The 72,089-nt window shown below is 37.6% G+C and overlaps 1 non-coding gene and 4 gene segments (V, D, J or C); 3 read left to right on the plus strand and 2 right to left on the minus strand.

Moving 5' to 3' along the window:
* The window catches only part of LOC682773 (immunoglobulin kappa variable 2-30-like), a 923-nt gene extending 631 nt beyond the window's left edge, over positions 1–292 (minus strand). Inside the window, 1 exon segment of the V gene segment in view lies at positions 203–292. Within this exon segment, the coding sequence occupies positions 203–251 (49 nt within the window).
* A 10,908-nt stretch (positions 293–11,200) lies between these two features.
* Positions 11,201–11,699, plus strand: Igkvl9 (immunoglobulin kappa variable like 9). The segment is given in 2 exon segments: positions 11,201–11,255; positions 11,377–11,699. Coding segments are annotated over 2 exon segments (378 nt in total).
* A 3,251-nt stretch (positions 11,700–14,950) lies between these two features.
* On the minus strand, positions 14,951–15,082 carry LOC120102716 (small nucleolar RNA SNORA17). The gene has a single exon (XR_005504321.1). It is a non-coding gene; the product is annotated as a small nucleolar RNA SNORA17 (small nucleolar RNA).
* An 8,655-nt stretch (positions 15,083–23,737) lies between these two features.
* On the plus strand, positions 23,738–24,277 carry LOC108349283 (immunoglobulin kappa variable 1-39-like). The segment is given in 2 exon segments: positions 23,738–23,843; positions 23,964–24,277. Coding segments are annotated over 2 exon segments (366 nt in total).
* Positions 24,278–56,206: 31,929 nt separating this feature from the next.
* On the plus strand, positions 56,207–57,552 carry LOC690156 (immunoglobulin kappa variable 1-27-like). The segment is given in 2 exon segments: positions 56,207–56,363; positions 56,473–57,552. Coding segments are annotated over 2 exon segments (444 nt in total).
* Positions 57,553–72,089: the final 14,537 nt, after the last annotated feature.

Consider the following 72,089-nt stretch of genomic DNA (forward strand, 5'->3'; position numbering starts at 1 on the left):
ATCACTCCATCGAAATCTATGTCAGAATCATGATCTTACCGCAGCTACTCTTCCATTTGGAATTTCTAATTAGGATATAACAAAACCTCACATTTCCATCCTGGAGAATGTGACCTGTCCCATCACAAATGAACAGCAACCAAAGGCAGTCACAGGTCACCACCCATTCCTATTGTTCTCCTCCACATTCCACTCTCCTTACCCTGGATCCAGAGCATTAGCAGAAACAGGAACTGGGCAGGACTCATCATTTTGAGGAAGTGAACTTAGGAGAGTGATCAGTGAAGCCCAGAGCACAGTTGAGATTTTATCTCAGGCCAGTGGGGCAAAGACCTCTCTAGGGAGCAATATGCAAATGTTCTGGTCTATGTAACAGTATACATAGAAGCGACAGTTACATGGGCTTCTTGAATTGGAAAATAACTCAAGAACAGAAAGTAATAAAACAAAATGTGGTTACTGATGGGAAAATAGCAGGATGTTAAAGGAGTGTCAATGTAGTTCAAATCACTTATAAATATGGATCACCTTTATAGTCTTTCTGTGTAGCTAGGAATTTGCTGAAATTTAGTCTGTATACACATCAATAAATAGCAGAGAATGGGGAATATATTTGACACACACAGCTAGTTATCATCAGGATGAACTGAGCTCCCAGGTCCTTGTGTTCATTGTCTGTAGAGCATTGCAAGATGGAAACAAATCACTCAACCCTCTCTTCAACTTTGACTGTCCTCTGACTCTGTATTAAAAATTATACTGTTTATTATAATCTTCTGTTATTAAAGGAAGATTGTAATTAAAAAGTATATACTATAAGCATTACCATACTTACTATACCCTCATGAAAATTCATGTATCTAATTATCAATATATGCCTATGGATGAACATATACATCATTCTCATAATGTTAAAAGTCTCTTTTGATCAATTCCTCTTACTCTTACATATCAGACAATCTCGGAACTGTGGTGGTTCAGATTTATGTATTTTTACTTATGTATTTTTAACTTCTCAAATTTATTTGAATGAAACTATATAGTATATATCCTTCAGTGAATTGATTTTCACACTGTAAGTGTTTCTTTAAAGGTTCATTCATATTCTTTCAATGAATAAATAATTTATCTCTGTTTCTGGATCATCTGGTAATGATAAAATTTATTCTTGAATATGGATATTTTTCTTTAGTTACTTTGAACATTTATGTATAAAGATACTATGAAACTTTTTATCAGACTATACATTAAAGTACAGCTTAATCTTGAGCAGATACATGGGCATACACTTGTCAGCTCCCATGTGAGAAATAAAAATGAGTTCATTTACTGTAATTGTCTTTATTCAGGACAATGTTTTGTAAGCACAGCTTTCTCCCAGTCATTGTGACATATATTTCCTTATACTCAAGCAATAATTGCTTTTGAATTATTACTTTGCTATTTTGTTTTGCTTACTAGTAAAAGGGAGAAATTCTGCCCTAAAATATCAATGTAGTTGAATTGATTATATTTAATTTTCAGCTTCCTTGTGTATTTCTCTGTTCACTGAAAATTTTTTTCTAGGTCTACTTAATATGGACTTCATTTTGTTGCCACAAACTTCAACATTTTTGAAGACATGTTGCCATTATTATTAAATAAAAACGATGATATGTATAGTTGCCTTGGTTACATGTACTAACTGTATCATTTTATCTATGTTAGTAATAATTTTTATAATTATATTCTGAAAAATATTTGGAGATCCAAATGGCAGCTGGAGGAGACCAAAAACAGAGCGACAATTAGCTGTACAGAAAGACTTTGAACAAATTGCAGTCTCTTCAACAAATGTCAGGACAAGTGTGTATCTATACAAAAAAGCATTATGTAAAGGCCAAAGTAAATTAGCCCTCATGTAAACTATATGATAATCATCACAGTTTTGATTGTAAACATGAAACTATAGCACTTTTAAAGTGTAATGTGGGGAAATTCTATTTATCCCCAGGTATTGAAATAAGTTATTACACTGCCAAATTGAATAACTATGAGTGGTGTATAAGACAGACTTCTATGATGCTGCAAATACTGGTATGTAAAAAACACTGAAGAGACCATGATATCTTCATAATTTTTATTTATTAAAAACTACTGACTTTAAAAGCCAAGGAAAACTTCAACAATGAAGATAGTCTATTTTTATTGGATTTTTAAAATATATTTACATTTCAAATGTTATTCCCTTTCCTGGTTTCCTATCCACAAACCCCCTATCCCATCCTCTTCCCCTCTTCTGTGAGTGTGTTCCCGTCCAATTACCCCCTTTCCCAGTCTCCCAGCCCTGAAATTCTCCTATACTGGGAGGTCCAGCTTTGGCAGGACAAAGGGCTTTCCTCCCATTGGTGCTCACCAAGGTCGTCCTTTGCTACAAATACAGCTCGAGCTTTGGTCTTTCCATGTGTACTCTTTTGATTGTGGTTTAGTCTCTGGGAGCTCCGGTTGGTTAGTATTATTGTTCTTATGGAGTTCCAATAGAGACCCTGTTCTCAGTAGAAGGATTGGCTGTGAGAGTCTGCCTCTGTATTAGTCACGTCTGGCAGGTGTCTAAGGAGACAGCTGCATCAGTCTCCTGTCAGCATGCACCTCTTGCTATCCCCAATAGTGACTGGGTTTGGTAGCTGTATGTATATGTGCTGGATTTCCAGTTGGAGCAGACTCTGAATGGCCACTGTTTCAGTCTCTCCTCTAAAGTTTGTCTCCATATCTCCTTCTATGAATATTTTTGTTCCCCTACTTAAGAAAGACTAAAGCCTCCACACTTAGCTTGAGCTTCAGGTGATCAGTTGATTATATCTTGAGCATTCCAAGCTTTTTGACTAATATTTACTTATCAGTGTATGCATACCATGTGTACTCTTTTGTTATTCAGTTACTGGGGACAATAATTTCTAGTTCCATCTATTTGCTTAAGAATTTCATGACGTCATTGTTTTTAATAGTTGATTAGTACTCCATTGTATAAATGTACCACATTTATTGTATCCATTCCTCTGGAGATGGACATTTGGGTTCTTTCCAGTCTGACTAGTATAAATAAGGCAGCTATGAAAATAGTAAAGTATATGTCCTTGTTTTATGTTGCAGCATACTTGAGTATATGCCCAGGAGAAGTATTGGTGGGGTATAAGGTAGTACTATGTCCAATGTTCTAAGGAAACTCCAGACTGATTTCCAGAGTGGTTATAGGAGCTTGCAATCCCACCAACAATGGAGGAGTATTCCTCTTTCTCCACATACTCCCTAGCATCTGTTATCACCTGAATTTTTGGTCTTAACCATTCTGTCTGGTGTGAGGTGAAATCTCAGGGTTGTTTGGATTTACATTTCGCTGAGGACTAAGGATGTTGAACATTTCTTTATACACATCCCAGCCATTAGATATTACTCAGATGGGAATTCTTTGTTTAGCTCTATATCCCATTTTATTTTATTAACTTGAGTATTTCTTATTTACATTCGAATGTTATTCTCTTTCCCGGTTTATGGGCCAACATCACCCTAACCCCTCCCACTCCCCTTCTTTATAGGTGTTCACCTCCCCATCCTCCTCCCATTGCCGTCCTCCCCACAACAATCACGTTCACTGGGGGTTCACTCTTAGCAGGACCCAGGGCTTCCCCTTACACTGGTGATCTTACTAGGATATTCAATGCTACCTATGAGGTCAGAGTCCAGGGTCAGTCCATGTATAGTCTTTAGGTAGTGGTTTAGTCCCTGGAAGCTCTGGTTGCTTGGCACTGTTGTTCATATGGGGTTTTGAGCCCCTTCAAGCTTTCCAGTTCTTTCTCTGTTTCCTTCAATGGGGGTCCTGTTCTCAGTTCAGTGGTTTGCTGCAGGCATTCGCCTATGTATTTGCTATATTCTGGCTGTGTCTCTCAGGAGAGATCTATATCCGGCTCCTGTCTGCTTGCACTTCTTTGCTTCATCCATCTTGTCTAATTGGGTGGCTGTATATGTATGGGCCACATGTGGGGTAGGCTCTGGATGGGTGTTCCTTCTGTCTCTGTTTTAATCTTTCCCTCTCTATTCCCTGCCAAGGGTATTCTTGTTTCCCTTTTAAAGAAGGAGTGAAGCATTCACATTTTGATCATCCGTCTTGAGTTTCATGTGTTTTAGGCATCTAGGGTAATTCAAGCATTTGGGCTAATAGCCACTTATCAATGAGTGCATACCATGTGTGTTTTTCTGTGATTGGGTTACCTCACTCAGGATGGTATTTTCCAGTTCCAATCATTTGCCTACGAATTTCATAAAGTCATTGTTTTTGATAGCTGAGTAATATTCCATTGTGTAGATGTACCACATTTTCTGTATCCATTCCTCTGTTGAAGGGCATCTGGGTTCTTTCCAGCTTCTGGCTTTTATAAATAAGGCTGCTATGAACATAGTGGAGCACGTGTCTTTTTTATATGTTGGGGCATCTTTTGGGTATATGTCCAAGAGAGGTATAGCTGGATCTTCAGCCAGTTCAATGTCTTATTTTCTGAGGAACCCCCAGACTGATTTCCAGAATGGTTGTACCAGTCTGCAATCCCACCAACAATGGAGGAGTGTTCCTTTTTCTCCACATCCTCTCCAGCATTTGCTGTCACCTGAGTTTTTGGTCTTAGCCATTCTCACTGGTGTGAGGTGAAATCTCAGGGTTGTTTTGATTTGCATTTCCCTTATGACTAAAGATTTTGAACATTTCTTTAGGTGTTGCTCAGCCATTCGGCATTCCTCAGCTGTGAGTTCTTTGTTTAGCTCTGAACCCCATTTTTAATAGGGTTATTTGTCTCCCTGTGGTCTAACTTCTTGAGTTATTTGTATATTTTGAATATAAGGCCTCTATCTGTTTTTAATAGGGTTATTTGGCTCCATGGAGTTTAACTTCTTGAGTACTTTGTATATATAGGATATTAGCCCTCTACTGGATTTAGGATTAGTAAAGATCTTTTCCCTACATTTTGGTTGTCTTTTCATCCTAATGACAGTGTCCTTTGCCTTACAGAAGGTTTGCAATTTTATATAGTCCCATTTTTCGATTCTTAATCTTGGCATAAGTCATTGGTGCTCTGTTGAGGAATTTTTCCCCAGTGTCCACACATTCGAGGTTCTTCCCCACTTTTTCTTTTATTAGTTTGAGTGTATCTGGTTTTATGTGGAGGTCTTTGATCCACTTGAACTTAGGCTTTGTACAGGGCCATGAGAACGGGTTGATTTGCATTCATCTACATGGTGACCTCTATTTGAACTAGCACCATGTGTTGAAAATACTATCTTTTTTTCCCAACCTACTTACCTAAAATTTCAAAACATAGCCTCTTCTCCAAAAAGTTGCATTCTAGTTCAGTGATTTGCAATAGAGCATGGAAGTTTGGAAATACCAGCTGAAAATGGAAGTGGTAATTGAGATAGTTAGGATGCAGGCTTGTGAGAACATTAAAAGAGTTGCCATTTTTACTCAATTTTAGAGAATGTATGTCCTGTTTTTAAAAACCAGATTTAAATATTTGAAATTTAAAAATTCATGTCAATTTTTCAATGGGAGATTTTAGACAATTATCCATTATTAGATCCTATAGCATGATTCAGAGACTACTTGTTATTCCCAACAGTTTTAGTAGGATATAAACATTATCATAATAAATAGGTTCCAAATGTGCTCTGAACAATGAGACATGAAGAGAGGAGGAGTTGACTTTTAATCTCGTCCTACTCTTAGTTACCTTTTACAAATAAAATTATTAAATTATTTTATGATCAGAGCCATGAAAATCAGTTGTTAGTATACATGCAGAGAAAATATTTTGTAATCAACACACTTATTGCTTACTGCTTCCCTCCTTCGAGACTTCTTATTTTTATTTCTTATAGCATTTATGCTTCAAAACTGTTGAATGTCCCAACAGCCAATACAAAGCAAAGGTCACATCTTCAAGAACTTAAGAGGTAGTTTACTCTGTATATAAGCATGAGTGACCCTGGTTTTGGAACATAGATTTAGGATACCCCTCATTCCATGTTCCTAGCCACTAACAGTCCGATGAACTTTTATAGTAATAGAACAAAGAAAGTAATGAACTGAGTCACTTTTCAATGCATTAGTGGAAATATTAATAGGAATATTAAAGTGGGGAAATTGCTGTAGATCTCAGATGCTGACAACATTCATATTTAGTATTGTGATTGGTGGTACCTTATGGTCTGTTGAGTTAATACAACCTTTCAGTTGTCAGTTCCAAGGGCATTAAGTCAGATAGAGAGGTAGGAAAGACGAGTGTGTGTTAAGGTTACTTAAATTCATCAGGACTAGATTGAAAATTGTCTCTGGACCTATAATATTCCTCCTTTTCCACACCCATTGAAATTCTTATAAGGTAATCTGCCTAGCAGAAGGCTCAATGAAAGTCATGATTCTTTTCAGGAGCAATTGTCCACAAAGTACTAGCTGTTACTGCCTAATTGTATTTTGCATGAGTGCATAGTATATAGGCCTCAGTATGATTCACTTTAAAAATAGGAGCTTGAAGGATGAGTCAACAGCCAATCAGCATTTAGTTGATCTGCCAGAGGACCTGTGTTTTATTCCTAGTACCCACACCAAATGGTTCGCAACTACCCTCTTCTTGAATCCTCTGGAACCTGCTTACATACACTGAACATAAATTCATTAAGACACAAACACAATATACATTAAAATTAATTAGTAAATAGTTTTAAAAACTTACTTTCCGTGGTGCAGCATTTTATTAAAAACTGAATACATCTGTACTGTACTTTGTGCTTTGATTAAAGCATACAAATGGTTGTCAAAATTATGTGGTCAGAGGTGGTTGGTGATGGTTTGAATACACTGGGCCTTGCTTCCTATAGGTTATTTGCTTAGGGATACATTTATCCAGTAGGTGACTCAAGCTATAGAATGCTAGAACAGAGAAATCCAGATTTAGACAAAAATTTAATCCTCTTATTTTTCTTTGCCATTTATTATATGTTGAACCCATCTTTGGATCAGTCTATAAAACATGAGTCTCTTGTTTCTTCACAATCTGGAATAGAAGACAGTTCAGAATTGGGGGCAGGGCATACCTCATATTATTTGATTATGGCTACTTTATTTTATTTAAATCTCTGACTCATTGACATCTGATTAGAAGATCCTATAACATATCTTACATGGAACAAAATAAAGGAAGAAATGGAGGACAAGGTGAGGAGAAAAGTGATTATTTTGGTAAAATTTGGTTGTGTATTAATAAATATGATCAAAAGGCAGATAGGCATGGTGTAGGAGATGAGAGTTCTCTGTCTTTATCTGAAGGCAGTTAGCAGAAGATTGGCTCCCATGTGGTTAGGAAAAGTCTCTCCTTGCCCACCTCCAGATTGATGCACTGCATCCAACAAGGACACAGGTACTCCAATAAGGTCACACCTCCTGATACACCTCTCCCTGGGCGAAGAATATTGAAATCACCACAGGGACCTTTGTACAACACAGAGTCACCGATTTTGCAGAAATGGAAAATGCAAACATTTCAAGAACTTATTGTAATGTCTCTAAGGCTAGATAGTATATGACATCTTTGAAATTCCTGTAGGTAGTCTCTGAAGACAATGAATAGATTTCTGATGATGAAGTAAAGGATTCAATAGATTACTTAAGAAAAAAAAAGATGCCAAGACATAAAATGCCTTTGTTGAAAATGTAGACAGAAATGAATCCAAGCCAAGGCACAAAACGTGGATAGAGAGGACAAAATCTTAGATTTATGAGTTTTCAAGCTTATGTGATTTCCTTTCAACCACTTCATGCTCTGTAGATTATACAGAATTCCACATGTTTGGTTATGATTTTGCTTTTGTTCACTCATTGTTCTTTTAGAAATGTTCACTATGCTCCATTGTCTGTTGGAGCTGGGTCGCTCTTTTTCTGCTTTTCTTCCTTCCTTTTTGTAACCCGATGTCTATAAGTAGAACAGGCTACATTCAAATAGAATATGTTCCTTGATAAGTGTCAGTAATTCCATCATTATAGATATTTAGTAGAGTTATCAACTTCTATTTGTACAGATTTTATATGGACTTATAGCTAAATCATTTCTTGAGATTCCCAGAGGTTTTTGACTTCACCTTTACAACATGAAGGAGCTGTTGAGATTGGTAGAATCATAATTTTTTTCTCAAGGTATTTTCATATTTAGACAGTGATAAACATTTGGGGGAGGGGAAGAGAAGTAATGTTATAATTATAATCTACAGAATTTTCCCAAATGCCTGTGTTGAAAACTTAAGTTTTAGTAGGATATACTATTAGGAAACATTAGGAAGTGAAAGAACTAAGAGATTATATCTAGTTAGGAGGAAAAAAATAACTGCATAGTGTAGTCGTGGTACTATTAGGGGGTGTGACCTTATTGGAGTACCTGTGGCCTTGTTGGATGCAGTGCATCAATCTGGAGGTGGGCAAGGAGAGACTCTTCCTAACCACATGGGAGCCAGTCTTCTGCTAACTGCCTTCAGATAAAAACAGAGAACTCTCATCTCCTGCACCATGCCTGTCTGCCTTATTTGTAGATTTTTGTTTTCTAGGTTTTGTTTGTTTGTTTTTGTCCTTAGCACTTGGCATACAGTCTCTTGTGCTCATGCTATATCAATTTCATTCTTCAACAAAGCTTCTCTACTTCATGTAACCTCTGCCACCATGCTCCTTTTCAACATAGGCCCTAAATAATATAGTGAAGTCAGGATGGATAGACATTTGAGATTATGTAAGATAAAAGGACAATGTCTAAGTTTAAATTATTTTAAGTTTTTCTTCACACAGTTATTCAGAGCTGGTAAGCAAAGTTTTATGGCCAATAGTAACTCTGTAACTCTTTCATCTTAAAGTAAAGCTTTTTTCACAATTTCATCACGTCATAACAAATCTAGAAATTTTGTAGTTTTTACATGGAAAGACACATGCACAGAGAAATCAAAGACAATGTTTCCAATTACTTTCCTGTGGCTTAGTGACAATAGCTTCACAAATGATTAAAAACAATTTCTTTACAGCTATGGAGGTTAGCTGTCTCCTAAATCAATCTCAGTGATATGGAGATATTTGGGCACTCTAGCTGTCAAGGCCCAGAGTCTAATGAGAACATTTATTCTACCAAGAAATGACCACATTAACCTGAACAATTGACACTATCTCTGATAGTTTTACTGTCCATTGTAACACACTCTGTATATCTCAATTCTCTCTCTCCTTACAAGCAAAACACATGTGATCATATTGATCTCAACCAAGTATTTCAGAATGTCCATATCTCAAACTCATAACTGTACTTGACAAGTCCTTTTGATATGTCAACATCAATTTTAAAGTTCTATAGTCTAGACTTGGATAGGTATGGGAAGGTTCAGTCACTTTGATTATTCCTAAACTATTAGCTTTTATCCACCCCTTATAACCTAAACTATATGGGCTCTGAAAATAATAAAAAGGGTTACTTATTAAGCAACACAGTAGGAGGTGTACAGGTGTACAGGTATTTATTCAATATGTATGAGTTAGAATTTCCAAAGAAGCTTTTGAATGCTTTCAGAAGGTAGCTGTGCTCAGTATTTACCACCACCACATACTTTCAGATGAAGTTAAAATCCAAAACCAAAATCATTTACTACTTAATTCCATCTAAGGTCCATTGGTAAAATAAAATTGAATGTTTCTGGAATTTCCTTCCCTTTTGCACATATCACTAAGGAACCCAGATGTCCTTCAGCCTGATGCTTCACTTGCTATTTTAGGTTGAGAGGAACTGGTATCCTCCAGTTATCGTAAACTAAAGTGTTTTGAGTGAATCTTCCTTGGATCCTGGGGCTGTGATGTTAGAACTCAGAAATGTCTTCAAACCTGAAAAATCAAAGAAAGACACAGATATGGATGTTAGATATCAGCTGAAATGGAGTGCAGTGAAGAGACAGAGAAGGTAGCTGCTTTGTGGTATTCCTTATGCAGAGGGTGCTCTATATATTAAAGAAGGTTCTTTATGACTAGGTGTTTGTCCATCACTCAAGTCCAAACCCATAAAAAAAATCAATGTGTTCAGGCTCATGCTGCAACATTTTCAGGCTGTTCATAGTTTGGGAAAGACCCAAAGGATTCTCTTGGCTTCAGGACAAAGGTCCCAAAGAAACAATAGATTTTATTTCTCCTCATAAGGAATAGTGCTTGATAGTCAAGTTAAAGACACAGATGGGTGATATGTTATATTCAAATATTAGTGTTATAAGGATGCACACATATTGCTGTATCTTAGCTTGTTTGAAGACTTCGACCAACATAGAAACAGTGAAGTTGCTGCCTGAATAGAGATAATTTCTACAGTTACTGCTCAACAGTTGTAAATATCATAGTACAGCCATGTTTTGAATAGCAGTGCTTTCTTTTATACCACTCAAGTCTATCATAACTAGTCAAGCATTTATGGTGAGGAATTGTGGGAAATAATAGCAAATGGCAGAATAGAGCAAAATATGGAAGATCCCAAATGAAGCAAAAAGTATATCCATTTAGTCTGTAAGTATGAAAGAACCTCCATGTTCATAGGCAGTCAAGCTTTAGGTTACACAGGTTGTTGGGATAAATGTGTTCTATATGCACCTACTGTGTACTTCCTCTTTTAAAATTGTAGTTAGCAAGGTTACAGCAGTAAAGTCTTGCATTTTAATTCAGTGAAAATGGTTCTGATAAATTACCCCTTTAAAGTAATGCCCACTCCAAACTAACAAACACTTTAGAAGGGGAACACACACTACTTTTCTTAACCAATTAGAATTATTTGAGTAAGATAAAGATCTAATAGTTTCTTCTCTGTTGTATATTTTCTTGCAGCAGGATGTGCTTCCATATAACTGCAATATTTATTATTTAAAATAGAGGTTACATATATTAGAATTATCTTCTATACTTATAAATCATTGAAAAGAAATGCATTCTCTGGAGACATTGATGTGGTTTGACCATGGGTATCTAGGGACATTGGGCTTGGGATATGTGCTGAAATGAGCGGACGTACCCAGCTCAATCTGGTTGCCAGCGATTTTCATGCCCTCACAGCACAGCCTTGGGGACTTCTTTATGTACCACTCACGCTCTGTGCTATTTTAATTGTAGTCAGGACTGAGAATGGACATGAGGGTCCCTGCTCAGTTTTTTGGGATCTTGTTGCTCTGGTTACCAGGTAAAATGTACTAAAATTGGAATTTCACTGTTACAGGGAGATTTGTGTTGACTGGCGTTTGGGTAATATCCTTTTCTATCATACTTACCTATGTGGATATTCATTATGTCTCTACTCCTAGGTGCCAGATGTGATGTTCACATGACCCAATCTCCATCCTCCATGTCTGCATCTCTGGGAGACAAAGTTACTCCTACTTGCTGGGCAAGTCAGAACATTAGCAGGTATTTAAGCTGGTTGCAGCAGCAACCAAGGAAATCTCCTAAGGTCCTGATCTACGGTGCAACCATCTTGGAAGATTGGGTCCCATCAAAGTTCAGTGGCAGTGGTTCAAGGGCAGATTATTCTTTCACCATCAGCAACCTGGTGTCTGAAGATTTTGGAACTTATTACTGTCTACAGTATCTTCATTTTCCACCCAGAGTAATACAAGTTTTTACATAAACCCCCATGGAAGCAAAAATGAAAGGCTAGATGCCCCTCCTCTTTAGTCATTCACTGAAATTGTTTCTCATATGTCACAGGACTTTTAGCAAAGCTCATGGACTTTTAGCAAAGTTCATGGAGAGTCATTTGTTTTGACAGAAGAAGCTAAATAGTCCTTGCTGTATCCTATCTTCCTCCTCATCTCCAGCAATACAGAGTACCAATGACTTTCCTGTTTTAACAGAGGACACAGTCTTTCCCTTTGAGTTATAACCTCAACTGTAACTCATACAAAATAGAAGAAGTTTCTGTAGACTTCCCAAGCAATATTACATAAATTAAAAAATGTTAATGTCAGTATTTAAGGGGAAGAGAAATATTTCATCTTAGTGGAAAGGATTCTTAGTTTTTGTTTTTGTTTTTGTTTTTTTGTTTTTTGTTTTTCAGAAATGCTACAGCACATCTGTCAGAGAAAGGGAAGACTGCTTGACTATCCCACTGTGATGTCTCTTGAAATTTCAGCAGTTAGTCCTGATGTTCCCAGCTGTCTGCAGCACTGCACATAGTATTCTTCCGAATCTTATTTTCACAGCTCTGCTTGCAATAATGAAACAACAAATTCCACACATATTACTTTTAATCCAATTGCATAAATTGGAATTCAGACTTGCCTACATAAAATTGTAGAGAATAAAATACTGTTTTAAAGATGATTCCAGAAGTTGTATTACTAATGAATTGATTTCTTAGAGCATAGTTTTCAATACAAATAAAACACCAAGACAACAATAGAGATTTATATTCCATTCATTTTTATTTTTGAGATTGTATATGCATAAGATCTATCTCCTATTTCATTTTAAAAAACTATTATTTACTTAATATATATGAGCATACTGTAGCTATCTTCAGACACACCAGAAAAGAGCATCAGATTCCACTATAGATATTTGTGAGCCACAAATGTAGTTGTTGGGAATTGAACTCAAGACCTCTGGAAGAGCAGTCAGTTCTCTTAACCACTGAGCCATCTCTCCAGTCCTATTTCCTATTTCCTATTTCTTTATGATACCCCCTCATCTATCCACCTGTCTGTCCGTCTGTCTGTCTGTCTCTCTCCCTCCCTCTCTCTCCCTCTCTCTCTCTCTCTCTCTCTCTCTCTCTCTCTCTCTCTGTCTCTCTGTCTCTCTCTCTTCCATCTCTCTCTTATTAGGCTAAGTTTTATTTATTTTTTATTAATTTTTTTGTGTATTTCACTTCATGCACTACAACTACATAATTTGTCTCTCCCTTCATACCAGCGATGTTCTACCCTCGAACACTATCCCCTCTCTGAGCAAAAAATTCTTGTCATGGGAAGCTGTAGTAAATCACAGTGTATCCCACAGTATACTTTCTTTGATTTCAAATGTTTATGGCAATGACTTCTTGGCCTGGTATAAGAGGACTGTGGATTCTGCGTCTCTGTCAGTATAGCAACATCACTGGGACTCCTATTAGATACCCTGATGTTGTCCTCTGTCATGGAGATTCTGTTGTTTTCTATTTGTAGGACTTGCCCCATGTGCACTCCAGCAAGTCTTCGATAGTGTAGATATTTGGTGGTCCAATTCAAAACTATGGATCTAGGCCTGAGGTTATCTTATCTGGTTAATCCTGCTGTCCCATTACCAAGCCCTTATTGTAGGCTCACCAGCTACCTCTTCAACCAGTGCATCACTGCCCAGCAGACAAGAGGCAGGGTCAACTCTGCTGTGCATAAGACCTTGGGGCTGGCTCACCTGCATTCCACACATCCAGGGCCAGTTCTAGGTGAGATTCAGGGCCTTTTTTCTCAAATGCTATTGCAGGTAAGTGTCAGAGCCACCTCTCTTGCCCTCATGAATCCCTTCAGGCCAACTCTCCTGTCCACTGCCAGTGGCAAAGGCAAATGGAGGGGAGGCAACATTTCTCTCACTGCTCCCACAAACATCAGGACCAGCTCTCCCACACTCGCAGGCTTAGGGCTAGCTTACATGCAACCCTTGTATGCTGTAGTATGCTGTCCATGTGAGGTGAAAGATCTGCTCTCTGGAATGCTGCAGCAGGTAAGGGACAGACCCAGATATCTGATGGCCTTGCTGCCTGATTTTCTGCCTGCTGTAGGTGGCACAAGGTGGAGTAGACATCTCTTCTTAGCATATGGCACTACGTAGCAGAGAAGTGGCAGTACCAGCATTCCCATTACCTGGCCAGCCCTCAGGTTCAGTTTTTCTGCCTCCTTCCAACATGGCCAGCTCTACTCTGCTGCCCAGGTCAGATGCAGTGGCCTGCTGTCCTGCATGCTGCAACTGAAGAAAGGTAAGACAAGCTCTCCTGCTTTCATGAGCTTAGCACCAGGTCTCCAGCCCACCATAGGTGGTAAGGGTTGAAGTGGGTGTCTCTCATTCATGCACTGAACAGGAGATAATTGCTAAGGCAAGTTCTTCAGTGCTTGCTTGTATGCTCTGGGAAATCTCATCCACAACTCCTGCAATATGTGGGCCTAGGCTTTCCTGAATACTGCAGTTGGTTAGTGCCAGGGTCAGCTTTTTTACTCTCATGTCCCTATAGCCAGCTCTTCTACAATGCCCAGGTGAGAGGTGGGGCCAGTTTTACACAGCCCTCAGATGTCAACATGCCCCCAGAGCAGTAGCTGAGACCATATCTTTGGTCATAACAGACTCTACTGCTACAGGAACAGAGATCCAGACATGCCCCCTGATGGCAACACAGTCCAAAACTCCTCCATGGTTCCAGGTGGCATCACACGCTAATCACCTAAGGATGTTTCTCATAACCCTCCAGTCTCTAGTTCTGCCTCTTTTCTTTGTGCCCACATTCTTCTGTTTCTTCTTCTCTTCATTACTCTACCACTTTATTGTTTCTCTTAATAGTGTCTGAGGTCTCTGAGTGTCTGCAGTTGTCTCAGGCATGGTCTCAGGAATGCTATGCCCTTTTCATGCATTCTTGTTCAAGTCAGGGATCATCTCAGACATGGTCTGTTCTCTAAGACTGCCCAGGGCTAGACTGGTGGTCATTTATATTTAGATCTTTGTCCTGGCCCCATGCTGCAAGTCTGGTGGTTACTTTCTGCATGTTTCTTGCTCTGTTGCAAGAGTTGCCTTGTGCTATGGCTGTCATTCATTCCTGAACAGGGACCTTGGACCTAAGTGGGGTCTTATAATTTCCAGATCCTCATCCTTCGAGATTGTCTCAGCCTGCTGTCCTCCAATTTGGTTGTCTTCTCAGGTTGGCTGCTCTCAGGGAATCCAGATGTTCATAGGACAAACCATTGACCATAGACATAGCCTTTCTTCTCTGCCACCTACTAACACACTTGTGACACAGAAACAACATTGGCAATGCCTCTAGGAGTCAGGAATACATAACAACCTTGATTATTCTAATTTTATACAACATAGAAATCAAAAGATATAATATCACTTTCTAGATTATATATTTTCTTCATTTTGCTGTCCATTTATTTTACACTTAAATTCCAGACTGAGTTTCACAACTTTTGAAACTCTTTCAACGATATTAGTGCATCACATTGAGTTTATTTGCAAGTTGGAGATGATAGACATTTATGGTACTAGAGAAAATGCCCAATAGTTAAGGGCATTTGATTGCTTGATGTGTGTCTGGGTATAAGTCTCACTTACAAGGTGACACATTGCATCTCACATAATAATAGTGGGAGATTTCAACACTCCACTCTCAGAAATGGACAGAGCATAAAAATGGAAACTAAGCAGAGAGACAGTGAAACTAACAGATGTTATGAACCAAATGGATTTAACAGATATCTATAGAACATTTCATCCTAAAACAAAAGAATATGCCTTCTTCTCAGCACCTCATGGTACCTTCTCCAAAATCAACCATGTAACCTATCATAAAACAGGCCTCAATAGATACCAAGAAGATTGAAAGAATTCCATGCATCCTATCAGATCACCATGGACAAAGGCTGTTCTTCAATAACAACAAAACAAGAGAAAGACCACAGCCCACATACACATGGAAGCTGAACAATGCTCTACTCAATGATAATTTTAGCACAGAAGAAATGATAAAAGAAATTAAAGACTGTTGAGAATTTAATGATAATGAAGGCACAACATATCCAAACTTATTGAACAGAAAGAGAGCAGTAAAAGAGGAAAACTTATAGCTCTGAATGTCTCCAAAAAGGAACTGGAGAGAACATACACTAGCAGCTTGATTGCACATCTGGAAGCTCTAGAACATAAAGAACCAAATACAATGAAGAGGATTAGACAGCAGGAAACAATCAAAATCAGGGCTGAAATCATTGAAAAAAAAAACAACCTATACAAAGAATCAACAAATCCAAGAGCTGGTTCTTTGAGAAAAACAAAAATATAGAAAAAAACCTTTGGCCAGACTAACCAGAGGGTACAGAGAGAATAGTAAAATCAGAAATGAAAAGGGAGACATAAGAACAGAATCTGAGGAAATTTAAAAAAATTAACAGATCCTATTAAAAAGCCTATATTCAACCAAACTGGAAAATCTGGGTGAAATTGAAATTTTCTGTAGAGATACCAGGTCATAAAGTAATATCAGGATCAGATAAACTGTTGAAACAGTCCCATAACTCCTAAAGAAATAGAAGTGATCATGAGAAGTCTTCCAACTAAAAAAAGTCCAGGACCAGATAGGTTTAATGCAGAATTCTATCAGACCTTCAAAGAAGACATAAAACCAATACTCTTTAAACTATTCCACAAAATAGAAACAGAAGGAACCCTATCCAATTCATCCTTTGAAGCCACAATTATAATTATACTCATACCTAAACCATACAAAGACCCAACAAAGAAAGAGAACTTCAGACCAAATTCCCTTATGAATATCAACATAAAAATACTCAAGAAAATTCTTGCAAACCAAATCCAAGAACACATCAGAAGGATTATGCACCACCATCAAGTAGACTTCGTCCCAGGGATGCAGGGTTGGTTCAACATATAGAAATCCACCAATTTAATCCACCATATAAACAAACCCAAAGGAAAAAAAAAGCACATGATCACCTTATTAGATGCTGAGAAATAATTTGCTAAAATTCATCACTCCTTCATGGTAAAAGTCTGGGAAATATCAGGAATTCAAGGCCCATATGTAAACATAATAAAAGCAATATACAGCAAACCAGTAGCCAGTATCAAACTAAATGGCAAGAAACCTGAAGCAATCCCACTGAAATCAGACACCAGACAAGTCTACCAACTCGTGCCATACCTACTCAAAATAGTACTAGAAGTCCTAGTCAGATCAATTAGACAACAAAAGAAGGTCAAAGGGATACAAATTGAAAAGGGAAAAAGTCATTGCAGATTCTATGATAGTACACTTAAGTGACTCCATAAATTCCACCAGAGACCAACTAAACTTGAGAAACAACTTCAGAACAGTGGCTAGATATAAAATTAACTGAAACAAATCAATAGCTTTCCTATACTCAAAGAATAAACAGGGCGAGAAAGAAATTAGGGAATTAATGGCCTTAACAATAGTCACAAATAATATAAAATACCTCAGTGGGACTCTAACCCAGCAAGTGAAAGATCTGTATGAAAAGAACTTTTAGTCTCTGAAGAAATTGAAGAAGATTTCAGAAAACGGAAAGATTTCACATTCTCATGGATTGGCAAAATTAATATTATAAAATGGCCATCTTGCTGAAAGGGATCTACAGATTCAATGTAATTGCCATCAAATTGTACTCAATTTTTATAGAGTTAAAAAGAGCAATTTGCAAAATCATTTGGAATAACAAAAAGCCGAGGATATTGAAGACTATGCTCATCAATAAAAGAACTCTGGAGGATTCACCATCCCTAACTTCAAGCTGTATTATAGAGCAATCGTGATTAAAAACTGCATGGTATTGGTACAGAGACAGACAGATCAACAGAATAGGACTGCAGACCTAGAAATGAATCAACACACCTATGGTCACTTGATCTTTGATAAAGGAGCTAAAACTGTTCAGTGGAAAAAGACAGCATTTTCAACAAATGGTTCTCCTTCAATTGATGGCCAGCATGTAGAAGAATGCAAATTGATCCATTCTTATTTCCTTGTACAAAGCTCAAGTTGAAGTGGATCATGTTTCCAGCTACATATGGGAGCATCAATGGGAGGAGAGGCTCTTGGTCCTGGGAAGGCTTAATGCCCCAGTGCATGTAAGTGCCAGGACAGGGAGGTGGGAATGGGTGGGTGGATGGGGGTAAGAGGATGGAATTGGGGGTTTCCAGTGGGGAAACCAGGAAGATGGATAGCATATAAAAGGTAAATAAATAAAATAACCAATGAAAGACAAACAGAGAAAGCAGAATCACAAGAAGAAATGAAAGTGTATAGAGGACACAGTAGGCACAAATCTGTGACTCAAGCAAGAGTTCTATTGGAGGAACTAAGGGATGGGAGGACCACAGGCTAAACCTGTTAGCTCTGTCATTCTTATACTCAGAGAAAGGCCACAACATGTATACTCCTTAACACCATTGATGGCGTTTAATGTTCTAGTGATTGTTCCCATCTGGCATGCTGGGACTTGAGGAGAAGCCTATTCTATCCCTCTATATGTCAGAGACTAGGCTAGTCTGTAGATCTAAAAAACAAGAAATATAACAAATCAGGGAACCAGAAGCTTTGCAGTTTTATCGGGTCCCATTTGTAGATTCTTGACTTTAGAGAATGAGCCACTATTTTTGTTGTTGTTGTTGTTGTTGTTGTTTTTGTTTGTTTGGTTTTTTTTTTTCAGGAAATTTGCCCCAGTATCCATGTGTTCGAGATTCCTCCACACTTTTTCTTCTACTAATTTGAGGGCATCTGTTTTGATGTGGAGGTCCTTGATCCACTTGGAGAGGGACCAAGTACAGCTTTGTACAGGGTGATAAGAATGAATTGATTTGCATTATTTTACATGCTGACCTCCAGTTGAACCACCATCATTTGTTGAAACTGTTATCTTTCTTCCATTGGATGGTTTTATCTCTTTTGCTGATCAAGTGACCATAGGTGTGCATGTTCATTTCTGGGTCTTCAATTCTATTCCACTGATCTAGCTGCCTGTCTCTGTACCAATACCATGGAGTTTTTAAATCTATTACTCTGTAATACTGCTTGTAATCAGGGATAATGATTCCCCCAGAACTTCTTTTATTGTTGAGTATAGTTTTCGCTATCCTGGGTTTTTTGTTATTCCAAATGAATTGGCAAATTGCTCTTTCTATCTCTATGAAGAAGTGATTAAGAATTTTGATGGGTATTGCATTGAATCTGTAAATTGCTTTTGGCAAAATAATTATTTCTACTACATAAATCTTGCCAATCTATGAGCATGGGAAGTCTTTCAATCTTGTGAGTTCTTCAATTTCTTTCTTCAGAGACTTGAAATTCTTGTCATACAGATCTTTCACTTGCTTGGTTAAAGTCACACCAAAGTATTCTATATTATTTGGGACTATTGTGAAATGTGTCAATTCCTCAATTTCTTTCTCAGCCTATTTATCCTTTGAGTAGAGAAAGGCTACTGATGTGTTTGAGTTAATTTTATACACAGAACTTTGCTGAAGTTGTTAATCAGGATTGGTAATTCTCTGGTGGAACTTTGATGTCACTACCACATCATTTGCAAATAATGATATTTTGACTTCTCTTCCAATTTGTATACCTTTGATCTCCTTTTGTTGTCTGATTGCTCTGGCTAAGATCTTGAGTACTATATTGAATAAGTAGAGAGAAAGTGAACACCCATGTCTAGTCCCTGATTTTAGTGTGATTGTTTCAAGTTTCTTTCCATTTAGTTTGATGTTAGCTACTAGTTTGCTGTATATTGATTTTACTATGATTAGGTATGGGCCTTGAATTCCTATTCTTTTCTGGACTTTTACCATGAAGGGGTGTTGAATTTTTTCAAATGCTTTATCAGCATCTAATGAAATGATCATGCAGATTTTATCTTTCAATTTGTTTATATAGTGGATTACATTGATGGATTTCCATATATTGTACTACTCCTGGGATGAAACCTACATTATCATGATGGATGATCATTTTGATGTGTTCTTGGATTTGGTTTGCAAGAATTTTATTGAATATTTTTGTGTCAATATTCATAAGGGTAATTGGTCTGAATGTCTTTTTGCTGGGCCTTTTTGTGGTTTAAGTATAAAAGTATTTATGGCTTCATAGAAGGAATTTTGTGGTGTTTTCTCTGTTTCTATTTTGTGGAATAGTTTGGACAGTATTTGTATGAGGTCTTCTATAAAGGTCTGATAGAATTCTGCAGTAAATCCATCTTATCCTGGGCTCTTTTTGGTTGGGAGACTTTAAATAACTGCTTCTATTGCTTTAGGAGTCCTGGGATTGTTTAGATGTTTTATCTGTTCCTGATTTAACTTTCGTACCTCATATTTGTCTAGAAAATTGTCCATTTCCTCCATTTTTCCAGTTTTGTTGAATATAGACTTAGTAGTAGGATCTGATGATTTCTTTTAAATTTCTTCAGCTTCTGTTGTTATGTCTCCTTTTTCATTTCTAATTTTTATTTTAATTTGGATACTGCCTCTTTGCCCTCTGGTTAGTCTGGCTAAGGGTTTATCTATCTTGTTGATTTTCTCAAGGAACCAGCTCCTGGTTTTGTTAATTATTTGTATAGTCTTTTTTTGTTTCTACTTGGTTGATTTCAGCCCTGAGTTTGGTTATTTCCTGCCTTCTACTCCTCTTGGGGGTATTTGTTTCTTTTTGTCTTATAGATTTTTGGTGTGCTGTCAAGCTGCTGACATATGCTCTATCCTGTTCTGTTTTCTAGGCACTCAGAGCTATGAGTTTTCCTCTTAGCACTGCTTTCATTGTGTCTCATACATTTTGGTATGTTGTATTTTCATTTTCATTAAATTCTAAGAATTCTTTAATGTCTTTCTTCATTTCTTCCTTGACCTAATTGTCCTTGAGTAGAGTCTTATGCACTTCCATTTATAAATGGGCATTCTGTCATTATTGTTGTTATTGAAGGCCAGTCTTAGTCCACGGTGATCTGACAGAGTGCCTGGAATTATTTCTACTTTCCTTTATCTGTTGAGGCCTATTTTGTTACTGGTTATATGGTCAATTTTGGAAGAGGTGTCATGAGTTCCTGAGAAGAAGGAATATTTGCTTTTTCATGAAGTGTTTCATAAATATCTGTTAAATCCATTTGGTTCATAACTTCTGTTAGTTTTTCTATGTCTCTGTTTAATTTCTGTTTTCATGGCCTGTCCATTGATGAGAGTGGGGTCTTGAAATCTACTACTGTGATTGAAATCTTCTTCTGTGAAGTGCAATGTATGATTTGAGCTTTAGTAAGGTTTGTTTGTTTGTTTGTTTATTTATTTATTTATTCATTTATTTTTTTATGAATGCTGGTGCCCTTGTATTTGCAGCATAGATTTTTAGGAATGAGAGTTCACCTTGGTGGATTTTTCCTTTGATGAATATCAAGTGTCCTTCCTTATTTTTTGAAGACTTTGTTGAAAGTCAATTTTATTCGATATTAGAATGTTTTTTCCAACTTGTTTCTTCATTTCTTCATACCATTTGCTTGGAAAGTTGTTGTTATTTTTGTTGTTGTTGTTGGTTTTTGTCTTTTTTTTTTTGCCTTTTACACCGAAGTACTGTCTGTCTTTGTCTCTTAGGTGTATTTCCTGTATGCAGCAAAATGCTGGGTCCTCTTTACGTATCCAGTCTGTTAGTCTATGTCTTTTTATTGAGGAATTGAGTCCATTGATGTTGAGAGATATTAAGTAATAGTGATTGTCACTTCCTGATATTTTCATTGTTAGAAGTGGAATTATGTTTGTGTATCTCTCTTCTTCTGGTTTCCTTGCAAGACAATGTTTATATACCTTCATAAATGGCAGATTTTATCTGTAGCAGAGTCCCATTATGTTCTCTTTACAGAACAAAATATTTCTACTGGAAGTTCTGTTTAGAACTTCAGGCAATATATAATGTAGAAGGATTCCTACAAGAGCAAATGAAGGTTTAAGTCACTTTCTTCTCCTTTGCTTTTCCCATAGAACTATACCAATGAGCACATTTGCATACTTTTCTGTAGAGGCTCATTCTAACAAGTCTGAGATTGATTAGGATTCCTAAGGTCAACTTCTTAATTTTTGTTTCATGTTTTTTCCCCCTGAGACAACTAATGGTTTGGATCTTACACAAAAATGATCAACCTTCCTTATGCTTTTTACTATAGTTTTACTAAAATTCTTCCTGTTGTGGTGACCCCTAAACCATAAAATATTATTTTACTCCTTCCTAGCTGTAATTTTTGCTACTAATATGAGTCATAAAATAGCTATCTGATCTGTCTGATGTTTGAAAGGCAATTCCTGTGGGGGTTGTGACCCATAGATTGAGAAACTCTGCCCTCTAAGGAGAGAGGGAGATGAAGAGATCTGTGGAGGGAGGGTGGTCACTGCTTATTACAATACTTCTCATCCATGAACCGTCAATATGTATCATGGCAGCTATTGTGCTCCAGGATAGGCCTGTATGTTTAGACATGTGACTGCGAATAATGATAGGATGCTTAAAGATTTATGTTCTGGTGTTAAGCCAGCCACTGATAGAAGAGTATGGCACAGATGAATTCCAAGATTTTTTATGATTTGTAAATCTGCTTTTTCAGTGAACTACTTTTTAGAATATACCCCTGTGATGATTTGACTATACTTTGCCCAGGGTGTGGTACTATTAGGATGTATAACCTTGTTGTAGTAAATGTGGCCTTGTTGGAGGAAATGTATCATTATGGGATAGTTTTAAGACCCTTATCCTAGCTCCCTGGAAGCCAGTCTCTTTTTTTGCCTTCAAAACAAGATGTAGAACTCTCAGCTACTCTACACAATGTCTACTTAGATGCTGCCATGCTCCCTCCAACTTGATGACAACAGACTGAACCTCTGAATCTGTAAGCCAACCCCAATTAAATGTTATCTTTATGAGAGTGGCCTTGGTTATGCTGTCTGTTCTCAACAGTAAAATCCTAACTAAGATATCACCCAAACTTTGAACACAATTAGTAGGAAATAAATAATAAAGGAAATAATTGTTAGATACTTTCCTATCTGTATATTAAATAATATTTATCTTTATTATACTTTTATTATCCAGTGGCAATACTGGATATCCAGTGGTGATAACCCAGACTCTGCTTTCTCTGAAGGCTAGCCCAGGAGAAGCTGTTTACATAGCCACAGGTCAAGTCACAACCTCCCATAGAGTGACAGAAACACATTTGATTGGTACCTTCAGATGTCAGATTAGCGTCAGCTCCTGAGCTCTAGAGTTTCCCAGGAGTTTCTTCACAACCAAGAAACACTCAGTGAGTCAACAATCAATTTCATACAGCAAATCATCTGAGTAGAGCCTGAAGTCTTTGAAGTTTATTGGCACATGCATGCTGTGTCTATAATGATACAGTGTACAAATAGTTCTTGCTTCAGATGGCCTTGCCACCTCACCTGTTGTTAGTCTGGGGAGCAGTATAACAAGTTTCCCCAATATGTGTAGGAGGATTAGACTGAAGGACTCAGAAAAGAAGATTAAACTTGAGAGTAGAAGACAAGAATAGCCTTAGGTAATCCTTAAGGACCACCTGTCAACAACTACATTATTTTATTATATAAGAAGCAGAAACAAGAAGAGATTTTAAAGAATTAAATCTCCAAGTGCCCATCAAATTCAAAGTTTAAAAAAATGACATTATTGATGAAGTGAGCAAAGGAATTCTCTACTTAAAGGACAGTAGACAATTTACATTCTGTGGTCCCCAGGGACAAATAGTTTTTCTGTAGCAAGTGTGTTTCTCCCAGACCTGATGGAGGGTCCCAATAGACTCTGAGACTTCCTGTGTTACTGACCTGAACCGACACTGCAACTGTCTCTAGACCTATTATAAGTTGCTGATTTGCATGTTACCAGAGTGCATCCTCCTTAACCAACAGATTCTTAGCTGGCTGTGCAGTCTCTGTAGGAGTCAGTCCCAGTCAGGACATAGTATGGCCATGAAGACGCCTGCCCAGGCATTGGCAATTTGGTTACTCTGGGTCTCAGGTAAGTTGCACAGAATAAAATATTTCTTCACTTTAGAATAGTCAATAATTCCCTTCCAATAAAGAGTAACCAAATATAACATTGTTAATTGTTATATTTGTTTTATTTTTCTATTGTCAGGTGCCAGATGTGATATTCAAGTGACTCAATCTCCATCCTCCCTCTTGGCATCTCTAGGAGAGAGAGTCACTATCACATGCCAGACAAGTCAGAGCATTAGCAATAACCTAAACTGGTATCAGCAGAAACCAGGACAAGCTCCTATGCTCTTGATCTATTATGCAACCAGTTTGCAGACTGGCATGCCATCAAGGTTCAGTGGCCAATATTCTGGGAGAAGTTTCACTCTAACCATCACTAGCCTGGAGCCAGAAGATATTGCAAATTATTTTTGTCTGCAGCATTACAGTGCTCCTCACACAGTGATATAAGCCATGACATAAACCACTTAGGGAAGTGGAAATCTGAGGCTGTTTTGCCCCACTTACTCCTCCTTGTTTGTCTATGTGTTCAGTAAGCTTTCATGTCAAGAAGTGGTTATGCTAGAAAGTGCTCAGATATGTGTATATTGGCCTTTCTTTCTCTGGTTCTCTGACAGCATTTGTGTATCTATATGCAAATTGCTTATGTGTGTCTGTTAACCATATGATCCTTCAATAGATCTAGAAAGTTCAACAGAAAAAGATGCTGATACTCCAAACTGCCTGAAGTGCATTACAGGAGAGGCTTAAGACTTCCCTCATATGGTTTAAACACAGGCGCTGATGGGTGGCAAAAATCCTGACCATTGACTTCAAATTTTGGAGAGGACCTTATTGAACAACTCTACAGGAAACCAGAGAGGAATAAATATTAACAGAAAGCGTCCTTCTATATTTTTTCTGAAGCCTTTTCTCAAGATGATTAGATCATAATGATCCACTGTAATTAATGGAGCCACTCCTTAGTTATTGTGTTCTGTGAAGGCACTGTAGAGAGCTGGTAAATTGTAGGAGACTAGTACTGTTTGAAACATCATTTCCCTACACTAGGGCTTATTCATGGGAAATGCACTTTGGCCTGAATAAGTCCTATGCTGTCTCTTATGTACATGGAATTGATAGCATATGCCACATGTTTACCGCATAATAGTGTTCTGCATCACTATGGTCCAGAAAGAACAAAATTAATGTGGACTGAAGTCTCTAAAATGGTGATTTAGACACATTTTTGAACACCTGAGGGAATATTAACATGTAGTCTACATGTGTCCCCTTCTGTCCTAATTATTCTAGAAAATGGACATAGAAACCAGGGTTATTTTTGCTCAGTTTAATCATTAAATGTGTAATTATAAAGTGATTCTTTCTACCATTCTTCTCCTGGTGTGTTTTAATACCTTGCTTATTATTTGTGTCAGAATTGTATTAATATTCCCTGCACAAGGCACAAAAATGGGTAAATTAACATGATTAAAAAACAAAAACAGGGGTTGGGGATTTAGCTCAGTGGTAGAGCGCTTGCCTAGGAAGCGCAAGGTCTTGGGTTCGGGCCCCAGCTCCGGAAAAACAAAACAAAACAAAACAAAAACAATACAGAGGGCAACAATAACTCCCTTACCTGGAATCTATAAATGGGTAGGCACCTAGCACTATATAGACAACCATATGCACCAGCCTATCATCTGAGCACTTGGTATGTGTGTCAGAGCACTGACAAACAGGGAATTCAGTCACATTTCAGAATACAAAATTAACATGCAGAACTATGCAGTATGATGCCACATGACAAGGGTGATGAATTGAAAAGTAAATAAATAAGCTCAATGATTGCGAAAAGAAAATGGGTCAGAAGGTGGGGGGGGGGAATGGGAGAGGAGAGGAGAGAAACTTAGAAAAACATTAAACCAAAGGGGCAAAATACCTTGTTCTAGTTAGATTATATGTCATGTTCTAAAATACTAGTCAACGTCAATTTGGAGATTATGGGCTTTATTTGGCTTATGTGTCTGGCTTACAGTCGAGGGAAGACAGGGCAGGAACTCAAGCAGGAAACTAGAGCTGGGACCTGATGTAGAAGCCATGGAGGAATGCTACTTATTGGCTATTCCTCATCGCTTACTCAGTTTTTTCTCTTATGCAATCCTGGGTCATTTGACCATGAATGTTTCACTTCTAGTGATCTTGGACCTCCCACATCAATCATCATTCAAAAAAATACAGACTTGCCCCTAGACCAATCTGATAGAGGAACAGCATTATTCATTCACCCTTTCCTGAGATGTGTTAAAATGATAAATCCATCATCATATGCCTATGCCAATAAAGATATAAAACATGGACGAAATGTCCAAATGTATAAAGATAGAGGTAAGACATCTTGTGTGAATAAATTGGAAGAATGAATATTGTTAAACATATGTTTACAAGGGTCATCCCCATAGACACTTAACCACCAACTGAGGAACATGCACAGCAGGCATAGGCCTCCTAAATGTTTGTAGCAAATGTGCAGCTTTGTTTTTTTTTAATTAGATATATTTCTTTACTTACATTTCAAATGCTATTCCCCTTCCCAGTTTCCTGTCCATAAGCCCACCTCCACTCTCCTCCACTTCCCCCATACAAGTATTTCCCACATACATTCCCTCTTACTGCCCCTCCCACATATTCCCCTACACTTGTGGACCAACCTTGGCAGGACCAAGGGCTCCCCCTTCCACTGGTGCCACAACAAGGTTATACTCTGCTACATATGCAGTTGAAGCCCTGGCTCAGTCCATGTATAGTCTTTCAGTAGTGGTTTAGTCCCTCAAGCTCTGGTTGGTTGGCATTGTTGTACTTATGGGGTTGCAAGCTCCTTCAACTCTTTCAACCCTTCCTCGAATTTTGCCCAAAAGGGGTCCTGTTCTCAGTTCAGTGGTTGGCTGCTAACGTTGACCTCTGATGAGTCTCTCAGGAGAGATCTATATCAGGTCCCTTTCAGCATGCATTTTTTAGCTTCATCAGTCTTATCTAGCTCTAGTGGCTGTAGATATATGGGCCAGATGTGGGGCAGGTTCTGAATGGCCATTGCTTGAGATGCTGCTCTAAACTTTGCTTCCATATCCCCTCCTATGGATATTTTTTCCCCTTTTAAGAAGGAGTGGGAGTATCCGCATTTTGGTAATCTTGAGCTTCCTGTGGTCTGTGTATTACAACTTGGGTAATTAGAGCTTTTCGGATAATATCCACTTAACAATGAGTGCATACCAAGTGTGTTTTTCTGAGATTGAGTAACCTCACTCAGGATGATATTTACTAGTTCATTCCATTTGCCTATGAATTTCATCAAAGACATTGTTTTTGAGAGCTGAGTAGTACTCCATTGTGTAGATGTACACATTTTTTGAATCCATTCCTTTGTTGAAGGGCATCTGGGTACTTTCTAGTTTCTGGCTATTATAAATAAGGCTGGTATGAACATAGTGAAGCGTGTATCTTTGTTTTATGTTGAGCATCTTTTAGGTATATGCCCAGGAGAGGTATAGCTAGGTAGTCAGGTAGTGAAATATCCAATTTTCTGAGGAACCTCCAGACTGATTTCCAGAGTGGTTGTACCAGTTTGCAATCCCACCAAAAATGGAGGAGTGTTCCTCTTTCTCCACATCCTTGCCAGCATCTGCTGTCACCTGAGTTTTTGATCTTAACCATTTTGACTGGTTTGACGAAGAATCTCAGGGTTGTATCGATTTGTATTTCCCTTATCACTAAAGATGTTGAACATTTAAGTGCTTCTCAGCCAATCGACATTTCTCAGCTGTGAATTCTTTATTGAGCTCTGAACCCCATTTTTAATTTTTTAATAGGGTTATTTGTCTCCCTGCAATCTAATTTCATGAGTTCTTTGTATATTTTGTATATAAACCCTCTACTAGTTGCAGGATTGGTAAAGATCTTTTCCCAATCTGTTGGTTGCCATTTTGTCCTAACAAAAGTGTCCTTTGCTTTACAGAAGTTTTGCAGTTTTATGAGATTCCATTTGTCGATTCTTGATCTTAGAGCATAAGTCATTGGTGTTTTGTTCGGGAAATTTTCTCCAGTGCCCATGTATTCGAAACTCTTCCCCACATTTTCTTCTATTAGTTTGAATGCATCTGGTTTGATGTGGAGGTCCTTGATGCACATGGCCTTATGCTTTGTACAGGGTGATGAGCATGGATCGATCTGCATTCTCCTGCATTCTTCTGAATGCTGCATGCAATCTCCAGTTGAACCAGCACCATTGCTGAAAATGCTATCTTTTTTCCATTGTATGGTTTTGGAACCTTTGTCAAAAATCATGTGACCATAGGTATGTAGGTTCATTTCTGGGTCTTTAATTCTATTCTACTGGTCTATCTGCCTGTCTCTGTATGAACACCATACAATTCTTTGCTCTGTAATTTTGCTTGAGTTCAGGGATAGTGATTCCCCTGGAAATCCTTTTATTTTTGAGGATAGCTTTAGCTCTTCTGGATTTTTTGTTATTCCTGATGAATTTGCAAATTGTTCTAACTCTATGAAGAATTGGATTGGAATTTTGATGAGGTTTTCATTGAATCTGTTAATTGCTTTTGGTAAAATGGCCATTTTTACTATGTTAATCTTGCCAATCCTTGAGCATTGGATATCTTTCCGTCTTCTGAGATCTTCTTCAATTTCTTTCTTCAGAGGCTTGCAATTCTTATCATACAGATCTTTAATTGCTTGGTTAGAGTCACACTGAAGTATTTTATATTTTTTGGGACTATGATGAAGGGTGTATTTTCCCTAATTCCTTTCTCAGCTTGTTTCTCTTTTGTGTAGAGGAAGGCTACTGATTTATTTGAGTTAATTTTATACTCAGCCATACTGCTGAAGGTGTTTATCAGGTTTAGAAGTTCTCTGGTAGATCTTTTGGGAACACTTAAATATACAATCATACCATCTGCAAATAGCGATATTTTGACATCTTCCTTTCCAATCTGTATCCCTTTGATCTCCTTTTGTTTTCGGAGTGCTTGGGCTAGGACTTCGAGAACTATATTGAGTAAGTAGGGAGAGAGTGTGCAGACTTGACTAATCCCTGATTTTATTGGGATTGCTTCAAGTTTCTCTCCATTTAGTTTAGTGTCTGCTACTCATTTGCTGAATATGGTTTTTACTATATTTAGCTATGGGCCTTGAATTCCTGTTCTTTCCAGAACTTTTATCGTGAAGGGGTTTTGAATTTTGTCAAATACTTTCTCACCATCTAATGAAATGATGATGTGGTTTTTGTCTTTCACTTTGTTTAAATAGTGGATTATGTTGATGATTTTCTGTATATTAAACCAGTCCTGCATTATGGGTTGAAGCCTATTTGATCATGATGAATGATTGTTTTGATGTGTTCTTGGATTCAGTTTGCAATAAATTTATTGAGTATTTTTGTGTCGATATTCATAAGGGAAATTGGTCTGAAGTTCTCTTTTGTTGGATCTTTGTGTTTTTTAAGTTATAAGAGTAATAGTCACTTCATTAAAGGAATTCAATAGTGATCTGTCTGTTTCAATTTTGTGGAATAATTTGGATAGTATTGACATGAGGTCTTCGATGAAGGTCTGATAGAATTCTGCACTGAACCCCATCTGGACCTGGGCTTTTTTTGGTTGGAAGACTTTTAATGACTGCTTCTTTTTCTTTAGGAGTTATGGGATTGTTTAAATGGTTTTTCTGTTCCCAATTTAACTTTGGTACCTGGTATTTGTCTAGGAAATTTTCCACTACCTCCAGATTTTCAAGTTTTTTTTAATATAGGCTTTTGTAGTAGGATCTTTTGATTTTTTTTTAAATTTTCTCTGATTCTATTGTTATGTTTCCCTTTTAATTTCTGATTTTGTTAATTTGGACACACTCTCTGGTTAGTCTGGCTAAGGGTTTATCTATCTAGTTGATTTTCTCAGAGAACCAGTTTTTGGTTCTTTTGTTTCTTTCTATAGCCCTTTATGCTTCTACTTGGTTGATTTCAACTTTGAGTTCGATAATTTCCTGCCTTCTTTTTCCTTCTTTTTGTTCTAGAACTTTTAGATGTGCTGTTGATCTAGTGATATATGCTCTCTCCTGTTTCTTTCTGCAGGTACTCAGAGGTATGAGTTTTCCTCTTAGCACAGCTTTCATTGTGTTTCCTAATTTTGGGTATTTTATACCTTCATTTTCATTAAATTCTAAGAAGTCTTTAATTTCTTTCTTTATTTCTTCCTTAACCAGGTTATCATTGAGTAGAGCATTGTTCAACTTCCATGTATATGTGGGTGTTCTTTCCTTATTGTTATTGAAGGCCAGCTTTAGGCCGTGAAGGTCTGATAGGACACACGGAATTATTTCTATCTTTCTCTGTCTGTTGGGTACTGATTTCTGCCCGATTATGTGGTCAATTGTGGAGAAAGTTCCATGAGGTGATGAGATGGTATATCCTTTTGTTTTACAATAGAATGTTTTATATCTATATCTATATCTATATCTATATCTATCTATCTCTATCTATCTATCTATCTATCTATCTATCTATCTATCTATCTATAAGTCTGTTTAATCCATTTGGTTCACGAATTCTGTTAGTCAGTCTATGTCTCTGTTTAATTTCTGTTTTCATGATCTGTCCATTGATGAGAGTGGGGTGTTGAAATCTCCTACTATGATTGTGTGAGATGCAATGTGTGCTTTGATCTTTAGTCAGGTTTTCTTTCTTTTTTTTTTTTTTTATATGTATGTAGGTGCCCTTGTATTTGGATCATAGATATTTAGGACTGATAGTTCATCTTGGTGGATTTTTCCTTTGATGAATATGAAGTGTCCTTCCTTATCTTTTTTGATGACTTTTGGTTGAAAGTCGATTTTATTTGGTATTAGAATTGCTGCTCCAGCTTGCTTCTTCAGACCATTTGCTTGGAAAGTTGTTTTCCAGCCTTTCACTTGAGGTAGTATCTGTCTTTGTCTGTAAGGTATGTTTCTTGTAGGCAGCAGAATGCAGGGTCCTTATAGCATATCCAGTTTGTTAATCTGTGTCTTTTTATTGGGGTATTGAGACGACTGATGTTGAGAGCTATTAAGGAATAGTGATTGTTGCTTCCTGTTATATCCTTATTTGAATGTGAGATTACGTTTGTGTGCTTGTCTTCCCTTGGTTTTGTTGCCAAATGATTAGTTTCTTGCTTTAACTAGGGTGTAGCTTCCCTCCTTATGTTGGGCTTTACCATTTATTATCCTTTTAAGGGCTGGATTTGTAGAAAGATATTGTGTAAATTTGGTTTTGTCATGTAATATCTTGGTTTCTCCATCTATGTTAATTAAGAGTTTTGCTGACTATAGTAACCTGGTCGGGCATTTGTGTCCTCTTAGGGTCTGTATGACATCTGTCCAGGATATTCAGGCTTTCATAGTCTCTGGTGCGATGTCTGGTGTAATTCTGATAGGCCTGCCTTTATATGTTACTTGACATTTTTTTGCTTACTGCTTTTAATACTATTTCTTTATTTTGTGGATTTGGTGTTTTGAGTATTAAGTGAAGGGAGGAGTTTCTTTTCTGGTCCAATCTATTTGGAGTTCTGTAAACTTCTAGTATGTTTATGGGCATTTCTTTCTTTAGGTTAGGGAAATTTTCTTCTATGATTTTGTTGAAGATATTTACTGGTCCTTTGAGCTGGGAGTCTTCACTCTCTTCTATACCTATTATCCTTAGGTTTGATCTTCACATCATGTCCTGAATTTCCTGTATGTTTTGGACCAGTAGCTTTTTCCGTTTTACATTATCTTTAACAGTTTTGTCAATAATTTCTATGGAGTCTTCTGTTCCTGAGATTTTCTCTTCTATCTCTTGTATTCTGTTGGTGATGCTTGTATCCACAGCTCCTTTTCTCTTCCTTTGGTTTTCTATATCCAGTATTGTCTCCATTTGTGCTTTCTTTATTGCTACTATTTCCATTTTTAATTCCTTCACATGTTTGATTGTGTTTTCCTGGAATTCTTTCAGGGATTTTTGTGATTCCTCTCTATAGGCTTCTACTTGTTTATTTATGTTTTCCTGCGTTTGTCTAAGGGAATTCTTTATGTCTTCCTTGAAGTCCTCCATCATCATGATCAAATGTAATTTAAAATCTAGACCTTCTTTTCTGGTGTGTTTGGACATTCAGTGTTTGCTTTGGTGGGAGAATTGGGCTCTGATGATGCCATGTATTCTTGGTTTCTGTTGCTTGGGTTCCTGTGCTTGCCTCTCGCCATCACGTTGTCGCTGGTGTTACCTTGTTCTGCTATTTCTGACAGTGGTTAGACTGTCCTATAGGCCTGTTTGTCAAGAGTGCTTTAGACCCGTTTTCCTGTTTTCTTTCAGCCATTGATGGGAATAGAGTATTCTGCTTTCAGGTGTGTAGTCTTTCCTGTTTACTTTTCTTCAGCTGTTCCTGTGGGCTTGGGTCCTGGGTCCAGCAGGTAGTTCACTTGGAGCAGAAAAGTTGGTTTTAACTCTGGTCTCATACCTGAAGTCATTCCTCAGTGGCTGCGTTTCAGCACTCTGTGAGGGCAACAACCAGAAGGGCCTGCCCTGTCTTTTTTCAGGTCTCTGTGCATAGGGGTTCCAGCTGGCACTAGGTATTTTTCTCTAGATTCAGAAATGTGGGGGGAGTGTAGTCTCCTCTGGCTTCCCAGGCTTGTCTGCCCCTCTGAAGGTTTAGCTCTCCCTCCCACGGTATTTGGGTGCAGGGAGCTGTTAACGCGGTCCCTTCAGTTCCAGTAGGTGTCTGGACCACAGTGGACCTGCCGCTTGAGTCCCCCTATCTTTCTGTTCACAGAGGCCCTGTACGGTTTCCACTTGGGCCAGGAATGTGGGCAAGGATGGGCAGTGTTAGCAGTCTCTCCAGCCCTGCAGTCTCAGGAGTGCACAACTTCAGACATCTCTTTTAATCTTACATTTAACTTTGTTTTTCTGACTGAATGTTTGATTGGACATCTCTTCATCTTTCTGCTCTGGTGAATTCAGCCATGCAGTCCCTTAGTATGAATTGATATGTGTCATGTCCAAATAACATTCTATACAACTAAGTCACAGGTGGTTCCAGCAAAGCTTTTGTGCTTCAACTTGTAGCCATTTTGTGCCAACCTCCACATTTTTTTAAATAAAAAAGGAAATACTTTCTGAGAGGTGTAATCAAAACTACCATAAAATTGGTGATTAGGCATACGTTTAAGGGAAGCAAATGGTGCAAGAAAGGGGAAATCTATTAAGGGTTCAGAATTTAGCTCATGCAACTTCCTTCCTGCATGTGTCATAGGAAAATGGGTAAAGTAAGCCAAAGGCATGATGAAAACTGGGAGGGAAGTCAACTCTGTGGGAGGTTTTTGGATGAGATTAGTGAGATTGGACGGACTATAAAAGGAGAACTCATCTTCCTTTATTCCACACCACTGTACCATAAGTTTCCTCCCAATGGTCCTTCTCTATTTGTTCAAGTCACATCTTTGCCATTTTATGAGGATTACAGAAAACAGACAATTAATATGGAGAGGAAAGGATTTATTCATCTTAGAGTTTAAATCTGTCATTAAGTGAAGTCAGGTCAAGAACTCAGTGCAGAAACCTGGCAACATGAACTGAACCAGAGACAATGGACTCTAACCTAAGACTATCTGTACAGGAGTAGCACTGCCTACAACATGTGTTGACCTCTCCCACATCAGTCATTAGTCACAAAAGAGTCAATAACACTCGTCTGCAGGCCAAGACGAGGGATATAACTCCTCAACTAAAGTTTCTTCTTCTCACATGTACCCATGTTTGTGTCAAGTGGACAAAAAAACAATGAGTGAACATGGGCACTTGAGTGTGTATAGGTCTACAAGTGGAAGGAAGAAGTAATACGTATTGTTTGCAGTTGTAATTACTTATTCTTAGGCATCTAGCATCGATTTTATATAAAATGCTGGAGAAATTAAAAATAGATAAAAGTGATGAGAGGATATATTGAAGGTAAATAAAATAAATACTACAGAAAAGGGTTGCAATCAGTGAGTGAAAATAAAAATACAATTAACTTGCTCTAAGGTCATGGACTTCAGGAAAATTTATATAATAAGCTGATTCTATCATCATTTTGACTATATCTCCAGCAGGGGTGACTATGAACATGAGTCTTTTTAGTAAAGAGTTCCCCATCAGAAGGGTCAGTCATTCCCATAATGCTGGGAGAGAATCATGTTCTTAGGTAATTGATCAACTTGACATCTAAGACCAGCTGTAGGGTCTCTGGTCAGTTCTGTGAAAGCCACTTGTACATGAGCCTGTGCAAGCTGATGATCTTGCAAATTCAGTCTTTTTTTTAAACCATAAATGCAGTTCCCTAAATGCTGTCTTGAACATGAATCTTCATGCAGAAGGATTCACTTTCTAGTTTACATACAACAGCTTCTCTGCCCCTAGTACTGCATATACTACATTTTTTCAAAGTAGAGATAGTAATGGCATCCAAGGAAAAATTTAAAGCACAGTACACATGAAAGAATCCAATATCCTTGAGTCTCAAATGATAGAGTGGATGAATACTTTTCAGACTTTTTTTTGTGGTGAAATGAAGTTGCGCTTACTTATATTGATGTTACAGCTGTGAGTTTTTATTATAAAATAATGAACAAAAATTCTGTTTTTGTCCTTGTATATAAGTGAAATAATTAAAAATATAGAAAACATTTAACTACAGCAGGGACCATCAAATGCATGGAAACAGTAGGAAGACAGATTTTTTGCTTGAGATGATGTTTGTATTATTAGGGCTGAGTCAACCTAGTACAACACATAAGTGAAATTCCATTTAGTATTAAGTTTGAATATAAATAGATTTAAAATAGCACCTGACGGGGTTGGGGATTTAGCTCAGTGGTAGAGCGCTTGCCTAGGAAGTGCAAGGCTCTGGGTTCGGTCCCCAGCTCCGAAAAAAAGAACCAAAAAATAAATAAATAAATAAAATAAAATAGCAACTGACATATTTAAGGAGGAAAATTATAATCAAGATCACCGTATGTTAATCATGATACACAGCTTTGGTAACCCTCAGCATTTAGCTGTGGTCTTTCTTCTTCAGAGTTCTAGAGAAATGTTTCATATTGATGATTGTTTAGAGTTTCATTACACTGAAGAACAACTTAATGTATTTCAGATTATAACCTAAACAGTCTCTATGTTCTAGATTTGTAGAAAATTTAGGAGTCTACTGATTTATTTATTTGTATCTGTGGGTATATGAGAACAACAAGTGCCAGGGTATGCCTGACAAGCTTATCCTCTCTACCCACCTTGTTGGTTTGGGGATCAGGCCATCAGCCTTGTTGGGAAGAGACTTTACACACTAAGTCCACTGGCTTGCATCTTAAGATTGTTTATAGTATATCTAGGAATAAAATAATAGATCTTTCTGGTTTTTGCCTGCACACAGAACTGACCCACTCCCTCAGAACTGTGTACTCAAGTCCTACGGGGAGAGAGCTGGGCTGTCAGAAGTGCAGACAATCCTGAGAGCTACAGGGAGACGATCACTTCTGCTCATATTCTTGGCACAATAGGAACTCACTTGGAAACCTCTGGACACAGGAATGAAGGAAGCAGCAATCTGAGACAGGATGCTTCCAGTTTCTGTCTGTGCCCAAAGCTGAAAGCTAGTAGCCAGGTGCGCTGACACACCTGAAGAAGAGCAGCTCACCTGGAGACCTCTGGACATAGGAACCCAGGAGCAATTTGGGACAGGATACTTCTGGCTTCAACCTGTGCTAGGAGCTGACCCTGTGAAAAACTTCTCTTTATCCAGATAATTCTGGAAGAAAGCCAGTCTTCAGAAGTGCTGACACACAGGCTTACAGGAGGGTTAAACTACTGTCAGAGACAGACCAGCTAACACCAGAGACAACCAGATGGTGGGAGGCAAGCACAGGAAGCTATGCAACAGAAATCAAGACTACTTGGCATCATCAGGACCCAATTCTCTCACCAAAGAAAATATTGGATATTCAAATACACAGGAAAAGCAAGATTTGGATTTAAAATCATATCTCATAATGATGTTAGAAGACATTAAGTAGGACATAAATAATTCCCTTAAAAATAGACAGGATAACGCAGGTAAACAAGTAGAAGCCCTTAAAGAGGAATCACAAAAATACCTTCAAAATTACAAGGAAACACAACCAAATAGTTGAAGGAATTGAAACAAAAAAAAAAACCTTCCAGGATTTAAAAATGGAAGTAGAAACAATAAAGAAAACACAAAGCAAGACAACCATGGATATAGTAAACCTAAGAAATAGATGAGGAGTATTAGACAAAAACATCAACAATGGAAAACAAGAGATAGAAGAGAATATCTCAGGGGCAGAAGATACCAGAGAAAAATTTGGCACAATTGTCAAAGAAAATGCAAAAAGCTCCTAATCCAAAATATCCAGGAAATCCAGGACACAATGCAATGATCAAACCTAAGGATCATAAGCATAGAAGAGAGCAAAGATTCCCAACTTAAAGGGACAGAAAATACCTTCAGCAAAATTCTGGAAGAAAAGTTCCCAACTAAAGAAAGAAATGTCCATAAACATACAAGAAGCATACAGAGCTCCAAATATATTGGAACAGAAAATAAATTCCTCCTGTCACATAATAGTCCAAACAGCAAATACACAAAACAAAGAAGGAATATTAAAAGCATAAGGGAAAAAGGTCAAGTAACATATAATGCAGACCTACAAGAATTATACCAGACTTCTCACCAGGGACTGTGAAAGCCTGAAGATCCTGGGCAAATGTCAGACATATGCTAAGAGAACACAAATGCCATCCCAGGGTACTGCCAGCAAAATCCTCAATAACCATAGATGGAGAAACCAAGATATTCCATAAGGAAACAAAATTTACTCAATATATTTCCACAAATCCAGCCCCACAATGGATAATAGATGGAAAACTCGAAAACAAAAAGGAAAACTACACCCTAGAAAAAGCAAAAAAGAAATCTCCTTGTAAGGAAATCCAAAGAAGAGAGCCACACAAACATAATTCTACCTCTAAGAGCAAAAGTAACAGAAAACAACAACCTCTACTCCTTAATATCTCTTAACGTCAATGAATCAATTCAGCAATAAAAAGACATAGACTAATAGACTGGATATGTAAAGAGGACCCAGCATTTTGCTGCATATAGTAAACATACTTCAGTAAGAAAGGCAAACTCTACCTCAGAGTAAAAAGTTGGAAAACAATTTTCTAAGGAAATGGTCCCAAAGAACCAGCTGGAATAGCCATTCTAATATCGAATAGAATGGACTTTCAATCAAAAGTTTTCAAAAAAAATAAAGTCACATCATATTCATCAAAGGAAAAATCCAGCAAGATTAAATCTCAATCCTTAATATCTATGCTCCAAATGCAAGAGCACATACATTCATAGATGAAAACTTACTAAAGCTCAAAGCACACATTGTACCACACACAATAACAGTGGGAGATTTCAACACTCTCATCAATGGCCAGATCATGGAAACAGCAACTAAATAGAGACACAGAGAAACTAACAGAAGTTATGAACCAATTGAATTTAACAGATATTTATAGAACATTTCTTCGTAAAACAAAAGAATACACCTTTATCTCAGCACCTCATGGTGTCTTCTAAAAAACTGACCACATAAAATAGGCCTCAACAGATCCAAGAAAGTTGAAATAATCCCACGCATCCTATCAGGTTACCATGAACTAAGGCTTTTCTTCAATAACAACAAAAACAACAAAAAGCACACATAAACATGAAAGTTGAACACCATTCTATTCAGTGATAAATTGGTCAAGGAAGAAATGAAGAAAGAAATTGAAGATATTTTTAGAATTTAATGAAAACAAAGGCACAATTCTAGTTTCATAGAGTAATTTGGCAGTGTTCCTTTTGTTTCTAACATAGTCAAATTTATGGGACACAATGAAAGTGCTAAAAGGAAAACTCATAGCACTGATTACCGTCAAAAAGAAACTGGAAAAAGCATACACTAGCACCTTGACATCACACCTAAAAGCTCTAGAACTTTTTGTTCTCAGGCAAATACACCAAAGAGCAGTAGACACCAGGAAATAATCAAACTTAGGGCTGAAATCAACCAAGTAGAAACAAAAAGAATTATAAAAAGAATAAACTAAACCAGAAGCTGCTTTTTTCTTGAGAAAATCAACAAGATAGATAAATACTTAGTCAGATCAACAATAGGGCACAGAGAGAATATCCAAATTAATAAAATCTGAAATGAAAAGGGAGACATGACAACAAAATCTGAGAAAATTAAAAAAAATCATCAGAATACATGTTGAAAGCATGTATTCAACACAACTGGAAAATCTGGATGAAGTGATCAATTTTCTAGACCAATACCAAGTACCAAAGTTCAATCAGGACCACATAAAGGATCTAAACAGGCACATAACTCCTAAAGAAACAGAAGCACTTATTAAAAGTCTCCCCCCACACCCCAAAAACCACCAAAACCCAGGACCAGATGGATTTAGTGCAGAATTCTATCTGACATTCATAGAAGACCTAGTACAAATACTTTCTAAAATATTGCACAAGATAGAAACAAAAGGAACCCTACCCAATTATTTTATGAAGCTAGAATTATCCTTATACCTAAAAACCACACAAAGATCCAACAAAGTAACAGAACTTCAGACCAATTTCCCTTATGAATATAGACACAAAAATACTCAATATAATTCACATGAACCGAATCCAAGAACACATAAAAATGAACATACATCGTGATCAAGTAGGCTTGATCCCAGGGAGGCAGTGATGGTTCAATATATGGAAATCCATCAATGTAATAAACTATTTAAACAAACTCAAAGACAAAAAAATGATCACAATAGACTCCTTTCAAATACTGTGATAGAAATAGTAGCTGAAGCAAATAAAGCAAGAAATAAAATCCAAGAGATATAAACAGGGAAAGGAGAAATCAAACTGAAGTCAAATTTGTAGTCAAAATAATACTATAAATTAGAGAACCCTAAAATTCTATCAAAAAATCTTCCAGAAATAAACAAATTGAATAATATGGCAGGATACAGAATAGAGCTGCATAAATCAATAGCTATTCTATACACCAACAACAAACAAACAGAGAACGTGAAAGCAGAAAATGCACAGGCACCTTGTACCTAGACATGGCTCTCAGCAGCAGCCTGGACCTGGATACAGGTATGGTCTCAGGTAGCGGTGCAGGATATTCACATCAGTAAAATCCCTGAGTACAGTATAACCCACAGACACTATCACAAAGTCAGGCCATTGCATAGGCCACAAACAGTCACATATTGTCAAGGGATAACACAGTCCTTGAATATCAACCTGGACTCCAGTCACATTAGGGTGATTGACCCACATATGGCCCTCAGCAGCAGTGCAGGATCTCGTGTTCTTTTGAAGTTGTCAAATTTAGTTTGAGTTTTATTTTTAATGTTGGGTCTCCATCACTGAGTAGATCTAGTGGTTATCTTATATCCAGGCAGCATTTCAGAGGATGAGTCTACATCTGCTTTAACATCCAGGGTGCTGAACTACAATGCCTCAAACCCACTGCACCATGATATGTTCCACCATTGATCTCATCCCTCTCTGTTGTCCATCACAGCATCAGTTCTACTTCTCCACAGCTTAGGCACCACTGCTCTGCTCCTCCATCACATTTCTCCAGTTTCCTCCTTGCAGAGGCACTTTCTAGGGTAGCCTGACTGTGCTCATGAGAGCAGGAATTAGTTTCTAATTGGGGAAATACTATTATCACATTGTTTGTTGTATTATTTATAATTTTCTACTGCAAAATGCCAGATGTAATATCCAAGTGATTCAATATTGATCCTTTCTGTTGGCATCTATAGGAAACAGAGTTACGATTACTTGCCTGGCAAGTCAGAGCATTAGCAATGACCTAAACTGGTATTAGCACAAATCCAGACTAAAGCCTATGCTCTTGCTCTGCTATGCCAACCATTTGCAGTACTGTGGCCAATGTAGTTTCAGTGGTTAAGATTCTGGGAGAAGTTTCATTATAACCATCAGCAGCATAGCCTGAAGATGTTGAGATTACTTTTGCCTATAGCATTGATAGACCTCACAAATTGATATATCAAAATATAAACTAGTCAGGGAAGTAGAAGTTGGAGGCTGTTTTGCCTCAGGTGCTCCTCCCTGTTTTTCTATTTTCTCAGACTGCTTGCATGTGAAGAAGTGGTTGTTCTAAAAAGTGGCCATATATATGCACATTACTCCTTCTCTCTGTTGTCCTCTCAGAGCATTCAGTGTGCATCTACTACACGCTGGCTAGGTGTGTATGCTCACTATCCATTTGGTCCTTTAACAGATGTGGGAAGTCCAAGAAATATAGATGCTGATGCTTCAAACTGTATGAAGCACATCACAGAGAGGTTCAATCTTCACCTCATTTGGTAAATAGCAGTTACTAATGAAGGGTGAAAATATCCTTTGACTTCAAATTTTATGGAGAATCTATATTGAGCGATTTTACAGGAAGCAGATACTAAACCATGTACCTCTTGTGTACCATAAGTCTAAGCACATTTGCCATGTGCTTCTGGTTTCATGATGTTCTGTATCATTAAGTGAGAAAAATGAGTAGATGGAATGGGAGAGTAGGAGAGCACTGGAGAGAGACTTAGAAATACCTTTAACTAAAAGGATTAAATGCATTGTATTTGTTACATTTAGGTTCATGTGATAAAATAGTATTCAAACCAACATGATGAGGAAAGAGATTACTTGGCTTACATGTCCATAATACAGACTTTCTTTAACAAAAGGCAGTGCATAAACTCAAGTAGAAAACTGGAGATAGGAACTGAAGTAGTGATCATGGACAAATGCTACTTACTGGCTCTTCCTCATGGCTAGTTCCAAATAGTTTGCTCAGTGTTCTTCTTTAAAGAGTCTAGGGCAGTTTGTAGGGGACACTACTGTTCTAGATGACTTGGACCCTCCCAAATCAATCATCAGTCAAGAAAACTTTCCTCAGACTTGCTCACAGGACAATCTGAATGGAGATAAACCCTTAGTTCAGACTTTCTCTTACCAAATGAGGCAACTTGATGAGTCAGTTGATAAGTTAACCAGCATATACCTATTCCATTAATTTTCATTGCAAGGAAACCACATCTGGAGGAACTTACAAATGCTGGTCTACATCCAAGATGCAGAAATCAAAGTAATGAAGGAACTTAATTCTCAGCTGCCTTATTCCATTGTTCAGAACTGTGCCTAGGAAATATACATACACATGAGTAAATCACTAGAGAGAAGGGGAATCATAAAGCCCCTCCTCCCTGAGAATCTATTGTAGTTAGTGAGTGACAGGGGTGACAGAAGTCATAATCTTTGTAGTGTTGCTGTTAGTAAAGTATTCATGCTTAAGTAAATAGGTTACTTACATGTACTTACAGGCAACCATAACTATAGATTCTGGGCTCTAATTAAAGAAATGAGAAAGACATAAAATGTGAAAAAATGTCTGGAAGACAAAGCAGAATATTACTAAGAAGAGCGAGGAGAATATTATGGAAGTTCTCTTTTGCGTATGTGTGTGTGTATGTGTGTGTGTGTGTGTATGTGTGTGTGTGTATGTGTGTGTGTGTGTGTGTTAGAGAGAGAGCGAGCGAGAGAGAGCGAGAGCGAGAGCGAGCGAGCGAGCGAGAGAGAGAGAGAGAGAAAATGGTGTGTACATATATTCCTCAGAGCATACATGTACGTTAGAAGTTAACTTTCCATCTTCTTTTAGGGTAAGGAAGCCAGTACCCCAGCTGCTTTGCTGCTGGGTATTCTTACTCTATGTCAGTTGTTCTGAAAATTTCCAATGATTCTTCCCTATTTCATTCCTATTTCTCCTTAGAGATAACCAAATGGGCATTGCTATATCCTTCTTTTGAAATGGGTTCAGTGGAGGAAATTAATCAAACTCACGTCACTTGATAGGTTTCATTGCATGTCAAACCTCCATGTTAGTATTTTAATTGAGCCCTGGGAATTCTAGATATTTGGTAGTAAATTACCATTGAGAGTGTTGTGTGCCCAATAAGCACAGCTCTGAGACTTATAAAACCAGAACTCACCTTTTTCTCAATGTTATGTGCCAGCTGAAGAACTATGATACTTAAACTCTTTGAAAGCCTAAAGGAGGTTCTTAAAATGCACCTTGCCTCCACAAAGGAAAAAAACAAAACAAAAAACAAAACAATAGTTCAAAGATCAAGATTTTATAAGTCACTGACTACATCGCATTTTCTACATTGTCATGTAGATAGAAAAAAAATCCCTACTCCTCTCATAAATTGGCTTGGGTGAGTCTATATTCACTCTAAAATAATAGAACTGAAAGAATGAAAATTTATAAATTGGAGATTTAAGACTATTGAGATTGCTTGGTAGATAAAGTGTTTGTACACAAACTTATGACCTGATTTTGATGTCCAGATTACAATGAGAGAAGAAAAGAGCCTCTCAAATATTTTCATGTGTATTCTGAAGTAGGCACATAATATTCACAAACTACACAGATATATATGAACCAGTATATAAATAGATAATTCCTGACCCAAAGTCCACAAAGAAGAGACATCTATTTTTATGAACCCCTTGGCTAAACAGATACTCTTTCAGGTGCTCAAGGCAAGCAAGAAGCAGTTTTTGCATTAAAAAACAGGCAAGAGATGGATCTTTATAATTATACCAGCAATCATTTGGATGGAGACCAACCAACAGAAGCTCCTAGATCTACAGTATTGGTTCCTAGAAGGGCCATTTCTACTGGAATGAACACACCTTTCTCGTCCATGTGGTATAAAATGTAAGCTCATAGTCCATCAGTGGTTATGATTTCTACACAGTGGAGACACAGAGAAAGGAAGGCAATACATGATTAATTCTTTGTGTTGTATGCCTTAGCAGTCCCCATCTGATACTGGAGACTTAAAAGCTTCCTAGAGAAAAACTGTTCTTTAGCTCAATTTGAAAGTCCAAAGAATATGCATTCTGATGTCAGAAAAGGAAGATTACAGTGGTATCAATGGCAGGGACAGTCACAATAGATGATCTCAAGATCAAGACAAAAATATGTTAGATAACAGTCTCAACAGTAAGATGAGGACAGAATAGAAAAGGAACTCAACAGAAGGCTAATAATAGGATAGATGATGAATTTAACAAATTGATGAGTAGTTGATAGATGATGAACTCAGGAGAAAAACTGAAGAGTAAGTAGAGAACTCAAACAAATATTTCTCATTCAGACTTTTTTTTTATTTATTTTACCTTTGTATTTAGAGCATTAGAAGAAGTTGCCTGCAAGAAATAATGTCAGTCTTCTGCTTCAGTGAAACTAATCAAAATAATCCTTCTCAAGCATGTTCAGAAATTCATCCTATCTACATATATTGTACATTTTGTCAAATGATAATCATTATTAACAGTTATAGAAATGAGTCACTAAAACCTAGGCATCTTACAGAGATATTGCACCAAATAGATAGGCCAGCATAATGTAGCCAGTGCATAAATACCTTCTTATTTGATTGGAAAATACAAGTCAGGTCAAGATTTTATCACTTCTTGAAGACAGAAAGTTATGGGTTTGGATTCTCTCTGTCAAACTGAATAACTTGAACAGGCCCCATAACATTTTAGTGAGAATTCTAACATCCAGAGCTGTGTTGTTTGGATGGAAATGAACCACTTGAATTGATGGAGGTGAAATAAGAACTGGATACAAAGGCAGGGAGAGAAGGCATTCTATCCCTCTAGGGTCTGTAGTCATATCTTTTAAATATTATCACTTACTGGGTTTTTCATGACACTTGGAACACTAGGACCAGAGATTTCAGAGACATTAGGGGCTTGTTGGCTAAAACTTGTAATCTATATAGTGAGTGTCTTGGGTCACATAGAATCTGGGAGGCTGTAAAAGCCATTTTTCTTGACTTCCATTTAAGGAAGATCTATTGAATTTATGGTATCACAGTGGGCAATGAAGGAGGAAGGCAGAGTTATGGGAAGGAATAAAAAAAAACATGTTGGGGTTTAGCAATGCATATTTTCCTCTCACTCTCATCTCAAGTAAAGTCAATTAGAGTTTGTAAAGGTTGGCCTGCTTTAAAATAAGGTAGGTCTGCTATGGGTCAGAGGCTGAATAAATGTGTGGATTTAATACTATCATTCTGTTTTTCCCTCTTTTTTATATGTTATGAGTCATTTCTATGGCAATACGAAGATATTTAAAATCAGGCAGAACTGAATTCAATTCTTAGCCTCAGCATGATTCATTGGCCTTCCATTTTCATGTTTGATGATTTATTTCCTCTTCCATGAAAAGCAGTTCTAAAGATATCAAGGAGTATCCTTTCTATTTTCCCAGAAGTTTTACTATGATGTATAATTTTTACAAAAATACTCCTTCTTTTAAACTTTGATGGCATTTATTTAAAATGTTTGCTCCATTATAGCCAAAGCTTCTCCTACCCATAATATTGACACTTTTCTCTTGCCTTTAACTGTTGATCATGATATTTTATGTGTTTGGGTATTTATATGCATATATGTCTGTTGTGTCTAAACTCTAGTCATTTTCGTACTATACCTATCCTGGAAGGTCAGAAAAAGGCATTGGACCTCTAGGACTGGAATTTCAGAGGATTATGAACCACCATGTGGATGCTTTGAATTGAAACCATGTCCTCTGAAAAACTCTTCTGTACTCTAACCACTCAATTATCTCTCTAGCCAATATTTTCTCATTTTTAAAGGGCTGTCCCATTCTGGAAGCTAGGATAAACATTCTAGACAAGGGTAGTAGATGTGATAGGGCACAGAGTTGTTTCCCCAGAACCCTTAGGAGATGTGCTTGGCAGGTTATCTGACTGCTATATTTAGTTTTTTTACAAAAGGATCAATGTTCAGATCTGCCAATGGAAACTATCTGCTGGACAGTCTTTGTGACCACACAATCCTAGGTAAATGCCCATGGTATGAGATGTTCCCCTACAAGAGAGAAAGCCTCAGGCACTGCATGGCCCTAGTCTCAGCTAGTTTCTCTGTATCTGTATAGTGTGGCTGGACACCAAACTCAAACCATCAGCCTTGTACAGCAGGCAGCTTTACTTGTTGAGGGATTTCATGGGCTTCAGATGTCATTTTGTATCAAGAGGTCATGGGATCTATTCTGAAAGATCCTTTACCTCACTGTAAACAGTGTGTTTTTCTGTACTTTATTTTAGAATACAGATTTTCTAGAATGCATTTGTGCAAGGCATTTGGAAGGTGAATGATAGCATTAAAGATAATCAGAGCTTGGGTTTTGTCAGAGATTTATTTCTGACCAATAATTTTAGTTTCAAAGAGCTGTAGCTCCCTAAGAGACTCTGCCAGAACCTAATCCATTCAGATGGGAATGCTCACAGCCAACTGTTGGACTGAGCACAGGGACCCAATGGAGGAGTTAGGGGAAGGACTGAAGGAGCTGAACAGGTTTGCAACCCCATAGGAAGAACAACATTATCAAGCAAACAAAGCCCCCTCAGAGCTCTCAGGAACTACCACCAACCAAAGAGTAGACTGGGACAGACCCATGGCTCCAGCTGCATATGTAGTAGAGGATTGCCTTATTTGGCATCATTGGGAAGGAAGGCCCTTTGTCCTGTGAGGGATAATGCCACAGGGTAAAGGAATGCTCAGGTGGTGAGAGAGGTGTGGATGAGTGCGTGGGGAAGTAGTCTCATAGAAGCAGTGGGAGGGAGAATGGGATGTGGGTTTGCAGATGGGAGGAAACTGGAAATGGCATAACATTTGAAATGTAAATAAAATAACAAATAAAAATATATAAATTTTCAAAAGATACTTTTGTACAAAAATAATATAGTTTACAATTATAGCAATGGTCATTATATCTAACAGGATTGGATGCTTAAACTCTACAGTCAATATTAGACTGGGAACCTATAACAAATAAACATTGTGGAATCTTTTTGTGAAATGGCTTTTTTGAAAATCCATTCAGCTTTGATCAGGATGAGCTAAGAGAATGCAGGGTCATCATGCTTCATGTAAACGAGAGCCACAGAAACTTACCCAGGAGATGAGCAGGGGCACTCATGTCTATGTTGTGTCCTGACTTGAAAGGACAACTGCACAGGGTTTGATGAACCTATAAAGAAGTTCTTGGGACAGTAGGTTGTTCCCTGTGCATACACAATTAAGCAAGGTAGTGGGGCTGAACATAGCTTGATAGGGCTCCTAAATTGTCTGGCTTTGTCTTCACAATTCAGCCTAGGCTCCATGGATGCCCATGTGTCCAAGAAAAAAGTTTTGCAAAAGTTTGCCTCCAGGAACATGTTCATGTTTATGGGTAAATGCACATCAGCATAGGATCCAGTGGCCAGTGATATTTTTATAATCCCTTGTTCCTAATGTGCTTTCTTAGTGCTATATTTAAAGGAAGGTCAGAATCTGTTCTTGTGAAAAATCTTATGGAATATGAAGCAATTTTTTTCAGGAATTTCTGCCCATATTGAGTAAATAAATACTCACATTTTTTCCAGGTATGGCTGGTATGCATTGGATAAGTAAAACAGTAGGGTGGTATTTATTTATATAGTAGGGCAAGTTTCTCAATTCTAGCTAAGTTGTCTTTATTTCTGTATTTATTGATGTTTTGCCCAATTAACTAAACAAATGTCAAAGAAATTCTGAGCCGTTCTGTAAAAGTACATATCCATTCCTTTTGTTCCTTAGATGCCTGCAACTAGTATTCTCTGATTCTATTTTAAAATGATAATTATGTTTATTCTTTAGGAATTATAAACATGTATATAGCATATTATTATTCTATATACCTTCTTTTTCTCTTGAACACCTCACAATGAATGTCACAATCCAATTCCTCCTTCATAATTTCATGACTTTATGTTTTGTTTATTCATTTATAGTTAATTAAGTATATGTGTAGAAGTGTAAGCATGCTTGGATCTGGATATTAGTGGATATGCCTACAGGAGAAATCAGTTTGCCCAGAGCTAATGTTTCAGGCAATTGTGTGCTGTCCAGTGTGGGTTCTTAGAATCAAACAGGTCCTCTGTGAGAGCAGTGTGTGCTTGTATCTAATGAGACACCTTCCTAGGTCCTTATATAGGCATCTTTCTATTTTATGTGTAAAGCCCTCAATGTCCAGTTAGTGGTGTATTTGAGGATAGACAACCCACAAGGGTCTATACCTCAAAAGATGAATGATTATGACTTGCTAATAGCCATCCATTGCACTAGTCTCTTTTCTATGGGTGGGACCCTATGAAAGACTTCCCTCATCCCACTCTCCCCATAGATGAGATATATGACAGAATAGTAGGCAGAAAGAAATTTAGAGTCACAATGGGAATAAGTACTATGATTTTTTTTCTTCTGGACAATACATGGTTGTTGCACTTATGAAAGAATAACTGCCGTAGTTACACACACCCCTCCTTGGAAGCATAAGACAGTAAAAAATCTGTATCTCTGTTAACCGAACTAATAGCATAGGTACACACAACTTTTACTTCTCTATGCTTAGTTTTTACTATCTCTGGCATATACCACCCTCTTGGAGGTTCTATATCTGAAGCCCTGTGAATAGATTGCTATGTGCTTTACTATCATTGATGTTTGATCCTCAAATTTGGCTCCTATGTTGCAGATTTTCTGGTTAAAAATTAATATCTTTCTAAACAGCATAATTTTAGCACAAATAATGTAAAGTCACCTCATCAAGTGTCATGCTGAACGAATAAGAAAATGTTTATTTCAGATTTTTAAATTGATATTGCAGTATGTAAACCCTGTTCATGTCAAATTAATGGTGTGTGTGGTGAAGTCATGTTGATCAGTCTTTATGCTCCCTGGTGGGATCTGAACAACAGAAACCCATCAGTTGAGCAAAAAGTTTTCATAGAGATCCAATGAGAATAACTTCCTGTCTTGGTGCCAACAGAAGCAAGGATCAATTTCTAAGCCTTTTACATACTGAGAATACTTCTGACATCCTGGGTCTATGGCTACTTCAGAGATAGTGAATATGGGATATTATTTTATTGTCACAGTTAAAATACTTAAGAGATGTCAAATTATTAGCATTATGATGCAGCACCCTATGCTCTCCAATGAAGGGAATACTATTTCTCTTGCAATGGCTCAGAGGGTCTTACTCTTAGCAACTGCATCCTTCTGCTCAAACGTGGTTCTACTTTAGTGTTGTGAAGTTCATCTTGCATAATTGTGAAATCCAGAGTTTCACAATTAGATAGAAGAGCCTGTCCCATATGAAGGAACCATGGCCAGGAGGTGACACGCTTTTGTGGGTCCCGCTTTACCTTGTACAGGACTTTACATCACTTAGTTTTTTTTTTATAAGAACAGTTTGTTGTACTATATTGAACAAGTAGATATTACAATGATACATATGAAGGAGTGACTATTGTGTTTTCATAAACAGATTAACTGTTTCTTCCCTGTTGGTTGATTTACCTTGACCCTATATATCTATTACTCTGACAGGTGTCAGGTCCATTACTCAGACTCCATTACTTTCCAGCTCTTCTCCATTAGTTCTCAAGTTGTTTCTTAAATTGTCCACTGTCTAAACTGCCTCTGCTCATCAGCATCTCATACTCTGGCTTTCTGCATTTTAACTGTGAGACTTTTTTAAATACTTATATTCCTTCCAATTTTCCATTCTTCATTGGTCAACTACTGTTTTTCATTCTATTTCTTCCCACATAGGCAATGTTCAGAGGAGCAACCCATGGCATTAGTTGCCTCTTCCCCCACACACTCCTGTTTACTCTGCCTAATCCACCGTGGTCAATCTCACTTTAGCTTAAATCCCATACTCATAATTCCATCCTCATCATTCCTGTGCCCACATCCCTACTTATCATATGCCCTTAATATTTGTTGTGGGTTGACCAAGTGTAGTAAATATTTTTCTTTCAAAATGAGCAGTTTTAAATATTAACACACAGCACTTTGATTCATTTGCATCATCCTGACTAGTATTTCGGACAGCAAAGTAATACACAAAACTTTAAAATCCGAGTTACCCACCTCAGTTTTAGGGAAACTTAAAGCATCTTCACAAGAGTAATACCTATATTCCTCATGGTGTTCATGATTCTGAAGTCCACAAATGATGAACATTATTGAAAGGACTATAGTATGTAAAAATAAAAACAGAGAAGAGAGAGAGACCATTTTAGGGAACACTAGCATGACTATATAATGAACTATTTTCTCATTCTTTACACCAGTAATTGATTTTTAGTCCTCTCATGAACATTAGTTTCTGTGATAATTTGTTGTTTTTTCTTGCTAATGCTGTTTTGATCGTTATTTTGTCTGTATCCATATTATTACTCACTTCACCTCTCCTTCATGCTAATGGTAAAAACAATTTTGGTGAAAGAACAGTCTGTTCTCTAAACAGTAATAACAACTAAACAGCAGGCATCTCACTCTGCCTCATTCTGACCTGTCTCTCTTACCTCTGGTAATCTGCCATTGTTTGCTTTTGCTTTACTTTATTTTCTGTTTACATGTATCAGTTTTTTGCCTACATGTATGCTGGTGAACCAAGTGCATGCCCAGTGCTTGTGTTGGTCAGAAGAGAGCATCAAATCCTCTGGAACTAAAATTATAAATGATCGTTAACCACATTTGGGCACTGGAAAACAAGAGCAGGTCCTCTCCAAAGCAACAACTAGTTTTATTCACTGACCTATGTATTTTGCCAAAATTTTTTGCTAGTCAACAACTAACTTTCTATGGTTTATTCATCACATTCCATAAAAATATTTTTTTAATTTTAAATATATAAAGCATAAACTATTTGTATTTACCATATATCTAATGATAAAAATATATACCAGCTCCTTCAGAATCTTCACAGTCAGTCTTGCTACTTTTAAACCTGTAACAGAGAACTCAGTCACTGAAAGAAGGAAAAGAAAAAAAAATCAAGGATCTTTGCCTTCAAGTCAAAGAAAGAGCAAAATCTTCAAGTTCTGTTAAGGACTTCCAAAAGAGGCTTTCAGATGTGCAGATCAGGATTCTATTTGCTTGCAGGCACATTCTCTGTCTGGTTATGTGAAAGGACTTGTGTGGTCCAGCTTCTTCATTTATGAATCGCTATGCATGTGTCAACACCATACTGTGCCTTACATTGAAGAAAGTACACACCAGGGATCTGGTCTAACCTCTATGTGAACATACTCACTGTATCACAGATCTTTCCTTAATATTTTCAGGGAGCTGTTTCCCAAACTTATATGTGGATTGTGTATGATATAGGGAATGAATTTTTACCACTTGTTTGATCTTCAAGCCACTGAGTCTTCCCTTTGACATTTGTCCTATGGTTATGGAATCCAAAGCAAAATGAACTATATAGAAACAGATATATGTGTGACATATATAGACATTTAATATGGATTGTTACTTTATCTTTTCTCATTTGAATATTTAAAAAATAACTATAAATTATGTTTGGATTTAGAATACAATGTCTTGGATAAATGAATTCTAATATATATGTTAAAGTACCTGTACTTACTCCTGAAAGTATTCAATATCTATTTCTCCTCTGAAACAATAAACATTATTAGTCCTTGAACACATTACATTTGTTGCACTGACTCATTTAGAATGTATTTTGGGCTGGAAGGAGTTTGTGGATAATATCTCTAAACTTGAATTTTCACAAATTTTTTCCTGTATAAAAATATCTACAATTACTATTATATACTATTTAAGATGTAAACTATTTTGACATGAATGAAATAATATTTGTTTAAATAAAGATAAAAAGGAGAAAAGTAATAAAAGAACATAGATGTTTAAGATTTTTAAGGATCATGAACTGAAGACCCAGAAATGAACCCACATACATCTGGTCATCTGACCTTTGAGAAGAAGGCAAAGCCTTCCAGGGGAAAAAGAGAGCATATTCAACAAATGGTGCTGGTTCAACTAGAGGTCAGCATGTAGAAGAATTTAAATCAATCCATTCTTATTGCCATGCACAAAGCTCAAGTCCAAGTTGATCAAGAATTTCCACATAAATCCAGATACACTCAAACAAATAGAAGAAAAAGTGGGGAAGAGCCTCAAACATATGGGTACTGGGGAAAATTTCTAGAACAGAACATAAATGGCTTATGCTCTAAGATCAAGAATCAACAAATGGGACTTCATAGAACTGCAAAGCTTCTTTAAGGCAAAGGACACTGTCAGTTGCACAAAATGGAAAACAAGAGATTTGATAAGGATCTTTACCAATCCTACATCTAATAGAGGGCCAATATCCAATATATACAATGAACTCAAGGAGTTAGACTCCAGAGAGTCAAATAAGCCTATTAAAATTGGGGTACTGAGCTAAACAAAGAATTCTTAGCTGAGGAATACTGAATGTCTGAGAAGTACCTAAAGAAATGTTCAACATGCTTATTCATCAGGGAAATGCAAATAAAAACAATCCTGATATTTCAACACACGAGTCAGAATGGCTAACATAATAAGCTCAGGTAACAGCAGATGCTGGCAAGGATATGGAAAAAGAAGAATATTCTTCCATTGTTGGTGGGATTGCAGACTGGTACAACCAATCTGGAAATCAGTCTGGAGATTCCTTAGAAAACTGGACATTGTACTCACCAAGGACCCAGCTATACCACTCCTGGGCATGTGTTCCAACATATAAAAAGGATACACGCTCCATTACAGTCATAGTAGCCTTATTTATAAGAGCCAGAAGCCGGAAAGTACCCAGATGTCCTTCAACAAAATAATGGATACAGAAAGTGTGGTACATGTACACAATGGAATACTACTCAGCTATCAACACCAATAACTTCATGAAATCCATAGCAAATGGATGCTACTAACAAATATCATCTGAATGAGTGAACCCAGTTACAAAAGAACACACATGGTATGCACTCACTGATAAGTGGATATTGGCACAAAAGCTTGAATAACCAAAGATACAATCCACAGACCACATGAACCTCAAGAAGATGGATGACCAAAGTTTGGATGCTTCAGTCCTTCTTAAAACAGGTATAAAAATATTCATACGAGGATATATGGATACAAAGTTTGCAGCAAATACTGAAGGAATGGCCATTCAGAGCCTGCCCAACCTGGGGATCTAGCCCAAAAACATAGACACCAAACCCAAACAGTATGCTGATTCCAAGAAGTACATGCTGACAGGAGCCTGATATGTATGTCTCCTGAGAGGCTCTACCAGAGTATGACAAATACACAAGTGAAAGCTAGCAGCCAGCCATTGAACTGAGAATGAGATCCCCATTGGAGGAGGTAGAGAAAAAATTGAAGGGGCTGAAGGGGCTTGCATCCCCATAAGAACAACAATACCAACCAACCAGAGCTCCCAGGGACTAAACTACTACCCATAAGTATACATGGACAGACCTATGGCTACAGCTGCATATGTAACAGAGGATGGACTTGTTTTGCTCCAATGGAAGGAGAGTCCCTTGTTCCTGCCAAGGCTAGACCCCCCCCCAGTGTAAGGGAATGTTAGGGCAGGGAGGCAGGAAGAGGTGGGTGGTTGGTGAGGGGGAACATGCTCCTAAAAATGTAGGGGGTTAGATGAGATAGGGGGTTTATGGACGGGAAACTGGGAAAGTGCATCGTATTTGAAATGTAAGTTTAAAAAATCCAATAAAAAAGAAAGAAACCTCATGATCTTCTCATAAGATGCTGAGAAAGCATTTGACAAAATTCAACATCCCTTCATGTTATAAGTCTTGGAAAGATCAAAAATTCAATAGATAAACATAGTAAAAGCAATATATAGCAAACCTAGTAGCTATCATCAAACTAAATGGAGAAAAACTTGAAGAAATCCTACTAAAATCGCAGACTAGACAAGGCTGCCAACTCTTTCCCTACCTATTCAATATGGTACTTGATATTCTAGCCACAGGAATTAGACAACAAAAAGACATCAAAGGGATACAAATTGAAAAGGAAGAAGTAAAAATATCACTATTTCCAGATGATATGACAGTATACTTAAGTGACCCCAAAAATTCCATCAGAGAACTCCTAAACCTGATGTCCTATCTGGTTTTATTTATCATCTTGTCAAAAGCTCGAGTTATTACAGGGAATTGACCCTCCCTTGTATAAATTCCTCCATGACATTCAGATGTAAGGCATTTTCTCAATTCGTGATCAAAGGCAAAGGGCGGATTGTGGGTGGTATCATTCCTGGGCTAGTAGTCTTCAGTTCTGTAAGAAAACAAGCTGAGCAAGCTAGGAGAAGCAAGGCAGTAACATTCCTCCATGGTCTCAGCATCAGCTCCTGTTTCAAGACCTGCTTGAGTTCCAGTCCTGACTTTCTTTGGTGATGAATAGCAATGTGGAAGTGTAACCTGAATGAACTCTTTCTTCCCCAGCTTGCTTCTCATTCACGAACAAGACTGGAACTCAGGTAGCACATTTCCTAACCTGTTCACAGTGCACTCCACTGGAATAAATAGCTCTTTCTCATGTGATGGGTCAGGGAGTCTTTGTTTCAGTAACTCCTTCTGCTCAAGTATGGTTCTTCCTTTGTTGTGTGAAGTTCATGGTCCTGCATGATATGAAATTGTGAAAGAGTTTCACAATTAAAAAGAAGAGCATGCAGTAGGACTCCTGTACAAAAGAACCATGGCCAGTAGGTGGCAACCATTTGTTTTGTATGCCATGCTCTATCTTGTACAGGACTTTATGCATCACTGAACGAGTTTTTGATAAGAATGTTCATACAGTAATGTGCAAGTAGATGCTCCAGGGAATCAAGTGGGGTTATGGCTCTTGTGTTCTTCTGAACAGCGTAGCTGCCTCTTCCCATTGGGTTGATTTAACTTGACCCTATATGTCTACTATTTTGCTAGGTGCCAAGTCTGTTATTCACATGCTTAATTTCCAGTTTTTCTCCATTACATCCTGAACTTACTTTCTGTTCAAAAGGTCTAAAGTTCCTCTGGTGGGCACTATCTCCTACTCAGGCTTTCTGCACTTTCACTGTTCGATTTTCTTTTAAAGATATATCCTTCACCTGCCAAACACTGTCTTACAATCTATTTCTTACCACAAAGGCAATGTATGGAGGATCAACCCACTGTACTATTTGTGTCTTCCTTCATCCATTCCTGCATATTATGTCTACTCTCCTTCATGGTAAAAAAATACTTTTAATGAAAGTACAACCTGCTTTCTAACCAGTAATATTCAGTAAATAGCAGTGATCTTATCATGCCACATTCTGACCTGTCCCTCTTACCTCTGTTATTCTACCATGGTTTGATTTACTTTATTTTCTGTTTACTTGTATGCATGTTCCTAGTGCATGTATGCTGATGAAACAAGTATACATCTGTTGCTACTCTAGTTATAAGAGGCCATCAAATCCTCTGGAACTAGAATAATAAATGTTTGTTAACCCCATTTGTGCAATGGTCCTCTCCAAAGTAACAAGTGTTTTTATTCACTGAACCATCGCTTTTGATAAAATATATTTGCTATTCAAAACATTTATATACTTTATTCATCATATTTCACAAAGATAAATTTAATTTTACCTAAGTAAATCAAAACGATTTGTATTTACCATGTACCTCATGATAATAAAAATATATTTAGTGCTACATATTCTTCCTATTCAGTATTTTTACTTCTAAACCTATAATATAGGCTCAGTTACTGAGAGCAGCAGGAGAAAAAAGATCAAGGATCTTCACCTTCATATCAGAGAAAGAATAAATTCTACAAGTCCTACTGAGGACTCCAAGCAGAGGTTTCCAGGTTACAGATCAGTGTTCTGTTTGCCTGCAGTCACATGCTCTACCTGGCTTCACTGAAGGTACTTGTGTGGCCCAACTTCCCTGCTTACGTAGAAATAATGATTGGCTTATAGTGAAGAAAGCGTACTCTGGGGAAGAGTCTAGCCTCTGTGTGAACATAGATCAATCACCGATCTCTTTTTATACTTTCAGCGAGCTGTTTTCTCTCTTCTGTGTGTGGAATATGTATGATAGACGACATGGGACTTTCATCAACTCTTCAATCTTCAAGCCACTAAGTCTTCCCTCTATCATTTGTTCTGTGGTCATGGAGTCCAAAGCAAAATGAAGTCTATAGAAGCAAAAGGACAATATCAATTGGTGTAGGGAGAACTGTTACTTCATCTTTTCACATTTGAAAGATTCACAAATAAATATATCCTATGCTTAGAGCTGGAATAAAATATTGCGATACATGAATTTAAATATGTGTGTATTGATGTAACAACTACTGTATATCCCTTCCATAGGCATTCAATGTCTATTATTCCTTTGAGATATTAGACATCATAACTCACTAGGAAAAAAACAAACAAACATTTGTTTCACTAACTCATTTAGAGAACATGGAAGGGGTGTTAGGGTAATTAATATCTCTAATCAGAAATTCTATCAAGTTTTTTTGTTGTTTAAAGCTATCTTTAATTGTTGTAATATGATGATATTAATAAAATAAAGTTTTGTTTATAAAAGATATAAAATAGAAGGAAGTGGAAAGAATGTTTTTTAAGAACAATGAAACACTTAAGGGTCTGAATGACCACATAGTAGAGAAAGGGCCTCTGCTTGTGATACTGCTTAGGGTTAAAACCTATGAGAGATGGTAGGAGTAATGATCTGAGACATCATCAGAGAAAGATCAGCCACAAGATGGGAAGCAGTAATGCATAATTCAGAACAGCCATGTATGTAGTCATCAGTTTATATAGTTGAGAATGTAGTGAATGTAGGTCCTGCTATTTAGGAATCACATTTTTGTATTTTCCTGTTCATTGTGTATTGAGTTTTTGCTTTTGCTATATGTCTCCTACTTCATATTAAGAGGATCAGGAAAGGAGAACAAAAATGAAGACACTGTGTTTTCAATAGTATTGCCTGCCAAAAGGGACTTATGCACTCTTATCTAGATCTTTTCAGATATAGGTCTGTGTCATAGTGAATAGTTACTGAATGAGTTGGAGTTCATTAAGGATAGCATGGCAGAAAATTGTAATGAACGTAATATACTCTTTACAGGAGCCTGGGCTGACACTGTTCTTCTCTTTTTCAAGAGAAATAATCACATTTCCTGTCAGAAAAATCTATGCATCTCAACTTTAGTTCTGAGAATGGCAGAGACATCAGGACTTTATTAAATGACAGAAGCAAGTCAGCCATCCAGCTGTGCCAGTCCACATGATTTGCATACCTGAGGAACACAGTCCACTGAACTATGCCTTCTTATTAGACAATCTGCACGCTTTGGTATTCAGTCTCAGACAGGACACAGGCCAGTCATGATGGCACCAGTTCAACTCTTAGTGCTGCTGCTGCTCTGGCTCCCAGGTAAGATGGACAATATCAAAAACACTTTCAGAAGTGTGCCTGGTACTTTGAAAAATTATGTTTTTCATGTTATTAACAGTATGTATTTTATGTGTATTTCCAATATTAGCCATGAGATGTAACATCCAGCTGACCCAGTCTCCTTCACTCCTGTCTGCATCTGTGGGAGACAGAGTCACTCTTAGCTGCAAAGGAAGTCAGAATATTAACAATTACTTAGCCTGGTACCAACAAAAGCTTGGAGAAGCTCCCAAACTCCTGATATATAATACAAACAGTTTGCAAACGGGCATCCCATCAAGGTTCAGTGGCAGTGGATCTGGTACAGATTACACACTCACCATCAGCAGCCTGCAGCCTGAAGATGTTGCCACATATTTCTGCTATCAGTATAACAACGGGTACCACTGTGATACAAACCATAACATAAACCACCCAGAGATGCAGATGTGTGAGCTTGGGTTTTCACAGCTGTTCTTTTGGTTCTTTCTATTACTGACATAATGTCTCAGATGTAGGCAGGCTTTGAAGAATTTGAATGGTTTGTGCATCAGAGGCCCATGAGATTGCTCTGTACTGGGTATGGTTCAGCAGTACAAAATTTACTTACGATCTGTAGACTTCATGAACTGTTGTGGTCATTTTACTTGAGGAATCTAAGTGATATTCTCAGATGAAATTGTTATATAGCAAAACAAATGTCAATGTAGATGATCCAAACAATGTTTGGTGTTAGAAACACAATTTGAGTCTACCGAGAAGCTGTTGAATGGCTTTTGGAAGGTGCAAAGTATGTGTTGAAGCTTAAGACAGACAGAGTTCTGCTGTTCATTTTGAAATCAAATCTAAGTTGCATGAAAAGATCTGAAGTGTAAATATGTGGTTCCAAAACCTCTTCCCAAGCATCAGTATTATGGTAATGATGGTCCCAATGGTCTTTATGAATTCTTGCCTATATGTAAATTTTACTCTATGCAAGCACCTGCCTGTAGTAATGAAAGAATTTTGCAACCATATTTGTCCTCTATAAGACTTGTTCCATATTTTACAATTAAAAAATGCTCTCCCATTTGAGTAGATCCATTAGAAATATTTATGTGTTTGGTGAAATAATTTTTACTTGTAAATTTTCTGTTGTATTTTAACACCAATTCTTTGTTTAAAGATTTTAATAAACACATGTACTGGAAAAGTACTCCTCTTGCTTTACATCCTAACCAGCATGAGCTGTCACTTAAGCTTTTGATCTTAGCCATTCTGGTGAGTGCAAGATGGAAACATTAGGGTTGCTATCATTTGTATTTCCCTGATGACTAAGGATTCTGACCATTTCTTTAAATGCTTTTCAGCTATTCAGGATTACTCTGATGAGAATTCTGTTTAGGTCTGTGCCCCAGATTTAAAATGGGTTATTTTGTTTATTGTTCTCAACTTCTTGAGTTTTTTATATTTTTTTGAAATTCTGTGTTGGCTGTCAGGTTGGTGAAGATCCCTTCCCAATCTGTAGGCTGTTATTTTGTCCTATTGACAGTGTTCTTTGCTTTACAGAAGCTTTTCAATTGAATGAATTTCCGTTTAGTTCAAACATGTCCAACCACGCTGTTAATCAATATGACTATTTCTCATAAAATTGGGAACAGTTCTACCTGAAGATCCAGTTATACCATTCCTGGGCATGTACCCAAAATATGCTCCACTATATCACAGGAATATGTGCTGCGCTATGTTCATAGATGCTTTAATTTTAATAGTCAGAAGCTGGAAACGATCAACATGTCATTCAACCAAAGAATAGATACAGAACTGTTGTTCTTTTATGCAGTGGAATACTAACCAGGTTTTAAATACAAGGACATCTTGTATTGTGAAGGCAAATGAATGGAACTAGAAAATATTTTTTTGAGTGAGGTAAATCAGGCTCAAAAGGACAGGCATGACAGGAGCCTAGCATTACTGCCTTTTGAGAGGCTCCACCCAGCAGCAGCAGACAAAAGGAGATGCAGAGAGTCTCAGCCAATCATTGAACATAACACAGGGAGACTTTTGAAAGAATTTGGGGAAGGATTGAGTAACCTGCAGGGAAGTCATAGGAACTCCACAAGAAGTCTAACAGAGTAAAATAATCTAGACTCTTGGGGGCTCTCAGAGAATGAAGCAGTAACCAAAGATCCTGCATAGATGGAACCTAGGGCCACTGCTCACATGCAGCAGGTGTTCAGTATGGTCTATATGCAGCTCCCCCAACAACACTGGGGGCTATACCTAAGCTGCCGACTTGTGGATTCCATTCCCATAACTGTGCTGCCTTGTCTATTCTCAATTAGAGAGGATAAGGCTACAGCTGGAGAGATTTAATGCATGAGTAACAGGATGAAAAGTGGGGAAAGGAGTGCAATTTGCTCTCTCAGAAGAGAACGAGAAGGGGACTTTGTGTCCATGTAACCAGGACAGGGGGCAGTGATTTGGATGGATAGTGAACAAACAAACAAACAAACAAACATACATACATACAGACAGACAATTAAAGGAACAACTTTATGTACAGATTTTTCAACAACAAGATAATTCCACATATTTTTTACCTTTAAAAGCTTTTAAAACACACACATGCATGCACATAGACACATACACATACACACACACACGCGCGCACACACAAGTGCGCATGCACACAAAGGGTGTGTGTTAATTTTATCTAAATAGAAGATTAAACCTCCATGAGGTAGGGATAATTCATCTTTGAATTTATGATAAAAATCTTCCCAATCTGGGTGAACTGTGAGAGAATATGACCCTGAATTTGGTGGAAGACGAGGAGCCTTAGGTTCCATGTGTAAAATGTCAGCTTCTATTTACATATTGTCCATACTCCACAAACCCCATCTTTTGCTAATTTTACCTCTTTTGATGCTTCATTGTCTAATTCATAATCATGTAAAAAGCTGTCTCTTGGTTCTCAGCATTCAGGCTCTCACACTCACCCTATATCATATTGAAAACAACTGATACCATGCCCATGTGACCCAAATTATATTAGACTTTTTTTTACATGGATGATGAGTTTGGATATTCTGCTTCATGATTTCCCAAACCCCAACAATGAATGTCCCTTCATCAGGAACTAAGGATTACAGTCACTGACAGTATTGCAACAATCTAGCAAATATGCTTTAAGTACAGGAGTTCTACATTATTTTAATGGTGCACTAGTCAGCATGCAGTACTGTCCTACCCAATTTTTGCCTCATTTTATGCTTACCTCCTTCTGCAAGGTATCTATAATCTTTCATCTGAGGGTCTTCAGGTCTCTTTTCATATGTTACTTGGGGATTTTCTCCTGTGAAAGCAGATTACCTGGGAATGAAAGGAGCCAAAAGGAATGAGGTAGACTACCCAGCTTCTGAATTTTAGCTCCCAAATAAAAAACATACACAAAACCTTTATATTTACAAACAGCATTAAACAGTACAAAAGCTTGACAGCTGCCTACCCTCTATGTTGTTAGAATCGACTTTCCTATCAATAAACCTGAATTATTAAATATGCTGCTTCCTATGGGCTGCAATTAATTGGCCATCCCACAGGGACACATTGCCTTTATTTCTAAGCCAAGGGACTCCTTCTTCCTCTTCTTCCTGGTAACTCTCTCTAACTTCCAGCCCTGGATATCTCAAGCTCACCTATGTCTTCTCTGCCCAGGTATTGAGTGTTGGCATCTTTATTTAACTATCAGAAATAATTTGGGGACAGGGTCACTTAGCATCTACCTGCAAACTTTTTCCACCTTGTGGTAACCAGATTTTGGCTTCAATATTACCACTGAAATATAAGTAGCATCAGACCAACTAACTGCAATGCTGCACACACTTTACTTTAGATTCTGGTACACATTGTATACACAAATTCAATAAAAGGAGGGGGTGATCCAAACCAGGCTGTTTGAGTTCAGAAAATCATGATTAGGTACAGAAGATCAGAAAACCCTTGAATAAATGTTTGTGAGAAAATACTAAATGATAACATAGCAGCTCCATGAAAACTTACTCAGGGAAAATTTATTTATAGAAAATTGACTGGCACATACTATTGAGTGTATCTTAGGGAAGCATGAAAACAAGGCAGAAGACCATGTGCAGACTGAGGGTACACTAGGGGCAGATGCCCTCTGTGCTCTTGGAATTTTCCTCCCCAAGACATAGCATATCCTTTTCCAAGATTGGATTCTTTTCCTATATTCCAAAAAGTAAAAAGAGGATAACTAACATAAGCCAGTGAAAGGAGGACTAGAAAACTGACGTTAGGAAGCAGTAGGTGAATATACACTTGACCCAAGCCTGACAAACACAGTATCCATCAATTCATTCTGGCTGAATAAGGAAGAAGAACACCAGAAGAAAAAAAGGTTATCTATATCAGGAGAAGTGATAGCAGGACAGTGTGTTTGTCACAAGGACGCAAAGTGGGTGTGGGGGGAATGCAATGTAGAAACATCAGCCCATTTTTTCACTGATCTGAAATAAAAGTTCCATCATGGTTATATTTGTTTTTATTGCAGTTGAGTGTCATACTGTGCATTACAGGGATTGAATCAAAGAAGATAATTATTCAACAAAATAGGTGTGTTGGAGCATCCTTGCACTTTTGAGACTGTGCTGTTGTAGATGAAAAGGTCCTAATGATATAGTAGCATGGAAAGCATGAACCAGAGTTATTCAAAGTACCATGCTACCTGCAGGGCTCAGGATAAACATTTTCCTTTGTCAAAAACTATGCATCAAATTCTATTCTAAGACACCTGCAGATGCTCATTCAGGACGTTATTGAGGTTATCCAATATGTAGCTGTTCTCAGCCTTGACAATTTGCTCCTGATTTCATGTGCCCTAGCCTAGTCTTGAGATATGAGGACTACTTCACAGGTGGGTCATGTCCTCAGAAGAATCAGTTGCTGTCAGAACACAGAATGGCTATGAGGCCCACATTCTTTTTCTTGGGTTCCTGCTGTTCTTCCTCAATTAAATAATAACAGCAATACGAATTTGCTTATCCATTACAATAAGGAATGGCAGGTAATTTAAGTAACTTCTCATTTAACATGCTTCATATCATGATTATTAGATTTGCATATGAATTTTCAGAAAAACAACATTACACACCAATTGAGTATGAAAGTCTATAGAGCTCAGTGAATATCTATCTAGAAAGAATAAAAGCAACAAGAACTTTGCATTAGATTTTGGGCTTTCAAATTGATTTATTTTAGATATTATTCACCAAAATCCAAAAGGCCATTGCTGTGTTACAAACTGACTAGCTTTATATCACCCTTATGGGTTGTGTGCATTATACTGATTTTATTTTTGACTTTTGTTATTATTCATCACAAAATAGTTACTCTTTCTATGACCCTGCTATGTTCTTGAAGTAAGTATAAAGAACACTTTAATTCATTGTTGAGTCGTGAGCCTCTGGAAGGATGAGACTTTCATCTTTACCTAGGTAATCCTGTTTTCTGTCATTTATCTTTGTTTTACCAAGTTCCTTTTATCAAAGCAATTCAATATCAGGAATCTTCTGAAATCCCTGTGCTCCTTTCGTTGCTCACAATGCATTGTACATATTTTGTGATATTCTTCTGATGCTTCAAGGTACTATTCTTTTCTTGTGCCCTCTCATCACATAAAGAATCGTTTCCAAAACAGGAGTCTCAGATCCTATGTAATGTTTAATTGACTCCAGTTATGTGTGTTATGCCATATTCTACCACCACCAAGTCAGCCTCAGCTCCAAGGACAACACAATTTTTCATAGTTGTATTTAGGTCACTGGAGATCAAGTAACTAGAAAGGATAAGAACGCATCAATGAACGTGGAAGATGCACATATGGGACCTACAGCCAGAGTCGAATCACTAAGGTATTCCCACAGAGACATTTTGATACTGAACATTCAAGATGAGTAACCAAGAAATTCGTCATGAGGACAGTGTCTTGTTCATTAAGGTCCAAGTAAAGGAATATCTTCAGTGTAAAATGTAACAAAAGTCCCTCTTTCTGATTATTTACCCTACTACCTGCTGTGATAAAACACCCTTACCAAAGCAACATAAAAGTTTATTCTATTGCACAGTCCCAAAGAAATAGCTCATGAGATGAGAGCTATGGCTTCTTTTGTAGAGGCCATACTTTTTTTCCCCACTGACATGGAGGCCCATACACTCTATAATACTGCACTAAAGGATCTGATGCCCTTTAGTCAACTTTGAATACACCAGTCAGAAATGTTGTACACATACACATATGCACAGCACACATGTGTGTGTGAAACACATCTATATACACAAATAAATTTTTTAAAAAGAACAAATTTATTTTTACAAAGCCCCATCTGCATGGGTTTGCTAGAACTTGTTACAACAATCTATACACAGGATTCAGATAGCAAAGCATGATGAACCATAAATTACAGTTGCCCTTCTCCATTTTATGCAACAAAGAATATCCACACTATTAAATTAGTAGGGAGAAGAGAATCAAAAAGAAATTACACCATCCTGAGAACATAAAGCCACTTAATGCTTGCTTAAGGTAGGAAAATTTATAGTCCTCTATGATAGAGCTGTTGGTAAAGTACTCTTGACTAAGTAAAAATGACATTGACATGTTTTATAGACAAACTTAATTAAAAATGATGGATTCTGAATAAATAAATAAAACCCATGAAAATAGGGAGAAGAGTCTGGAAAAGCATAGGCAATATCCCTGAGAGGAGGGAAAAGAAGGGAATGATGGATATTAATGTTCACATGTATGAATAAAGCTTGTATGTTCATGTGCACCGGTGTTCATGTTCACGCTCTTTTGTGTGCATGTGTGCGTGTATGCTTGTGTGTGTGTGTGTGTGTGTGTGTGTGTGTGTGTGTGTGTGTGTGTTATGATAGAGGAGAGATAGAGTGAAGTGTGGGGAAATTGATCTTTATGAAGGTGGGTATGTGCATACCAGAGAGCATGTATATATTTCAGATACCATCTTTCTGTCTTGTATTAAGGAAAGTACCTTATAACTCTTACTACTTTGCTGTGTACTCTTATTCTAAATTAGTTTTCCTTAAAAGTTTATAGTAGGGGTTGGGGATTTAGCTCAGTGGTAGAGCACTTGCCTAGCAAGTGCAAGGCCCTAGGTTTGGTCCCCAGCTCCGAAAAAAAAAAAGAAAAAAAAAAAGAAAAAAAAGTTTATAGTAATTCTTCCCTATCTGCTTCCTATTTCACCTTAAAGATACCCAGATGAGCACTGTTGTATTCATCTTTTTTAGTGAATTCCGTGGATCTAAATGATAAGATGGATGAACCAAAGTAGTGCACGCTGACAGGAACTGGATGTAGATCTCTCCTGAGAGACACAGACAGAATAAAGCAAATACATAGGTGAATGCCAGCAGCAAAGCACTGAACTGAGAACAGGACCCCTGTTGAAGGAATCTTAGAAAGGACTGAAAGAGCTTGAAGGACTTGAGACCCCAGATGAACAACAATGCCAACCAACCAGAGCTTCCAGGACTAAGCTACTACCCAAAGTCTATACATGGACTGACCCTGGACTCTGACCTCATAGGTAGCAATGAATATCCTAGTAAGATCACCAGTGGAAGGGGAAGCCCTGGGTCCTGCTAAGACTGAACCACCAGTGAACGTGGTTTTTGGGGGGAGGGTGGTAATGGGGGAAGGATGGGGAGGAGAACACCCATATGGAAAGGAAGGGGGAGGTGTTAGGGGGATGTTGGCCCAGAAACCGGGAAGGGGACAGCAATCAAAATGTAAATAAGAAATACTCAAGTTAATAAAGATGGAAAACAAAAATGATAAATCTCAGGTCAATTGATATGCTTGGCAATGAAGTGCATTACATCACTGAGCAATCTTCCATGCCTTATATATTAGCATCTTAACAGAGACATGTCAATCCTAAATATGTGATACTAAACCATCTTGAAGAAAGTTATATACATAATGAGTGAAATTCTGAAGTCTTTCATAAAACCAAAAATCAACTTTTCCTAGTTGTAATGAGTTAGTCATTTTCTTTGTTTTTTTCTTTTGAGATTTTTTTTATTGGATACATAATAATTCACATTTCAAGTGTTATCCCCTTTCCTGTTTCCCTTTCAGACATGCACTATCTCTCCCTACTTCTATGAGTGTACTCCCCAACCCACCTACTCACAATGTACCAACTCCTCTCTCTGACATTATTCTACACTAGAGAAATGAGTCTTCACATGACAAAGGGCTTCTCCTCCCATTGATAGCTAACAAGGCTGTCCTCTGCTACATATGTAGATGGAGACACAGGTACATCCTTGTGTTCTCTAAGGATGGCGAGTTAGTACATTGGATCTTCGGGGGCTCTATTTGTTTGATGATGTTCTACTTATTGGGATACAAACCCACTCAGGTCATTCAGTCCTTTATCTAACTTTTCCATTGGGGACCCCATTCTCAGTTCAATATTTGGCTGCAAGCAACCACCTCTGTATTTGGCTGGTTCTGGCAGAACCTCTCAAGAGACAGGTCTATCAGGCTCCTGTAGGCATACACTATTTTGCATTCCTAATATTGTCTGAGTTTGGTGGATATATTTGGGGTGAATCTCTAGGTAAGGTAGACTTTAGATCACCTTTCTTTCAGTCTCTGACCCAAATTTTGTCTCCATATTTCCTCCTGCGAATATGTTTGTTCCACCTCCTAAGAAGGACTGAAGCATCTACAATTTGTTATTTCTTCTTCTTGAGCTTCACGTGTGCTCTGTAAATTGTATCTTGGGTATTCCGAGTTTTTGGTCTAATATCCACTGATCAGTGAGTGAATACCACATTTGTTTTTGTGATTGGGTTACTCACTCAGGACGAAATTTTCTAGTTCCATCCATTTGCCTAAGAATTTCATGAAGTCACTGTTTTTATTACCTGAGTAGTACTCCATCCTGTAAATGTACCACATTTTCTGTATCCATTCTTCGGTTAAATGACATTTGGGTTCTTTCCAGCTTCTGGATATTATAAATATGGCTGCTATGAACATAGTGGAGCATGTCTTTTTCTTATACGTTGGAGCATTTTCGGGTATATGCTCAAAAAAGTTATAACTTGGTTCTCAGGAAGTACATCAGAATTATTTCCAGAGTAGTTGAACCAGGTTGCAATCCGACCAACAGTGGATAAATGTTACTATTTCACCATGTCCTTACCAGCATCTATGTATTCCTCATGCAATGCAATGCTGCTATGGTGGAGATAGAGAATAGCTGCAACATGGAGGAAATAATTATCTAAATCTATGATTTTAATACCACTTAGGATAAAATGGAAAGGGAGATTGTTGGAAATGGCATAGCATGTCTTTTTATATATGTTAGACTAAAAGTAGATAATTGGGCTCTAGTCAGAATGGTTCTAGAAAGGTTTAAGAATCACAATAGACTCCTTTCCAATACTGTAATAGAAATAGTAGCTGAAGCAAATAAAGCAAGAAATGAAATCCAAGAGATACAAATAGGGAAAGAAATCAAATCGTAGTCAGGTTTGTAGTTGAAATAATATTATAAATTAGAGATCCCTAAAATTCTATCAAAAACCTTCCAGAAATAAACAAATTAAATAATGTGGCAGGATACAGAATAGACATGCACAAAACAATAGCTATTTTAAACACAACAACACACAAATTGAAAAGGTGAGAGCAGACAAATGCACAGATTTCTTGTACCCAGACAAGGCTCTTTGCAGCAGCCTGGACCTGGATACATGTATGGTCTCAGGCAGCAGTACAGGACACTTACATCAGTACAATCCCTGGGTAGTGTATAACCCACAAACACTATCACAAATTCAGGCAATTGTATAGGTCATGAACATTCACATATTGTCAAAGGACAGCAAAGTCCTTGGACATCAACCTGGACTCCAGTCACATTAGGGTCACTTATCCACATATGGCCCTCATCAGCACTGCAGGACCTTATGTTCTTTACAACATGTCAAATTTAGGTTGAGAGTTTTTTTTTTTATCTTGGGTCCCCATCAGTGAGTAGATCTAGTGGTTATCTTATATCCAGGCAGCATTTCATAGAATGAGTATAGAGTATACATCTGATTAACATCCAGGGTGCTGAACAACAATGACTCAAACACACTGCATAATGATATGTTCCACCATTAACCACATCCCTCTCTCTTGTCCATCATAGCATCAGTTATACTTCTCCACAACTTAGGCACCACTGCTTTGCTCCACCCTCACTCACATCTCTCCTGTCTCCTCCTTGAAGAGGCACTTGCTTGGGTAGCCTGACTGTGCCCATGAGAGCAGCAGTTAGCTTCTAATTAGAGAAATCTTATTATCACATTGTTTATTGTGTTATTTAAAATATTTATAATTTTTTACTGCAAGGTGCCAGATGGAATATCCAAGTGATTCAATATCAATCCTTCCTGTTGGCATATATATAGAAGACAGTGTTACTATTACTTGCTAAGCAAGTCAGAGCATAAGCAATAACCTAAACTGGTACTAGCACAAATCCAGACTAGTGTCTATGCTCTTTTTGTGTTATGTCATGAATTTGCAGTACTGTGGCCAATCTAGTTTCAGTTGCTAATATTCTGGGAGAAGTTTCATTATAACCATCAGCAGCATAGACTGAAGATGGTGAAATTACTTTTACCTATAGCATTATGGTAGAAATCAGAAAGTGATGTGTCTAAATATAAACTAGTCAGGGAAGTAGAGGTTGGAGGCTATTTTGCCTCAGGTGCTCCTCCTTGTTGTTCTATTCTCAGACTACTCACATGTGAAGAAATGGTGGTCCTAGAAAATGACCATACATATGCACATTAATCCTTCTCTCTCTGGTCCTCTGACAGCATTCAGTGTGCATCTACTACACACTGGCTGGCTGTGTATCCTCACTAACCATTTGGTTCTTCAATATATCTGGGAAGTCTAAGAAATATACATCTGATGCTTCAAACTGTATGAAGCACATCACAGGAAAGGTTCAATCTTCACCTCTTTGGTATATAGCAAGTACTAATGAAGGGTGAAAATATTCTTTGACTTCAAATTTTGGGGAGAATCTATATTGAGCAGTTTTACAGGAAGCAGATACTAAGTCCTGTGCCCCTTGTGTACCATAATTCTAACCACTTCTGTCATGTGCTTCTGGTTTCATGATGTGCTGTATCATTAAGTGACAAAAATGAGTAAAATGAATGGGAGAGTAGGAGGGCACTGGAGAGAGACTTAGAAATATCTTTAACTAAAGGGATTAAATGCATTGTACTTGTTATGTTTATGTTCATGTGATAAAATATTATTCAAACCAACATGAGGAGGAAAGAGATTATTTGGCTTACATGTCCAGAATATAGCCTGTCTTTGAAAAAAGGCAGGGTAGAAACTCAAGCAGGGAACTGGACACAGAAACTGAGATAGTGATCATAGACGAATGCTACTTACTGGCTCTTCCTCATGTCTTGCTCCAAATAGTTTGCTCAGTTTTCTTCATTATAGAATCTAGGACTATTTGGTGGGGATGCTATTGTTCTCAATGGGTTGGACAATCCCACATCAATATTCTGTAAAGAAATTTTCTCTCAGACTTGCTCATAGGACAATATGTATGCAGACAAACCCTTAGTTCAGGCTTTCTCTTCCTAAATGAGGGCAGGTTGGTGAGTCAGTTGATGTTGACCAGCATATACTTTTCCAATTAATAATTATTAAAAATCTTAAGTATAAAGATATTTCTTTGAAGTAAGTGAAAGAATATTGTACTGATATAAAGCAAATACCTGTATCAATGTACTAGATTAGATAGTCTAGAATAAGGCTGCCAATTAATTTTTTAGGGGAAGAGGCAAAGAGCACGAAATTGGGAAAAGAACATCTTTTAAAAATTAATTAATTAATCAATTAAAATATTTATTATACTAAATGTATGTACGTATAAGTCTCTGTGTATATGTGGACATGTGTGCAATCAGCACATTTGACAGAAAAAGAAACTGGATCTCTTGTAAATGGTGTTACAGATAATTATGAAATCCAAATATGGGTTCTGGAAACTCCAAATCACCATGGGTCTTCTGGAAAAGGTGCATATGCTTCTAACCATTGAGCCAACATTCTAGTCCTATATATTTACTTAAAATTACATTTATTTGTTTGTGTGTGTGTGTGTGTGTGTGTGTGTGTGTGTGTGTGTGTGTGTGTAGTGCACAAGCCTCAGCACTCATGTGGATATCAAGAAAACACATGTGGGATTCAGGGCTTTAATGCCATTGTGTTGTTCTAGGAACCAAACTCAGATCTTAAGGCTTAGTCTAAGAGGTTTTTGACCTGCATTTTTATCCAAGGAAAAATCTCTGGCTTAGAATGGTCTTTATTTATTTATCTATTACTAATTAATTTATTTTATTAATTTCTTATGTTTTAAGGTGAATGGTGCCAGATAGCTGAATATTTATAAGCAATTTACTAAAAACAAACATAAGGACTTATAGAGAAGATACATAATTATGAAAATACTAGAAGAAATCAAAGTTGAAATGAAGTACATCATTTTATTTACTTTGCATGAGGTTTCGAAAACATCAGAAAAGCTTTAGCTTTCCGTCCCTCCTTTCCTTTCTCTTCATTCACACCCTTTCTATACTGCGTCTTCAGAGAGCTCAGACATCTCTTCTCTTTAATTTAACTGCAAATATCCAGAGAAAGGAGATTTCCATTATGGTTGTGTGTTTTATGATAAACATTGGATATTTCTTACTCTTTCTGTTCTGATGCCCTCAATCATTGAGTTCCCTAGATTGAATTGATATTTGCAATGTTCAATCAAACCTCCTACTGATAATTCACAGTTAAAAAGTTACTTCTTTGCCTCAAGTATGCAGGCATTCTGCAACTTTCCACAATCAGTTTTAAATAAAAACTGGGATTTCCCAGTTTTAGCTGGAGCCCCAACACCACTGATCCCTGCCCATAGTTCCATGCTCCCAATCCCTTTGTGAGAGAGAGCTCACCTCCTGACAGGAGGGCACTCCTGAGACTGCAGAGCAGGAGCAACCACCAATACTGCCCACCCCTGCCCACATCCTGGGCCCAAGAGGGAAATGTACAGGGCCTCTGGGAATTGGAAGATAGGGGCACTAAGGCAGAAGGTGTACAGATACCACCCTGATCTGAAGGGACCCAATCAAAAGCTCCCTGCACCGGAATCCCATGGGAGGGAGAGCTAAACCTTCAGAGGGGCAGACACACCTGAGAAACCAGAAGAAACTACACTCTGCCCACATTTCTGACTCCAGAGGAAAACACCTAACACCATCTGGGACACTGGTGCAGGGGGCACTAGGAAAAGGCAGTACAGGCCCTCCTGGTTGCCAACCTCAAAGAGAGCTCAAAATCAGATCCCGCAGGAGAAACTTCAGCTGCGGGACCACAGGTAAGACTAACTTTTCTGCTCCAAGCAACCTGCCTGGTGGACTCAGGACACAGGCCCATAGGAACTGCTGAAGACCAGTAGACAGGAAAGACTACAAGCACGAAAGCAGAAGACTCGATTCCTATAATGGGTGGAAAGAAAACAAGAAAACATGTCTACAGCACTACAGACACACAGACCTATAGGATGGTCTAGCCACAGTCAGAAATAGCAGAACAAGGAAACACCAGAGACAAACTGATGGCGAGAGGCAAGTGCAGGAACCCAAGCAACAAAAACCAAGAACATGGCATCATCAGAGCCCAACTCTCCCACCAAAGCAAACACTGAATATCCAAACACATCAGAAAAGAAAGATCTAGATTTAAAATCACATTTCAGCATGATGATGGAGGACTTCAAGAAAGACATAAAGAACTCCCTTAGAGAAACACAGGAAAACATAAACAAACAAGTAGAAACCTATAGAGAGGAATCACAAAAATCCCTGAAAGAATTCCAGGAAAACACAATCAAACAGGTGAAGGAATTAAAAATGGAAATAGAAGTAATAAAGAAAGCACAAAGGGAGACAAACCTGGATATAGAAAACCAAAGGAAGAGACAAGGAGCCATAGATACAAGAATCACCAACAGAATACAAGAGATAGAAGACAGAAGCTCAGGAGCAGAAGACTCCACAGAAATCATTGACAAAACTGTCAAAGATAATTGAAAATGGAAAAAGGTACTGGTCCAAATCATGCAGGAAATCCAGGACACAATGAGAAGATCAAACCTAAGGATAATAGGTATAGCAGAGAGTGAGCACTCCCAGATGAAAGGACAAGTAAATATCTTCAACAAAATCAAAGAAGAAAACTTCCCTAACCTAAAAAAAGAGATGCCCATAAACATACAAGAAGCCTACAGAACTCCAAATAGATTGGACCAGAAAAGAAACTCCTCCCATCACAAAATAGTCAAAACACCAAATGCATGAAACAACAACAACAAAAAAGAATATTAAAAGCAGTAAGGGAAAAAGGTCAAGTAACATATAAAGGCAGACCTATCAGAATAACACCAGACTTATCACCAGAGTCTATGAAAGCCAGAAGATGCTGAACAGATGTCACACAGACCCTAAGAGAACACAAATGCCAGCCCAGGATACTGTATCAAGCAAAACTCTCAATTAACATAGATGGAGAAACCAAGATATTCCATGACAAAACCAAATTTACACAATATATTTCTATAAATCCAGCACTACAAAGTATAATAAATGGTGGAGCCCAACATAAGGAAATGAGCTACACCCTAGAAAAAGCAAGAAACTAATCATCTTGGCAACAAAACAAAGAGAAGAAAAGCACACAAACATAATCTCACATCCAAAAACAAATATAACAGGAAGCAACATTCATTATTCCTTAATATCTCTCACTATCAATGGACTCAACTTCCCGATAAATAGACATGGATTAACAAACTGGATACACAATGAGACCCTGCATTATGCTGCCTACAGGAAACACACCTCAGAGACAAAGACAGACACTACCTCAGAGTAAAAGGCTGGAAAACAACTTTCCAAGCAAATGGTCTGAAGAAGAAAGCTGGAGTAGCCATTCTAATATCGAATAAAACCGATTTTCAACTAAAAGTCATGAAAGTAGATAAGGAAGGACACTTCATGTTCATCAAGGAAAAGTCCACCAAGATGAACTCTCAATCCTAAATATCTATGCTCCAAATACAAGGGCACCTACATACATAAAAGAAACCTTACTAAAGTTCAAAACACACATTGCCCCTCACACAATAATAGTAGGTGATTTCAACACCCCACTCTCATTAATGGACAGATCATGGAAACAGAAATTAAACAGAGACATAGGCAGACTAAGAGAAGTCATGAGCCAAATGGACTTAACAGATATTTATAGAACAATTCATCCTAAAACAAAAGGATATAGCTTCTTCTCACCACCTTATGGTACTTTCTCCAAAATTGACCATATAATTGGTCATAAAACAGGCCTCAATAGATACAGAAAGTTAGAATTAATCCCATGCATACTATAACACCACTACCATGGGCTAAATCTGGTCTTCACCAATAAGGGAAGAACGTCCACATAAACATGGAAGGTGAACAATGCTCTACTCAATGATAACCTGATCAAGGAAAAAATAAAGAAAAAAATTAAAGACTTCTTAGAATTTAATGATAATTAAGGTA

Source organism: Rattus norvegicus, chromosome 4 (genome assembly GCF_036323735.1).
Source record: "Rattus norvegicus strain BN/NHsdMcwi chromosome 4, GRCr8, whole genome shotgun sequence".
NCBI classification, from domain to species: domain Eukaryota; kingdom Metazoa; phylum Chordata; class Mammalia; order Rodentia; family Muridae; genus Rattus; species Rattus norvegicus.